This window comes from Onthophagus taurus, chromosome 11 (assembly GCF_036711975.1).
Source record: "Onthophagus taurus isolate NC chromosome 11, IU_Otau_3.0, whole genome shotgun sequence".
NCBI classification, from domain to species: Eukaryota; Metazoa; Arthropoda; class Insecta; order Coleoptera; family Scarabaeidae; genus Onthophagus; species Onthophagus taurus.
In genome coordinates, this window is record NC_091976.1 from 9,924,694 (window position 1) to 9,996,782 (window position 72,089).

Below are 72,089 nucleotides of genomic sequence, written 5' to 3' on the forward strand. Positions count from 1 at the left end.
ACTCCAGGCCAGTGGAGTCGTTTATCATCATTTTTCCCGTTACCCAAGACAGGACGGAGACATACTTTACAATGTGAAAATATACGGCAAGAATTTTCAGACTATTTTAATTTCACTGATATTTTGCCATGGCAAAACAATATTGCATAATTGCATAACTAATTTCTATGAACACCTTTTCCGAAATTGTTATAAATGTACCTACCATTTAATATAATAAATAAACATAAGTCACCATGTTTTTATTTTGGTTCTTGTCGAAAAGATCTATCGAAAAGTGCATACTTTTAAATGCAAACATGCATTTTGAATTATAAGTGCAGTCGGCACCGCTGCCTGATTTCGCAGTCATTGTTTTTTGCCTTTCACGGCGGTAAGATGCGAGAAGTGAGTCCATCTTTTTTTTGCTTGTTCAGCATTACATTCTAGTACGTTTGCAATTTCTTGCCAAGCATCTTCTTTGCGAGTTGTGTTTTTATAATGTTCAAAGTTTCCGACCTTTGAACCCCCCACAGATATCTGCAATTTGGGTAGACTTCTATCATTAATTAATAATTAATCATAAAAAAATTAAAATAAAATGCCTATTAATTAATAATTATTAATTGTCATTTTTCTTGAGATCATTCCATGATTACAATCGATAACTATGCATTCAAACCGCTAGAACAAAGAACGCTTTGAAGAGACCGCTCCAATGAGCGAGCACGTCCGAACACGCAAGAACTGCCGTTCTTCTAGTGCCGTTTACATCAAGCGATCGAACATTACTCGAATATTCCATAGAATCTTCGAGAACGTTGACAGAACAACGAAAGAATGTAGAGCATTCTTATCAACAGGTAACATGTTGCTATCCATAGCAGATTTTGCAGGAGTGAGTGTACAGTTGGCATCTTCAGTCGTTCATCATGTTAGTTGTGCCATTGCAAACTTAAGACCGCAATATTGTAGAATGTCGGAAAGTGATGAAATCGCAAATGCACAAAGGCAGTTTTATCGGTGCAATTGACTGTACCCATATAAGAATTCAATCCCCTGGTATGTAATACAAATATTCAGTATTAATTTTGTTTAAATATAGTCATTACTATTAATATTTTAGGTGGAGTCAGAGCGGAAAATTATCGTAATAGAAAAGGTTACTTTTCTATCAATGTTCAGACAGTATTTTTATAATTTACAACTTTACAACTTTTTACAACTTGTGTAACCTTCCTCCAAATGAGGAGGATATTACAATTGATGAAGGTGACAATCAACTCCCACTAGAAGAAAATAATAAATTTTACCGGAGGGATGAAGTGATAAATTATTTTTCTAATTTGGTATGAAATAAACTATTTCACCAAAGATAATGTAAATAATTTTTTATTTTCTATGTTGGTTTTTTATTGATGTTACTTTAATAAAGTATTTGTTGATAACTGAAGAACTATTTATTGTTTAACATAAAGCATACACACTTCTTTATAAAACTCATACAGCACTAAACTTGACTAAAATACTCATTAACCGCGTGTCATCTTAACTTGGTCTTAACGATTTTTTTTTCTAACCTCAACATTCTAACGACTAACTGCCAAACTTGTGCCAACCTAAAAACTACTTCTAATAACATATTATAGATGGCGTACCCTAATACGAAACTCATTCGTTTAAAACATTTATTTATTTTAACATCTTCTCCTTAAACGAAAGAGTTTGTATTTCGTTCACATTATACATGAAACTATCTCTTAACTTTCTAAATTTAACATAATCAAGTGGTTTCGTAAATATATCAGCATATTGATCATTTGTATTTACATAGTCTATTTTAATTATACCCTCATTAACTTTTTCTATAATAAAATGGTAACGCACGCCAATATGCTTACTCTTTCTATTCATTATTCCATTTTTAATTAATGTAATGGCACTTTTATTGTCAACTTTTAATGTTGCCTTAATTTCTAAATTCAACAGTTCCTGTAACAAAGTTTTTAAATAGATCAACTCTTTACAACAATCCGCGGCAGCTATAAACTCAGCTTCTGTTGTCGACAGAGCTACTATTGGTTGTTTTCTGGTAACCCAGCTGATAGGTCCTCCATTGAAAAATATGATGTAGCCTGTTGTACTTTTTCTTGATTCGGTGTCACCTGCATAGTCCGAGTCACTGTAAGCTATTATTTCGTTACAGTTGGAGTTTATATCGTATTTTATACCATAATTTGTGTGTCCACTTAAATATTTTAAAATATGTTTTACATTATTAATGTCATTTTTGGTTTGGGTATTTAAATAACGACTGGCAAAGTTTACCGCGAAAGCCAAATCTGGTCTAGTCTTTTTCATTATATATAGTAAACTTCCCACTGCTTCACGATATGGATAATTTTTATTTTCTTCCTCCTTTTTTTCACTTTGTTTATTAATTATGTCACTTTTATTCAAAGGAATTTTTGTTGCACGTATTTCATTCATATTAAATTTATTTAAAAGGTCTCCAATTGAATCAGTTTGATGTAAAGTCAATAATGTTTCACTTCTTTTAATCGACACACTTAAAAATGAGTCCGGATTTTCCCACACTTTGGTTTTGAATTCGTCTTTTAAGTTCATTAAAATAGTTTTAATTTTAGTTAAGTTTTCACCAATAATTAATCCATCATCTACATAAATTATTAGTATCACTTTATTATCTTCCGTTTTGAAAATACATCTTTCCGATTGAATTGTTTTTAAACCAATATTTCTAAGAAATCCTGTAAATCTTTCGTTCCATTTTGATGGAGCCTGTTTCAACCCATATAAGGCACGATTTAGTTTACATATTTTATTTTCTTTTTCATATCCTTGGGGAATTTGCATATAGACCTCCTCTGTTAATTTTCCATAAAGAAATGCAGTTTTTATGTCAAACTTTACCATTTTATAATTTCTTTGTGCTGCTACTGCAAAAATTAATCTTGTTGCACTATCACCAATGACTGGACTATAATTTTCTTCAAAAACTGTACCAAATTTTTGTTCGCAACCTCTAACAACCAATCGGGCTTTGTACACTCCATCATCTTTAATTTTAAATACCCATCGGTTTGATAATATCTTTTTTCTTTCATTACCTTCTTTATTTACTAAAGTCCAGACATCATTTTCCTCAAGTGATTTTTTTTTCTTCTTCTATCGCTTTCTTCCAGTTAATGCTATCTTCTCCTTGAATCGCCTCTTCATATGATAAATAAACATAATCTTTTAATTTCTCTGGTGGTCTTCTGTTTCGTTGTTTTCTTTCTTCTTTTTCTTCTTCATTTTCCTTTTTTGTTTCTTCATTATTAGTGGTCTCTTCTGTATTTCTTGCTTTTTCTATTATATCTGTGTTTTCTTCTTCCTTTTCATCAATATCTTCTTCTGTTATGTCATTTATCTCTTCTCCATCTGTTTTATTTTCACCAAAATCTTGTAGTGTCCAGTTTTTCTTATTGTTTACAAATTTTACATCTCTAGATATCACAACCATTCTTTTCCCTTCATCGTACAATCTATACCCATTTGATGAGTATCCAATGAATAAGTATTTTTCGCTTCGTTCATCCAATTTTTTTTGATATCCCAATCTCTTTGCATAAGCATTCACTCCAAAAATCTGTATATTTCCCAAGTTAGGTTTTACATCTGTCCATAACTCATATGGTGTTTTATTCTCATTGACAGTTGGTGATCTGTTTAAGAGATATGCTGCGACTCTTACGGCTTCTCCCCATAACTCTTTGTTTACGTTTGTTTCGAAAATCATGGATCTTGCCTTTTCTAGAATTGTCCTATTTAATCTCTCCGCTTTACCGTTTAACTGTGGTGTGTGGGGAATTGTGTAATCCATGAATATACCTCTTTTTTTTGCCCACGTTTTTAAATCGTTGTTTACATATTCTTTTCCATTATCACATCTTATTTTACTTGTTTTTATATTCAATTTTGCTTCGGATTGATTTACATATTCTTTAATCGCTTCTGTGGCTTCAAATTTACCATTCAATAAGTATACCGTCGTAAAATGAGTAAAATCATCTAAAAACGTAATAAAATACTTCATTCCGTCAAATGTTATTGGATCTATTGGTCCACAAATATCCGTATGGATTATTTCTAGTGGCCGAGTTGCTCTTTGCCGTACTTCATTAAACGGATTCCTCGTATGTTTCGCTTTAACACACACTTCACAGAATGTGTTTTTTAGAATATCAAAATCCTGTGGCTTTAAATTCAAACCTTCACTATCCCTTGTAATCTTCTCATGTTGTCCACACCAAGGTGCCCTAACCTTCTGTGCCAATCCATTTTGTCGTTGTACGTTGTTGCCGAATGAACTTCTTCCTTCTTTCTTAATATTTCAATTTCATATAATCCTTTTTCATTCTTCTTACCTTCTAAAATCATGTTTTTATTTTTGTATACCTCTACCTTTTCAGCTTCAAATATTACTGTTCCTCCATTTAGTGTAATTTTATTTACCGATAAAAGGTTTTTACTCAAATCCGGAACATATACAACATCTTTTAATGTACAACATCCTGTTGTAATATTTCCAGTTCCTTGTGCTGTCATTTTTTCGTTTTGTTTAGCGGTTCCAATTTCTGTATTTTTCTTTATTATTTCTTCAAACATACCTTCCACATTTGACATGTGTGCTGTTGCTCCTGAATCAACAATCCATTTACCTTTTTTTGAATTTTCTCCACTTTGAACTTCTGTTAAAAATGTTACGTCTTGTTTGTTCTTATTATTTTTATTCCTAAAATAGCAATCTTTCGACTGATGATTATTTTTCTTACATATGACACATTTAAATTCAGCCTTTTTACAGTCCCTTTTTAAATGCCCCTTTTTATTACATTTGAAACAAGTTTTATTCATTAAATAAGAATTTTTCTTTGTTGTATCATTAGCTTTAAACGCTACTTGTTCTTCAATTTTTTCTTCGGTTCCATTTCTATTTTCTTCACACAATAAACGAGCAGTTAAGTTTGTTAAATTTCGTTCGGTTTTAGGCGTCGATTCCCATGCACTAACAAAATGTTTGTATGTTACCGGCAATGTTGATAAAATTTTAGTTATTATCATTGTTTCGTTAACCTCTTGTTTTAATAATTTTAACTTATGTGCTAGATTTTCCAAATTAGAAATATGCTGTGTCATGTTACTTCCTTTTTTATATTGATAATTATAAAATTCTTGTAATAGTTCATATTTTTGATGTTCCGTATCTTGTTCAAAAATTATGCATAACTTATCATACATTTCCTTAGACGTTTTACAATTTAATAAATGTGCCACGATTGACCTGTCTACAGTTGTTATTATCAGCTTTTGAGCTGCTGCATCCTTTTTATCCCATGCGTTTTTTTTTTTCATCACTTTCGGGACGATTTTCTTCTCCGGTAACTACGTTGTACAGCTCCTTTGCTTTCAAAAATATTGTTACTTGAAATTTCCACATATCGAAGTTGTATGTGTCTTTTAACATTTCTATATTTACCAGTTCTTCAGCCATGTTTTATTAATTTCTTTAACCAGAACGTTTTACTTGTTATTTTACTTTCAATTTTTAATTTAGCCGACCTGGGCCCATAACCTGTTGGTTTTTTATTGATGTTATTTTAATAAAGTATTTGTTGATAACTGAAGAACTATTTATTGTTTAACATAAAGCATACACACTTCTTTATAAAACTCATACAGCACTAAACTTGATTAAAATACTCATTAACCGCGTGTCATCTTAACTTGGTCTTAACGATTTTTTTTTCTAACCTCAACATTCTAACGACTAACTGCCAAACTTGTGCCAACCTAAAAACTACTTCTAATAACATATTATAGATGGCGTACCCTAATACGAAACTCATTCGTTTAAAACATTTATTTATTTTAACATTCTAAAATAACCTTTTTTTACAAGAGAATTGGAAATCGAAAAAATACAAGGGAAATTGATAGCTGAACGTTGTGTATTTTTTTATAAAGTTTAGTCATCAATTCTCTTGTATATTGTTCGTCGCAAGCCTATGTAATTAGATAATCAAATCAATTCAGATTTGTTTGCGGTTTCTGTAAACGAGTATACATATGTATTAAAGTAATATTACATGCAAGAATCTAACTTACTTGGCTTTGAACCCACATCCAACACACGACATTTACTTTTCCTAAGGTTTTGTCGGTTCCATGTGGTCCAATTGTTGTTAACTTCTGTTGGTTTATGTAATTCAACTGATTGATTTTTGACAATTTCTTGTTGTACGAGTTCTTCTATAACTAATTGTACTTTACGCTACTCAGTGTTGGCATCCACTGGTGTAGAAGACAACACTTTATTATGTAAGAAAACTGGTGTTCAAAATTGATGTTCTTTTACATCAATTTCTGCAACCTCCGTTAAAACTAAATTACAATTAGGTACGGAATCAGAATCGTACATAGATGGTAACCCTTCTACACTTAATAATATGAGCCCTAAAAGAATAAAATTATCTCCTTCAAATATCATTTAAAATAAATTTTACCTTTGATTCTTTCTTCAATAGATGTGAGCATTATTTCTTTTTGAAGCCCTCCACCATTTCCCATCGCGTTTTGTCGAATTTGAGCACATTTACTTCTCACTTGTTTCTTTAACATATCATACTTGGCTATAACGCCTTTTGCATCCAAAAGGCAAATTCCAGTTACCACCGTTAGTCCGAGGGCTATTTCTATCCAGATCTATCAAAAGGATTTACATAAATATATTCTTTACCATCACATTTTAACGTACAATAATACGAGATATACATACTTTTTGCTTTCCTTGCCATGTAACTGCATCACATTTTTTGCTTTCTATTACGTTTTTATGTTTGATAACAAATTCAAGAAGATGTTCGCATTCTTCTTTGGTGAAATTGGTGGTTCGTCGCCTTTTCTCAGTCTCCATTTCCAAATTTTAATTTTAAGGTTAGAACAGGTTAGAATATCGTCACAATACCTAATAGTAGGTCTTTAACCACATAGAGCTATCAATTTAATCAAAGTTTTCTTAACTATGAGATAAATGGAGGTGGTAGTATCCACCATCCATCTACGAGATAAATTGTATCTTATAGATAGCTTAACTGACAGATAGCATTGGTTTGGTAGTAACGGGCCTTGACAAATTAAAATGTAAATAGGAAAATTGCGGTAGAAAACATTTATTATATATAAATATAAAAAATATAAATAAAAAGTTAATACAATAAAAAAATTTATTATGAGTCAAAAATATCAATTTTTTCGGATTTATTAGTGGTTTGTTTATTTAATAAATTAAGTTTCTTACATTCTAAAAATAGCTGTTTTTTGACTAAAATATCTAGAAAAGATTCTAAGTGATTTTCGGAATTTACAAAATGGTGGTCAAACTCTTATTTTTACAGGATGTTTAAAATTTTTTTCACTAAACGTTACCTCATGTATCTTTTATACAAATAATTGTGAATGTGTAATCGAAACTGAATTAGCGATGTGAATGTTATACTTTTACAAATTTCTGACGGTACATTTAAGGACATATTGTTAACCCATTAATGTACACTATTTTTATTGTGCAAAAATTTACTTTTTGTGTGCAATTTGTAACAAATATCACCTCTTAAATACTAAAAAAAATATGCAAAAAAATCAAACTGTATACATAACTTAGTAACGTCAGGGGTCGTTAACGACCCTCTGGGAACATAGGTATAGAATAAAAATAGACTATTACATTTTTCACTGATAGACTGAAATCGACTCGTTTCTCTACAAAATTTGTTGTAATGGTCTGTCTTCTGGGCGCACAATAATCTGACGGTACATCTTTTCGATGTCAGAAGCATATACGATGCGATGACGTCGTCAGCGAAGCAAAACATCTGCTAATTCAGTTTGTAATTTAGGCCCAACATGAAGATAATCATTGAGTGAAAATCCGTTAGATGTTTTATGAGATCCGTTAAATACTATGTTCGTACCAAAAGGGTCGAACCTAAAAACAGGTGCTGGTAAGCGAAGTAAAAAAAAATGAGTAATAAATGAAATTGTATTAATAAAACAAAAATTAAACTTATAATGTGATTAATGGGCAAAATTGAAAAGATAATAATAGTTATTTATGTACCAAGTCAGCAAAGTGATGCTTTATCGAACGAGTCTGAGTTTGCGAGTCGAGCGAGCGAAGCGAGCGAGGCGAGTAAACAGGCGAGTTCGATAAAGACACTTTGCTGACGTGTTGCATACAACATTTTATCGCCAATTGCAAAATTTAACGATATGAAGATATTGGTACTTACCAATATTATATGACATATGACAAACGATTTGTTTTGTTAATATACCTCGGTAAAGTTACACTACGTATGAGAGGTCGGTAGTATGGTGGAAAGGCAGTGCGCTTTCAAGTAGGAGGTACCGGGTTCAAATCCCGGTGTTGTTTTACGAGATTTTTTTCAAATTGACAGCATTTAGCGGCAGGTAATAGTATATTAAAAAACAAGTTTCGTAAGACACGTTTGAAATGCACGAATTCAAGTTGAAAAACGAGTGGCGAAGCCACGAGTTTTTTAATGAATGAGTGCTTTAAGTCTTATGAAACGCGTTTTTATCCTTTTTTTTCTCAAAAATAAAATAAATTTTGACAATGTAGGGAAATAGGTATGTAGCAATTGGTAACAACGTAACACTTGAAAATAGAAATTTGAATGACAAATAGAAACTGTCAAAACACAAAACGTATTCACCTGATAAAAATGTTTCATGTACACCTCCCAAAATACGAGAAATTGTTCAGAGTTCGATGTCCTCATCATTGTGGACCTTGTATTCGATGTTAAGAACGTGTTTAAACATCCATAGACAAACATTGTCACATTGACAACTAGAAAAATTAATGACCCAATGTCACCAACTTGAACTGATTCCATAAAATGTTACTAAAATCTCATTACAGCATCGGATGCTGTAAAGAGTGTCATTACAGCACCCGTTTGAGTACTGTAATAGCTTTCATTACCGTCGCGAATTACAAAAAGTACTTTACCTGCCGCATATGCGGCAGGTAAAGTAAAACAAATGAATTAAATGCACACTTAACTGGACAGTAGCACAAAGTGTCATTTTACTGCCGCAAATGGATAGCATAAAGTATTGTTTTGCTGCCGGTGGGCGATAAAGAAAATTAACAAAAATAATTATACATACGGTGAATGCGGTGTGAAAGGTGCGGTATGAAAGATGCGTGAGTCGAGCGAGCGGGTAATGCAGCAAAGAAATGATATGCGCGAGCAATACATGCGGAATACATAAAATCACAAAATTCATACAAAATCTCGATCGATGCGCGATCGATTGCGCGTGAGCGAACAATCACCCGCCGAAAAACAATTGTTTTTAATTTACAAAAACAAACAGAAAAAAAAGAAAAATGATACATAATGAATGTTAAATTGTAAAATGATCGCTAAGTCGAATGATCAGTCGATATGTCCATCGGTAACGGACATATCTTCGATACCGGCCGTTGCAGTTGACCATGCGCAGTGCGTAATGTCACCACGCGTACGACACCATCCGAACCCGGATGACAACAAACAATACGTGCCAAATCCCATTTCAGTGGAGGTAAGTTGTCGTTCCGGATTAAAACCAAAGTGTTCGGAGCCGGGTTGGGAATGTTAGTGGTCCATTTAGTCCTCTGTTGTAGCGTGTGTAGATATTCGAGAGACCATCGTTTCCAGAAATGTTGCAGCATGGCTTGTACCAGTTCCCATCGTGACAATCTGCTGTGTGGTACATTCTGAAAATCTAGATGAGGTATTTCAGTGTTCAGTGGTGATAATAATAAGAAATGACCTGGTGTGAGGGGTTGGAGATCATTAGGATCGGAGCTGAGTGGGTGAAGAGATCGAGAATTTAAAACGGATTCAACTTGCGTGAGAAGGGTATAAAATTCCTCGAAAGTTAGTACTTGGTTCCCTATGACCCTCTGTATATGTGATTTCACGGACTTAACTCCAGCTTCGCTAAGTCCATTGAAGTTAGGCGATGCAGGAGGGTTGAAGAGCCATTCGATCCCAAGTTTACCACCCGCCTCCTGTGCCAATCGATTCATTTCATTAAATGCACCAATAAAATTAGTTCCTCTGTCCGAAAAAATACGGGTACAGTAACCACGGCGTGCAATAAATCTACGAAAAGCAGCCATAAATGCTTCGGTGCTTAAATCGGAAACCAATTCTAAGTGAACGGCCTTGGTGGCAGCGCACACGAAGAGACAAACATAGGATTTGAACGTCTTGGCACCACGATGTTTACGGGCGATAGTAGCGAATGGACCGGCGTAATCAATTCCAACAGTGAAAAATGGTTTCATCTGTTGCACCCGAAACTTTGGTAAGTCTGCCATCAATGGTGTGAACGACTTAGGATTTGTCTTGAAGCATTTAATACATCGTGATATAACCCTGTATATGACATTTCTAGGCGATAATATCCAAAATTGGTTAGCTACTATAGCGGAGAGTGTACGGAAGCCAGGATGTAAATGCTCTTGATGCAGCTTTTCGACAATCAGTTCGCTCAATCGACACTTCTTTGGCAATAGAATGGGATGTTTAGCCTCGTAAGGAATTTCAGCATTTCGAAGGCGACCACCCACGCGAATTAAATTTTGTTGACATATAAAAGGTGATAATTTACGAAATGATTTTGCGATTATTTTACCAGTCTGGATCTGATCTTTAAGTTGGGAAAACGATTCAGATTGTACTCGACGTACTTACTTACTTAAAACGGAGAAGCGATTCATTAAGGTATGTAAAAAGTTTTCGTCTATTTGTTCTGCAACGTTTACGATAACCACTCGTTTTTCTTCTGATATGCTCTCATCTGGACATGTAAGGTGGTGATTTCGATGGCCATTGCGAATGATGAGATGACAACCATGCAGGTCCGTTCCACCATAATTTACATCGTATCATCTCGGAAGGTAAAAGTCCTCTTGAACCAGGATCGGCGGGATTATCTTTTGATTGTACATAACGCCAACGATTTCCAGGTAAAATATCCTGAATATGACTGGTACGGTTCGCCACAAAAGTTTTCCATCGGTGAGGAGACGAATCGAGCCAGTGCAGCACCACCATTGAATCGGACCATGCGAAGATCTCAGGTTGAACGATACCGGAGATATTTGATAAGATAAATTTCACCATATTAGCCAACAGGACGGCGCCACAGAGTTCCAGTCGAGGTAACGAAATAGTTTTTAGCGGAGCTACTCTAGACTTGGCACAAATCAAACTGACACTAATATTGTTATTAGGCAAAATGTATCGAAGGTACGCCACCGCACAGTACCCAACCGACGATGCATCAGAAAACAGATGGAGCTCAACGGGTAAATCTTTAGCGGGAAGAATTAGCCTGGGAATCTTCAATTGTGACAACATTGGGATTTGAAACTGATATTGAGTCCAATAATTTTGAATTTTCTCGGAAGGGAGATCGTCCCAATTCAATTTTTCTAACCATAATCGTTTCATGAGGCATTTTGCAGCGAGAATACATGGCGTAATTAAACCAAGGGGATCAAAGATGCGTGCGATATTGGATAATATAGCCCTTTTACTGCAGAGGTGATCACGAGGTTGATAAGAGAACCCAAAATTGTCGTTATATTGCTCCCAGTGGAGACCCAGAACCTTGACGACACCATCTTCTCTATTATCTAATGATACCGGTTTTACACGAAGATCGGCACTAACGTTTTTTAATAGTTTAGGTTCGTTACTTGCCCACTTAGCTAACTTAAAACCAGCCAACAACATAATATTTATAATTTGATTTTGCAAGTCCAACGCGTCACGAACCGAAAAACTTCCCGTCACAACATCATCAACGTACATGTCGTGTAATAATACGCGGGAAGCTTCAGGAAATTGTGCTGCATTAAGCCGCGCAAGCTCTTGGATAGTACGCAAGGCCAAGTACGGAGCAGAAGAAACTCCGTAGGTAACGGTATTTAATTGGTATTCATTAAGTTCACCACTTTTATAATCTCTCCATAAGATGCGCTGATAATCGCGATGATGAGGAACGATTAAGATTTGTCGATACATTTGTTGAATGCCACACATGAAGGCAATCGGGTAACATCGAAACTTGATTAGAATTGAACTTATATCGTTTTGAAGTTTGGGACCAGGCAACAAAAGATCGTTCAACGAATTTCCGGTAGAAGTTTTTGCAGATGCATCAAAGAGCACACGGAGTTTGGCTGAGGAATTAAGGACATAATGATGAGGGATATAATAAGCGTTCTTGTTGTGGTGATCTTCTTTGCTAATCAGAGACATGTGGTTCTTTAGAAGATAATCGTTCATAAATTCCTTGTACTTCTTGAAAATTTCAGAATTCTTAATCAACCTTTTTTCTAAGTATATGAAACGTCGCAGCGCCTGGGAATATGATTCACCTAATTCTAGGTTAGTATTTTTAAAGGGTAGAGCTACCATAAATCGACCATCAGCGGTACGGCTGTGCGTTGATATGAAGTGATTCTCGCTTTGAGTATCTTCTAGAGTAACTGGAGTAGTTTCTTTTATCTGTTCAAGCTCCCAAAACTTCTGAAGGCAGACGTCAGTCGATGGTTCAATCAAAAGTGACAATTGAGATATTGGAGAACATCTTAATGTTTGGGTTTTATGAATGACGAGATCTTGTAAATGTGAATACTTAGAAACATCAACGGCTACAGTGGGATGAGTTGAGCATATGCGTTGACTTATGACAGCTGTGAATCGTAGTATAGGTTGGTACACATCGCATGGTTTAACATAACATTCAACGGAGCCTTTATTACAAGTAGAAGACATGCTGTTCAAGCCCTCAATGGGTACAGAGTGAAAACTTCGAACAAGTTGGAGTCGGTTTTGAAGGTCTTCTGTGATGAAGTTGATCATGCTGCAAGAATCGATCAAAGCTCTTACTCTATGGTATCTTCCAAAACGGTCTTGGATGTCCAACTCAGCAACAGGTAGAAGAACTGTCATAAATGTATTAGTTACAGAGGCGACAGTATTTTTAGGAATTGATGAACTGACGTCGGGTGCAGTTGTATCATGTGAAGAGCTGTTAAAATGTAACAGTGTATGATGACGTCTGCGGCAGACTCGACATGTTTTATTGGAATTACATTTACTGGTAGTATGGCGATAGCCCAAGCAGTTTTTACAAAATTTATGATGGGAAATGAATTCGAATCTTTGCGAAGGTGTTTTTTCTAGAAACTTTTCACATTGATATAAATTGTGATTAGATTGACATAAGATACAATTTAAATTCGATTTAATTTCAGTAGTAAAGGTTGATTGAATCTGTCTCGTAATTAATTTGCTCCCTTTTGCAGAAGAAGTCAGCTTAACTGAATCTAAGGCTTTCGATTGATTCTCTAAAAATTCCATTAATTGCTTATAAGTTGGAATTTCAATATTACTGTGTTCTACTTCGAATTTGGTCTTGATTGAATTATCCAATTTTTGTAGGAGTATATTAAATAACATAAAATCCCAAGACTCAACCGGGAATCCTAAAGTTTTTAAACCTTCAACGTTTTCAGAGAACGTATCAATTAACAGCCGATAGGCTTTTGATGAACCTTCTTGTTTTATTGTGACACATTGAATTTCGTTGTAATATAATGTAGCTAAATGTCTCTTATTTTGGTATCTCTTTTTTAAGGTGTCGAAAGCAATGGAGTAGTTTGCATCAGTCATAGGCAACCCTTTGATAAGGTGTAAGGGTTCTCCGGATAATGAGGTCACAAGGTACTGATATTTCGCAACGTCGGATAAAGTATCGTTATCGTGCACCATGGATCGGTATAAATCGTAGAAACTCGGCCAAGATTTGTAATTTCCAGAAAAAATGGGAATGGTGATTTTATTTAACTTCGGTGATACAACGGATTTGACAGGATCTTGTGTGTCAGGATTGGAAGGGGTGATTTTATGTAAAGTGGCTTTGGTACGAAAGTAAGCAACTTCAGCTTTACGACGTATAGCATCATGAGTATCGAAAGCTTCTTCTTCAATGAGACCAATTATTTGATTATGAAGAGTTTTAAATTTGGTGTAAGTGTCGTCAATTTCAGAAGCGCGAGTTAAAATTCTAAGATCAGAATTTTGTTTTTTTTAAAAGTTTATTTTATTAAAAACTAAGTTACAAAAGTTTAAGTTTGCTATTTATTTTATAATTGTAAATTAACTTGTTTATATTAAATCTAAGTTTCGAATTTTACGAAGTGCGGCGACGTCGCGATGATAGCTTAGTCTCTGTTTCGTAATTACGCTCGGGATTATATACTTTTTGGAAATGCTTATTTAGCATTTACTCTTGGAGGGCACCTATAACTCCTCCCGCCAAAGAGGGAAACATAACCTGGAATTTTCTCAAAATGACCATGTTTGTTTCCCTAGATTCTGTTTGGGTCTTTCTTCTTTCGGTGGATTAATTTTTTTTTTCTGTACATTTTCTTACTTATCAACCCTGCAATTAGAAGTATGATTAGGCAATATAGTATAATGGTCCATATTGTGATTGGCCTCTCGTGTAGATATGGTTCTTCAATTCTTCTCACGTCTTCTGACAGTTTCTCCAATTCACCCATAACGTCTTGAACTTTACCATCTTGGACTTCTTTTAGTTTTTCTATTTCTCCATTCCAAGGTAGTTTTTGTTCGGGTATGTCGGATATTTTCAGATGCGGAATCTTGATTATTCTTTCGGCAACTAGTCGGGATCGATATGCTTTCAGGGTAGCAGCGCCAATTTGTAGAGAACATCCAGGTGTTATCTTGATGATGTAGGTACCATTCAATATTTCGAATTCTTCTATCTTCCTACAATTCTTTTTTACCTTTTGAGGTGTAGATGTTGTGATAAGCCATCGATCGTCTGTTATTCTTGTAATTCTCGGGGTTAATACTTCGTCCATTTTTGTTTCACAATTTTCATATTGTCCCATAATCAGAATTAATCGTACTTCGCATGGAGTTTCTTCAAGACTGATTTGATGACTGGTTTCGTGACATATAAATTCTGACGGTAAAACTTCTCTGCATGCAGCGTGAGTAGCTATAAACTTTTCATTATTGATTGCTAAATAAGGAGTTTTGGGAGTTATCGAGGCGAAGGTAGACAAATTGTATCTTTTTGGAAGTGGAAATAGTTCATATAGGGAATAGGATAACTTTTCAACAATAGGAATCATAAGAACATAAAATATTTTAGAATCTTTCATAAATGCTTTAAGTGTAATTATTTGTTCTATGTAGTACATGCCTTCTTCGTCGGGATTTATTGGTAATTTGTCATCTGTAAGTTGTTCTTCAATATGTACCAGTTCATGATGTAATGTATTTTTGTCGAGAATAGATGGATGAAATATTCCTGCTTTTGCGAATACTATGGAATTTGTTACGGTAGATAAGATGCTATTAAGTCTGTCGATCATGAATATTAATTGATTAATGATAGCATACATTGACATAAATTTTCGAGATTCCAAAGCGAAATAAGATGCGTTTTTCATTGCGGCTCCCATTTGTAGTATTCTAGATGTAAGGACCACTTGATTCGATTTAAGAATCTTTATCGAGTCGTCAAATTTTGTTAAGGCTTTGGTCGATAAAGTAATTTGTTTATCGACGATGGTTTTAATTTTCTTCTGAGACGATTGGAGTTCCTCTATCGCTTGATCGTAACGAAGGGCATCTTCTTCGTCTAGGTTTCCTGTAATGGCCTTTATTATACTTCCCGCAATGTTAATTGCTCCTCTTTTTGATTTTAAATGATTCTTCGGGAATATATCCTCGACCTGTCTTGTCATTTGTTCCATTCCTGTTTTCATTATCGATATAAAATTGTACATTTCTCTTTCATAGGATGATTCCGTTTGGTTGATCATTTTTAAACAATCTTGATAATGTCGTTTGGTTGTCTCTACTTCGTGCAATAATTGCGCTAGATCGTAGACGGTTGTTAGGCTCCAATAACTATGAGCGTTTTGAGCTCTGCCCAGTAATACTGGTAGGAGTCCTGTGTTATCTTCTATGTTAGTTATTGTAACGTCGCACCAGTGGCCACGGAACATGAATCCGAGGTATCTGTAATAATGGAATGTTTTAGAGTTCTTGTATGATATCGTTTTTCTCCTGATTTAGTTTTTACTATGACAGTCTCGTCGTCATTTACTTTCGTAATTCTATAAGGACCTAAATAGGGGTTTTGAAGTTTATTTCTTCCTGTGTTTCTTATGTACACTAATTCATTTACTTTGAATGGTTTTCCTTTGATCTTTTCTTTTCGTTTATTCACGTATTTTTCTTTGTATGCTTTATTTTTTTCTTCTATGGTTTTATATAGATGTTTAAGTCGTTCTTTGTGATTTTGAATGTAATCCGCAAAGTAATCTTTTGAATACAGTAAATCCATGGGATCTCTCAGCGATGTGTGACCAAAAACAACTTCTAGTGGAGTGGCTCCGATAGGTTTTGAGATGCTGTTGTTATATGCAATAACTGCTAGCTTTATAAGATCGTGTGTTGGTTGATCTTTGTTGGTTTCACGAAGACATCGCACGTGTTCAATCAACGTAGAATGAAATCGTTCAATGTTTCCTTGGGAATTTGGATTTAATGGGGTTCCGAAATGAATTAATATTTTGTGTGCTTCTAATAGTTGTTTAATAGTGGAGTTGTTGAATTCGGTACCTTTGTCACAACTGATCTCTTCTGGTGTTCCATAAAATTGAAAATACGTGATTAAGGCGTCGGCTACATCGGTGGCATTAGCGCTCTTCAAAGGAATAGCTTGTGCCATTCTTGAAAATACATCAATGATCGTTAAATATTTTCTGTTACTAATTGAAAATGTGTCCATGAATAATTTTTTAAATGGTCTGTCTGGAGTTTGTGTAATTTGTAGGGGTGGTTGCGAAGGGTGTCTGTCATATTTAGCACGATTACAAATTTCACATTGCTTAATGTAATTCGTGACTGTTTCTCTCATGTTGTTCCACCAATATCTTCTTTTTAAATATGCCAATGTTTCTTCTATACCTCTATGATTTGATTTTCCGACGTGGTGATTTTCTACGTGTTCTATTTGTTCGCCTTTATCGCTTACAACAGTTACACGTTTCGTACATCTGATTAGTGTTGGACCGTTGTCATTAAAGTATTTCGCGTAAGCACTGCAGAAATCTCTGTAAAGTGATTCGCTACTAAAGTACAAATAATACTTTTCATTTGACGCCATGTATTCTTTCATAAAATCCAATATCAATTTTTCGTTGTTGTCTTTTGGAATTCGAACAGTTATTATTTTTCTGTTGTCTTTATTTACTTTACTTCCTAATAGTTCCATTGAAGTTGTTATTTCTTCTCCTCTTCCTACATTAATGAGGAACTGCACCCTTTGTTTATCGATTGGTTCGTCGATGATTTCGATAGTTTTATCAGGTTCTATGGATCGATTAGAATGTCTTGTATCGTCATCTTCACCAGGAAGTAACATTTCTTGATCGTTGTTTCCTCTTAGTTCTTCTCTGAGCATGGATAGATTTTTTCCTGTTGGGGATGATAAAGGGTGATTGACGTGAAACGAAGTATTGGGTAGTTCGCTTATGTTTGGAATTGTTTCTTCTTGCAAAAGTTCGTTAACGAGTTGGTCTAATTCTTCACCAATAGTGGGTGCTGTGGTTTTGTCATCTTCTATTGCGTTTAGTTCCTCGAGTTGGATTCTAGATAAAGCGTCAGCGTTTGAATTTAGTTTTCCCTTTTTATAAATAATTTCGAAATCGTATTCTTCTAGTTTTAGTTTCCATCTCATTAATTTTGAATTAGGTTCTTTTAATTTCCAAAGCCATACTAAGGGTCTGTGATCTGTAAATATTTTAAAACGATGGCCATATACGTATGGCCTAAAATACTTTACGGCCCATACTATGCTTAAAAGCTCTTTTTCTATAGTGCTGTATCGTTGTTCTGTTTCGCTTAGCGTTCTTGAGGCATAACATACTGGTTTATCGTTTCCGATGTTACCTTGTGACAAAACAGCGCCGATTGCTACGTTCGATGCATCAGTTGTTATTATGAATTCCTTATTGAAATCAGGATACTGTAACAATGGTTCGTTACTCAGAATATTTTTACATGTTTCGAATGCATCTTTATAATCGTCGTCCAATATTATTTTGGCACCTTTTCGTAAACATTTAGTGAATGGCTTCGTAATATTTGCGTAATCTTTAATAAATTTCCTGTAGTATCCTACTAGTCCTAAAAATGATTTTATTTCTTTCGGCGTTTTAGGCAAAGGATAATTACGGATGGCATGTACTTTTTCTGGATTCGGTTTCACTCCGTCTTCCGTTATGAGATGTCCCAAATATTTAATTTCTTTACGGAGGAACTCGCATTTTTCTAATTTGATTTTGAAATTCGCCTTTTCTAATCTATCGAAGACCTTCTGAAGTTTCGTTATGTGTTCTTGCAATGATGTCGAATAAACAATTATGTCATCCAAGTAAACTAAACAGGTGTCTTCTAGGAGTCCTTTCAAGATGTTGTCCATTACACGTTGAAATGTCGCTGGAGCGTTTTTCAAACCGAATGGCATTCTTTTGAATTCATAGTGTCCCTGTTCTGTAGAGAACGCCGTTTTTTCTGTATCACTTGGCTCCATCTCGATCTGGTGGTAACCTGATGCTAAGTCTATACTACTAAAGTAATGACATCGACCTAGTTTGTCCAATATATCCGAAATATGCGGTATTGGATATTTATCTTCTATCGTCTGGTCATTTAATCTTCTGTAGTCTATTACCATTCTCTTCTTTACTTTTCCGTTTGTTGTTCTCGTAACGATGTTTACAGGGCAACTCCAGGGTGATATACTTTCTTTAATTATGTCCTGGTCCAATAGTTCAAATATTTGCTTCTTAATTTCCTTTTTCGTATCTTGTGATTGTCTATACATCTTGACATAAATTGGAGTATCATTCTTTAGATTTAATTTGTGTTTGATACAATGCGCAAAACTTAATCGTTGTCCTTCTACGTGAAATATGTGTTTATATCGTTCCAAAAGAATTCGGATGCTACCTTTTTCTTCTAAGGTCATTCCTTTTGTGTTCAAGTGTTTCGTTACGTTTTCTTTCAATAAGTTGCTTAATTCTTCTTCAGACATTTCTGAGTCTATTTCCATGTCTGTTTCGAAATTGTACGGGGTTTGAATGTCTTCTAGATGGTTAACTTCCATTTTGTCGTAAAATATTAGTCCTACTTTTTCTGTTGTATAATTAGTTAGCATAACAAGCGCTTCTCCGTTTACGATGTTTACTACAGAGTCTCTTATCTTTACGTTTGGAATAAACTCACGTTCTTCTACGTAAGCGATACCGTCCAGCTGATTTACGGGTATTCGTACGGGTTTTGATTCGAGGGCATTTAAAACTACTCTGTTGTCTCTAAAATGGATTGGAATTTGGGTATTTTCAGTTATTAATTTTCTTCTTCGAATATCTAAAACTGCGTTTAATTTTTGTAATAAATCTATTCCTATAAGACCATCGAAGTTCTTGCTAAAATCGAATTTATAGAAAACGTGTTTGATTGGCGCTTTAAATATGTCTGGAATTTCTACATAGATAGCGTCATTGTGACATGATGTCCCATGCGCTGTCTTTACTTTAAAAGGCATTTTTATCGCAAAATCTTTGAAGTTTTTATATATTAATGAATTTATTAACGTTTTAGTGGAACCTGTGTCGATCAAAAATTTAAGTCCGCTAAATTGTATATATGGAAGAGTACTGCTAATGTTGTTTAATTCGATAGTTTCGGGCTTATTTTTCGTTATGGGTCTCGATAGAAGAGGCCTATTGCATGAAAATTTACTTCATCGTCGTTATCATTTGTTTGTTCGTTATTTTCATTATTTTCGTTAGTCAAATCGGCTTCTTCGTAGTAGTCAGGTTGATTGTAATAATAACCTTCGTAACTTATGTCTGCCGATTCATCGCCGATCTGTTCCTCTGGATAAGTTTCTTGATAGTATAACTTATTAGGCCTTTTATGCACGTTTAGAATGCTGGATTCTGCTGGTCTTTTCATTGCAGAAGTATCCACATCCATTGGTGTCGGTTTTGGTAACGCTTGTGCTCTATTACCGAAAGTATTGTTATATTGTTGTGGCCTTCCGAACTGTTGTTGTGGCCTTCCGAATTGTTGTTGTGGCCTTCCGAATTGTTGTTGTGACCTTCCCGCCGCATTCCAGTTTCCAAACGAATTTCCAGTTGGGTTTACTCTGGGTGGATTAAAGAATGGTCGCGGAGCAGATTGTGGTAACATCATTCTAGAGCTCTGAAACGGTTGAGTAAAAGATTGAACTGGTGGATAGTATGGTACGAATATCGGTCTAGGAGACGATATTGGTTTGTGCGGAGAGTGTGCTTGATGTTTCGCCTCCGTTTTATGTATATGATTTGGTCTTCCCGCTCTGTAATTGAAGTTTTCTACCTCAACGACATGACTCATTGCGGTTTCTAGGTCTCCGGGTTGTTTTACTTGCACCATAATTCCCATGTTTGTGTCGATCTCGAACAAACCTTGTAAGAATATTTGAAGTGCCGTACTTTTATAATTAGTTATCTTTAATGCACGACTATTTGCATCATCATCTCGCAATTTGACTTGAGTTAACAAAAGCTGCATTGTTTCTTTTACTCTTTTTCCGTAGACGTACGGAGCTTCACCTCGGTGTGGTTTCAAGGCTGCTAAGTCTCCGAATAAGCATTGTTCGCTTCTCTGATCGCCAAAGTTGCTGAGGAGGATGTTTTTTAAATCTGTCCATCGGGTAACTTCTTCGTTGCTGCTGATAGCTTGAAGTGCCTTTCCTCTTAATTTTCCTTGAAATATACGTAATAATAGAGAGGCAACTTGCGGGCTTCTTTCTCCGATAGGATTATAAAAAGTGTCTACCAGAAATTCGCAAGCTGATATGAAGGCGTTGAGAGTGGTTACGTCTCCATCGTATACTGGTATGGTGTCTTGATAAACGTTGGTGATATCTTTTGGTGTATAAGGCATTTTGTCAGCCAATGATATATCACTTATTGCGTTTATGAGTTCACTGAGGTCACTCATACAAGGAACAAAAGTACAAGGGGCAAGGGAAACAATCAATAAGATTTACTCACATGCAGATTATATGCTGTAGGGAAATCATAACCGATGTCCTGCTGAACCAGTTTGTTGTAATCCAATAAGGGTTGTACGATTGTTCACAATATGTTTCGAACACTACACAAACCGTTGAAACGGACCGCGAATTCACGAAGATTTTTACTCGCGAACACGTTGTAGTTATCCTACTGACTGCGCCAGTTAAAATTCTAAGATCAGAATTTTGTTTTTTTTAAAAGTTTATTTTATTAAAAACTAAGTTACAAAAGTTTAAGTTTGCTATTTATTTTATAATTGTAAATTAACTTGTTTATATTAAATCTAAGTTTCGAATTTTACGAAGTGCGGCGACGTCGCGATGATAGCTTAGTCTCTGTTTCGTAATTACGCTCGGGATTATATACTTTTTGGAAATGCTTATTTAGCATTTACTCTTGGAGGGCACCTATAACTCGCGTGCAATAAAAATCAATTTTAAATCCGCGGATTGGTCAATGGTATCAACAGCACCCGCCGTTTCAAGGAGGCTGTTTAGAAGACCGTTACGGCGTAATGTTAATCTAGTGAGCTTATCAGGTAAGGCCATAATAAATTTAAAGGAAAATAATAAATCAAAAAAATTTTCGAATAAAAGATTTATATAACAACCCAAAATCGTCGACCTTGTAAACGAAAATTCGCAAACACCAGATGTGAAGCGACAAAAAAAGGCAACAAGCTGTCTCGGAACTGGACGTGAATAACTGCAAATAAATTGACGCGAGAAATTGGCGTAAGAAAAAAAAAGAAATGAAATAAAGTACACGTGAATTAAATTTAGAATAATCCGGCTCGAAGGACCAAAATTTGTTCGTACCAAAAGGGTCGAACCTAAAAACAGGTGCTGGTAAGCGAAGTAAAAAAAAATGAGTAATAAATGAAATTGTATTAATAAAACAAAAATTAAACTTATAATGTGATTAATGGGCAAAATTGAAAAGATAATAAAGAAAATTAACAAAAATAATTATACATACGGTGAATGCGGTGTGAAAGGTGCGGTATGAAAGATGCGTGAGTCGAGCGAGCGGGTAATGCAGCAAAGAAATGATATGCGCGAGCAATACATGCGGAATACATAAAATCACAAAATTCATACAAAATCTCGATCGATGCGCGATCGATTGCGCGTGAGCGAACATACTACTTGTAGTTTAGTTGTCGTACTGGTTTCTCGTATGACGCCATGATGTGGTAAAAAGAACTGTTTGTCTGATGATGAATAGTTAGTTACTTTTTCCATGTGATTCAAAGCTAGATACTCAGACATAAATCCACAGTATTGTTTACTGAAAACAGGATCTTTAGCGAATCATTTTTCCATTGATATCAAATAACGTCTAGCTTCTGTGTAAGAGTTACCAAAATAGTCTGGAATATGTTTCAGAGGAAGACGTACAATATATCGTCCATCCTGACGTTGTTGTGTTTGGGTGAAATATTCTTCACATTCAAAATTTTCTGGTGTTAATTTTGGAAGTAATGGAACATCCTCTTGTAACCAGAAACGTTGTATTAAGTCTTTCAATTCGACTTCCACAGAACATTCATTACTGTGAATATGATGAGTTTTCGTTAACGCCATACCGACAGAACCAGAAAGAAATCAGCCCAATGTTGTTTCTTGAGCAATAGGAGAATTAACATCACTTCGTCTAATGCCTTCTTGAATTATTTGAGCGTACACATCTGCACCAAGAATTATATATATGGGTCTTTGAGACAAATAATCATTATCAGCTATAGGAATGTCACTTACCATTGTAGGTGTTTCCTATTTGAATTATATAATTTTTGAGTTGGTAGATATGCTGTTAGTTTTGATAGCATTAGTGTTTCAATATTATACTCATTATTATTTTTTGTTATTCTGCAATTTCTCAGTAAATGAGGTCCTAAACAATTGAAACATACATTTTTTGATATAACAAGTTCTTTTCGTTGAGAGGGTGTTTTGAGGTGGATTGAGGCGAAGTCGCAACATTATGCCTTTTAATACGAGGGTGATATTTTGAAACTAGTAAAGTGGGTAATCTGTTATTGTTAAAAAATTGTTCTATTGCCTCCAGAGAACGTATTCTACCGATTAAAAAATGTTCTAATTCAGCAACAGTTGCGCAGCCTTTATTTGATCCAATAGACTCCTCCCAATCTTTTAACGATTCATTATCGAGGTTTTGTATCACGAAAACTATGTATGATCCCATAAATCGACTGGACATGCTAATGATTTTAGTGTACCTAAGGATTGTTTTACTTTACCAATTAGGCGTTTGATTTCAGTAAAGGATTCTTGCTTGATATTGTATATATTAAAAAGTGAAGGTAAATGGGAATCTATTAATATTCTTTTATTTTCGTATCTATCCATTAAGGTGTCCCACGCACGATAAAAATTATCGCTGCTTATGTCTATGTTTTTTTAAAATTTGAGCGGGTTTGTCGACTAACCTCATTTTTAAATAATGTAACTTCTCAACTGGAGTTAAATCTGAATTGGTTTTTACCAGTGATGAGAATAAATCTCAAAAGTTACTCCATTGAGTGTAATTACTAGAGAATTTTGACAATTCAATTTTTGGTAAATGAAAGGATCTATTGGGACTTGGAAAAATAACGTCATCATTAGGTGCTTTTTTAACAAATCCATTAAGTGCATCTAACATCTCATCCTTGGCATCAATGTACTTCTCTTCACAGTTTTCGTATATATCATTTTTTAAATAATCATAACTTTCGTCTTTAGAAACAAGATTTATCAAATTTTCGTTATTTATTTGAAATTTATACCAATTTTGATTTAGAGTCTAGTAGTGATGGGACAGTATTTGAGGAACGGTATTTTGGAGCGGTATTTTTGAAGAGCGTACTGCTCCCACGCGATTTTAAAATACCCGTTACAGAACGTTCTAGCATATAGAATGTGGAATTCCATCTTGTTACCACAAATTGGATCAGTTTTCTTGGATTTTTGTTAGGGAAAGTTGTCATTGCTGAATAAAAAATTGTTCGTTATCCGATGTACTTCTTTTGAAATATCGATCGAACATGGCGATTGTGTGAGAGCATAGTTAGGTGGCTCCGCTAAATTTGCCATTTATACTTAGTTTAAAGCATTAAGTTATTGCGAAATTTATTCGAGTCGACGGAATGGGTGACAAGACACGTTCTGCAATTGAAAAAAAGGAAATCGTGAAGTCTTGTTTGTTAGATTTGGTAAAAGATGCGACATTTTTACGTATCTTAAGTGAAAGTATCGCTAAAGAGGTGGAGTTTTGACCAAAAAATCTCAAAACTTTAAGAGAAGGTTGTCCAGTTGGAGAAGGACAACAGTCGATTCCAGTAGAAAGCAGTGGAGGTGAGTATAATGGGTATGGAGCGCTGTCCAGATGATTGTGTAGAAAAGAATGTAATGCAAATTATTAATGAAAATTAAAACTTAATTTTAAACCGGAACTGATTGACCGATGTCACCATGTCAGCAAACCTAAAAATGATCGTCACAACGTTATCGTTCGTTTTGTTTCATATAGAGAGCGGCGTTTAGTTCTACAAAATCGTAGATTTTTAAAGGCTTCGGGCTTGCGTATAACTGAGGACCTTACGGCCGCTCGATTTAAGTTGTATCAACAAGCTGTGGCGAAGTTTGGTATAAAATCTGTTTGGACGTTGGATGGTAAAATCTACGCTCGTGTTAAAGATAAAAAAATTAAAATTTTAAATCATAAGGAATATTGAGGAAGGCATGAGGAATATTTTAAATCGCAACATAAAGGTTATGCTTTGCGATTGCTTAGTGCTGAACCATTTACCTTTTGTGATACAGTATATCACAGTAGTCTGAACTTAAAAACATCACAAAGGATTCAGCGTGTTCAAAATTCATGTCTCCGAATGATTTTCGGGTTTCGACGAGGGTGCCATGTCTCACACAGGCTGATCGATCTTGGGTGGCTGAATATGTTTAACCGCCTCATATACCATATGGTTTCATTGTATTATAAGTTACTGTTGCTTAAATGTCCATCTTATTTGTATGATAAGATTACGTTCGGCACTGATGTCTATAGCTTAAATGTTCGAAGCAAGGGTATTGTCACACCACCGCTACATGTTACTACATTATTTGAGAGATCATTCTCTTACAGCTTACCTAAATTTTATAATAGCTTACCTCAATCATTAAAAATGTTGAGAAATTTTGTATGGAGAACAATGTGATCACATACAAGGTGGGCCACGTGGAATGCGATGATTTGGTTTTGCTTTTTATGCAATTGTTTTGCCATCTTTAAATATTTTTTGTTTTGTTTTATTTTTTATTGGTGCACTATTATTATTAGTTTTATTTGTACCTCGTTTAGTTTTGTTTTGTATTTATTCACTTTTCTTTTGTTTTTTTTTTATTATAGTTTGTTTATTTTTATGGCAGGGTTGAGTGGAAGAGAAGACGATTGTCTTAACTTCGCCCTTGTCGACCAGTTAAATTTATATTGTATTTTGTAAAGTTCCATTCTAATAAAGTCCATTATTATTATTATTATTAAATGACTGTAGTTACAAGTTAATTGTAAATGAATTAATTTGTTCTACACAAAAATGAGAACGCCAGTTTTTATGGTTTTAATTTGAATTATTTATTTTATTTTGTTTTTTGTAGTTATGGTTTTTTATTTTTTATTAACAAACTTATCACTACAATATTATATTACACTTAATGAATGTGGCGGTTGCCACATATATTCCCCCCTAACAAGGAATCACAAATTCAACAAAAGATGTAGGGTAACTTAAAATTATTTTACAAATAATTATTTATTTATTTATTTTATTTATTTATTTATTTAAATGGGACGCAAACAGGATTAACCCCCAGCGAAGCGTCCACTATACAAATTAATGACGGATTGTCGGACTTAATTGTAAATTAATGATTTGAGAAAAAAAAACAAAATAAAACAAAACAAGAAAAAAATGTACTGCAAGAAAAATTAAATTCTAATGACCTGAGACATTAACGCCCACGCCACGCAAAAACCGCTTAAACGCAGCCAGTGAGGTGTTAAACATATCAATATTTCCACAGTGAGAGTCAAATGAATGCATTAATCTCTGAAGAGGTGAATTGAAGTAGGCATTTGTATTCGAACGATCAAGTCTAAACATCAGACCACCCCTAGTCCGGTAGGGAGGAACGTAAAAACGTAACCCACCAACCAATTCAGGCGAATTAATGAAGCCATTGCAAAGTTTAAAAATAAACAGTAAATCGTAACACAGCCTCCTCTGTTGCAGTGTCTGAAAACCCAGCACCCTGCACCGCATAAAGTAATCGCAATAAGGTAAATTTGTTTTATAAGATAGGTACCGCAAAAAACGACGTTGAACTGCTTCGATACCGTTAATGTAAACGTGGTACTGGGGATTCCAGACGGTGGAGGCATAGCTAAGTACACTGTTCACGTGCGTTAAATACAGCAATCTGATGCAATTAATATTTGTGAAAGGGCGACAGATTCGAATCACGAAACCCAACCTCTTCAGAGCTTTGGAAATAACGGATTCCACATGTAAATTAAACGATAATTTGTTATCAAGAGTAACCCCCAAATCGCTAATACGACCAACCGATTGAATGTCCGCACCACCCAGCCTGTAAGGAAAATTCAGAGGGTAGCGATTGCGAGTGAAAGTAATTTTATAACATTTATCGTAGTTTAGGAAGTGGTTGTTATCAGCGCAATATTTGTGGAACCGGTCCAGATCTGCCTGAAGTTTAATACAGTCGGAGTTAGATGATAAATCCAAAAAAATTTTGCAATCATCAGCATAAAGCAGAAATTTAGAATGTTCAAAACATGCCAGAACATTATTAATGTATGCCAAGAAAAGAATGGGACTGAGGTGGCTACCCTGGGGAACCCCAGAAGTAACCCGTTGATAAGCAGACACACAATTGCCAATTCGAATCGCCTGGTAACGGTCACTGACGTAGGAACCCAACCACGCTAAAAACCCGGAGGAATGTCAAGCAGTGACAACATTCTTATTAAGATGTAGTGATCGATTTTATCGAAGGCCTTACTAAAATCGGTGTAGATAGCGTCCACCTGGCAAGATGGATATAATAGGTATAGGTTATTAAATTGGTCTCGACCGATCTACCAGGCAGAAAGCCATGCTGCTCAACGATCATGAAGGGCTTCAGAATAAATAATGATTGAGGGTAAATTATTTTTTCAAAAATTTTTGAACGTAAAGACAAAGATGAAATAGGGCGATACTGGGATACGTCGTAACGGTCATCAGACTTGAATACAGGGAATACAAATGCTCTCCGCCATTCACTGGGGAATGCATCGGAGCGTAAAGATAAGGAGAATATAAGAAATAGGGGCTTTGCTAAACCGGTAGCAAAAACAACCCGGCAGTTTATCCGGACCAGCTCCAGCTTTAGCATCTACTTCATTAAGAGCACGCAAAACATCCTCTTCACCAAACCAGGGCACAGAACCCCCAATGGGCATAACACGCGAAGGAACGGAGGGGTTACCATCAATGAAAACAGAATTAAAGTAAAGGGCGAATAAAGAACAAATATCCTGAGATTTGTCGGCATTAACACCACGGAACTTCATGGTAGTTGGAATACCGGCGCATCCGCCCCTCCGATGTTTAACGAAGGACCACAAGCGATCCGGACACTCAATCAGCTGAGATTGAATTGACTTAATGTAGTTATCGTAATCCGATTTAATGAGGGTTTTGGTACGGTTAGTAAAATCGTGAATGTTAGATAATCAGCCCTATCACCATAAATCTTCCATCTACGATGGAATCTAAGCTTTTCGCGGATAGCTCTCATCGTGGATGCAGAGTACCAGATGGGAAATCTGCGTTTAGGTAGCTGCCGATGCGGAACGTGAGCATCAAGAAGGTCGTAAATGGTACTATAAAATACGCTAACCGCATCATCTATCTCGAACATCTATCTCGCCGAAAGAGTGTATAATTCGAACAGAAAAACTCACCATTAGCAATCGACGGATTAAGGGAAGTTTCGGTAAGGCAGATGATATCGTGGCCAAGAGTAGAGAAGTTAATGAGTGATGTTGCAGTCTTTGACCGCAAACCATTTACATTCTGGTAATAAACTGTGATAGCCATTGAAAAAACAAAAATCCGCAAAAACACTAGTTTCGAGCGCTACACCGTAAAGAAACGGAACTACAGTTTATTTAGATCGCGCAGTGATCGGATGATCACAACATGAGATCGCTCGGACTTACGCACTCGAATAACGTCACCCTTGAACCACACAAATTTGTACTGTTTCTCCGCAGCCACCACTTTCACCTCGCGAAGAAGTTTGGCATTTTCCGAAGTTAAATCCTCGTTAACATAAATACCGCTCCCCAAACTCGCCACCGCAATACCCCTCAACGCTTTCGAACCATCAGCGCCATCCGAACCGGCACGTTGTTTAATTTTTGCAGCCCCCAAGAAACGATCACGCATCATTCTCGACAAGAACCTGACAACAATGTTCTTGGGCTTACGATCTTTAGATTGAGCAGAGTTGTGGGCCGGAGTGCCTCCAGCAGGAAGACGGTGAACAGCATCAATATCACTGGAAGAAACCGGAGAGCCGACGGCATCCCCAATCAAGCCGATAACATCAGTGAGCGATTCTGAGGCACCCTCTGGGACGCCAGAGATAATTAAATTATTGCGCCTGGAATATTGCTCCAACCATTCAAGCCGCATTGAAACTTCCCCCAAGCTAGATTTAAGGGCAATATTTTCAGCATTCACAGAATCCAACTCCCTTAACTTTTTGTCCAGATCGGTAATTTTCATTTCGAAGTCGGAAATTTTCTCACCGTAAAAGGTAACAGCACGGAGAACTTCCTCATATTTATTGGACAACCCTTTCATCTCAGCCTGAATATCCTTTACAATTTCAAACATTCCCTCAAGTGATCCTATTTCGGAATGCTGACAAGATTTTTGTAAGGAACTTTGCTGTGAGGAACCACCCAGGGACTGTAATCGACGGGAATTAGAGGGAATTGTCGAGGGAGATGAGGGGGGTAGATCATCAGCAATTATAATAGATCGGTCCGATCTGATCGAACAGGAGCGACATCTCCAACTCGCGCCCTCTGCTTTGTAGACGCTAAGATTCTCCAGGCTCAGGCCAACGCATTTCGCATGATAGAACGCTCCACAGTCACCAGCGCACTGAAGTCCGGGATACTTTCTCAAAATTTTACCGCTACAAGAAACGCACTCCATCTCACTCACGTTGGCGAAGCCAGTATCGGTACGTAAGCACAGCAAAAAAGAACGTGAGGACGATGAACACTTCTATCAGCGAAATGAAGGAAAAAAAGATTGATAACACTGTGGAAGTCGGCAACTAATTTCCAAAAAAAAAAAACTTGAACTAATCACGAAGAGTACTTCGAAGAGTAATTAGAACCGAAAACATCCGAAAAACAACTTCGAAATATAGAGCACGGAAAACGACGTCCGTACCGCACAACCGCATTGAAAATAATAATAAAGAAGTTGAATTGCTTCGGTTAACTAATATTTCGTCTTCCAACAAGGAAAATAATCATTGAGCTTGCAATAAGTTAATTATTATGTTGGTAAAACGAAAGGGTAGTATGTTGACATGAAAAAGATGACTAATGAGTTTTGAGTGGTATGTCAACACAATTGACATTGTCATTGTTGACAACTAAATTATCATTCAGAATGAATGCTGGTTTCAAACGATTAATATTAATGACAACTTATATAATAATAATAATAATGTGGCATTATTACACCTTCCCTTTTAGAGGACAATTGGGGGAATGAATTAGAAACATTCCCTCAATTGGGCCAATCTACAACTACGGCGAAGAGGTGTATGCACGTTAGATTCTGTGTTGGTAGTTTCAGGTGCCATAGTGGTTTCTAATTTTAATGTTACGTTAGCGTTTTCTTCTGATGCATCTTCATACACAGACCTAGTGTCGGTATATTGAATGCGAGGAAAGTTACGATTACGTCTACAAATTTTCAATCGTTTGTATAGTTTGGACAGCAGAAAGATCCCAACGCACTTGAGAGTGGTCATCAAAATATAGACAAAATAGGAGTTGTGGAATATTGAAACGGTAGTATCGAACTGATCGACCTTTTTACGCAATTTATGTAATTTATAGCTAGCGACATCCAAATTGTCTTTATCAAGGTTGTCAATGTGAAGGGGTGTAAATGTTGAAGTAACTAGATGTTCATGTTCTGGACAACAGTCGTCACGTAAAATATCGAAAGAAGGAAATGGAATATTGACTTCCGATGATGAGGAATTTAGATTTTTACTCCGTAAAACAGCTGAATTGGTGTACAAGTTACAGTTTCGGGCCAGCGTGATAATTCCGGTTCCGGATAGGATGTGATCTTCGGGTTGTTTATTTTTACAGTTCAAGGTAGTAGTTAATTTGGTGGGTGCTACAAACAACCAGGTGTTAGCGTGAACTAGTGGGTGGAAAATTTCGTTTTGGAAGTTAGTTTTCCTTACATCACATGAATTTGGTCTAAACAAGAGTAATATTTCGCACAAGGTGGTCATTCTAGTAAATTTTATAGGTGAAGTGGCAAAGCATACATAGTTTGATTGCGATATAGTTTTGCAATTATTCAGATCTTTCGAGGTTACATAGGTTGCCTTGGAGGTGGTGATGAACATGTAGGTAAATTGTGGTAAAAGAAATATAAATTCGCCACGGGGATTACTAATGGGTAATGGTATCATTTTATATAGATCATAAGAGTCTTGGATGACTAAAGGGTTTGATATTTTGAATATCAATAAGTTGCCTGCAGTATGGCTGCTTATTGATGCTACTGACATTAATGCCTTGGCATTGTTTAAATTAATGCGTTTAGCGAAATATGTAGACGGTGGGAGATGAACTACAGCTTTTGATAGTTCCTCAATGAATTGTTTCGAAGAAATGACCGCTGGATGAATAAGATTTGATTTAGAAAATAGAAAGGCGTCAACTGGCGTTGAATATTCGTCGTTCAATTCGGACGTTATTATTGAGAGTTTCGACAAATGTTCATCTAACTGTTGTTTTAATTTTTAATTGAAATAATTTTTATCTAAATCGGAAAGGCTTTGTAGAAACTTGTAAAAATTTTCGATGAACAATCTATTATTTTTGTTGACGTTGGTTAAGGAAGAATTAAAATTTTGAATGGTACTATCTACGATATGAATTTGTTCTTTAAGAAGTTCGGCGAAATATTTTTCAACGTCGTTTAGTTTATTGATGCTTTTCCCGTAATATTCAGCGTCCTCTTCATCTAGCGTGCCAAATAGTTCCTTGAATATTATGCCAATTCCGTCCAGAAGGCCTCTCTTGCTCCTGGGGTTTTCTAACAGACTATTGAGTGAAACTTGTGAACCAGAAGAATTGTTGATCATCTGTATGGAGATGTCTGTTGCCATGGTGACATGGGCGATTATTAACGGGAGGTAACTGAAACAAAAGCATGTTTCAATCGGTTATTGTGGACTTTTACATGTTTCCGCTTGATTAGTATGGTCGAATTTACATTGGAGTTTATTTCTATTATTTTGTATGGGCCTGAGTATGATGGACATAGTTTCTCGGAGAGATGTTGTTTAGATTGCGAATCAAGAAGATAGACTAGATCGTTGATTTTAAATTGTGTTCTTTGGGATTTCTTGTCGTATATACTCTTATTCGAGACTTTTGATGAGATTAGATTTTCCCTGGCGATTTGATGCGATTTTTGGAAACGCATTTGTAGTTCATCAAGATAATCGTCATAGGTGTATTTGAACGTAGGTTTACTCAAGATAGAGCTTGGAATAGTTGCCTTGTAACCGAAAATGAGTTCGTAAGGTGAGAATTGAGTAGACGTGTGAACTCTGGTATTGAATGACTATATCGCAAAGTCTATCCATTCGTCCCAGTCCGTTTGATTAATTTTTATGAAATGTTTTAGATACTCGGCGATGGTATGATGAGATCTTTCTAAGCTGCCGTTCGTCTGCGGATGATAGGCAGTTGTATGAAGTTTTTTAATTTTAAACATCCATGCAAATTCAGAAAATAACGTTTAGGTAAATTCTTTACCTTGATCTGTTAGAAGTGATGTTGGAATACCGAAGTTACAGATGAACCGTTGGACAAACAGTTTAGCTATCGTAGCTGCATCGTGTTGTGGTATTGCGTAAGCCTGGGTTTGTTAAGTCGTCTTGTAAGGTGAGGATATATTTGTTTCCTGACACTGTCAGGGTCAATGGTCCCACTATATCTAGTGAAATCCTTTCAAATGGTTTATGCGAAGTAGTGGTTATTTCCATTGGTTCTTTTCCCTTTTTTCTTGTCAATTTATTTCTTTGGCAACTATCGCAATGTTTTACGAAGGTCTGTACGTCCTTCTTCATGTTGTCCCATTTAAATGAGCCTTTAATTCTTTTGTAGGTTTTGTGGAATCCTGAGTGTTGTCCGCCTGCTGGGTTGGAGTGATATTTTTTCATGATGAGTGGAATTTCGTCCTTAGATGGTTTGGTCAGAATGTCATGATATATATTGACCGTGATATCAGAGGCTTGAAATATGTACCGGATCATGGTTCTAATTTGATTCCATTTTAATCGATCGCCGATACAGAATCTTGGTATGCTAATTGATTTTAGGTTTCTTATGGTTAGTTGTTCCCTTAGCTGTAACAGGATATTAAATATGGTTTTATAGGCACCTGAATCCCAACTATTTATTTTGTGAATCATATAAAATGTTACGGTAGTTCCGCCTTCGATGCCCACAGTTGTACCTACTTTGGGTTGAAATGCCTTCAATTTCTGTTCGTGATTGAATTTTGCTATTGTTAATTGTTGGAATTCCGCGGAGAGATTCAAGTCTTCACTAAGATATATCACAATACTATCTTTTGCTTCTGTGATATTTTGGTCGTGGTCATTAATGAGGTTGTTGAGTATCACCTTTTCCTTGACGATTTTGAGGAAAGACTCGTAAGTTTCTTGGCTCTTCGCCTTATAGTTTATATGACATATTGGTTCCTGTGGCTTAATCCTACTTAATGCGTCAGCATTTTGGTTACGTTTTCCGGGACGATATTCGATTTTATACTGATATTCTTCTAAGGTGAGTCTCCATCTAAGCAGTCTAGAGCTAGGATCGCTGATATTTTCAAGCCATTTAAGGGGTCTATGGTCGGATAAGACTATAAATTCCCTTCCGTATAAGTATGGTCGGAAATGTTTCACCGCCCATACGATAGCTAGCAATTCTCGTTCGATTGTGCTGTAATTGCTTTCGCTTTTATTGAGGACTCTACTTGCGTACGCTATTGGTTGATCTTCACCTATATCACCCTGAGATAAAACCACTCCTATAGCGTAATTGCTGGCATCTGTTGATAGATAGAAGGTTTCCTTGAAATTTGGGTATCTTAAGAGAGGTTTGGTTACCAACATTTCCTTTATTTCTTCAAAAGCTGCTTGTTGCGTACTAGTCCAGTTAAATGCTGTACCTGTTTTTAACAATTTTGTTAATGGTAACGATACCTTTGCCAATGGCGGTATGAATCTACGGTAATATCCGGCAAGGCCTAAAAATGAACGTATCTCGTTGACCGATTTTGGTGGTGGGTAGTTGGAAATTGCTATAACCTTTTGAGGATCTGGTTTAACACCCTGTTCGGTGATGAGATGTCCAAGGTACATGACTTCACGTTTGAGAAACTCGCATTTGTCCGGTTGTACCTTTAAGTTGAATTGTTTTAAACGATTAAACACTTCTACTAAACGTTGATTATGAGTTTTTAAATCGCCACCGTGTATGACAATATCATTCAGGTAGACGAACACCTGTGATTTTAGATTCCGGCTAATACGGTATTCATGAGTCTTTGGAATGTCGCTGGTGCGTTCTTAAGACCAAACGGCATTCTAGTGAACTGATAGTGACCTGTGTTGGTTGAAAAAGCGGTTTTCTCAGCATCTACTGGGTCCATTTTGATCTGATGGAACCCTGAAGTTAAATCTATTGTAGAGAAGTACCTGGAGTGACCTAATTGATCAAGGATTTCTACGATATTTGGCAATGGGAATGAATCGCCGATGCTCACGTTATTTAGTTTCCTGTAATCGATGACTATTCTCCATTTCTTGGAGCCAGATGCATCAGCCTTCTTAGGGACAATCCAAATTGGAGGCCTTTTGACTTCTTCCTTGTGTACTTCTGGATACCTATATGTCCTTGTGTGAATGGGTATATTAGAAGTTACAGGGATTTTATGCATTGCGGCGTTCGTGTATGAAAGTATATCACCTTCTACGTAAAACAAATCGTTATGTTCGCGGCAGATTTCGACGATAGATCGTTTCTCCTCGTCGTTCAAGTGATTTAGACGTAAGGTTGTTTGTTTCAAGTATCTTTAACCTATCTGATGAGGAATTTGGATGATGTTCTGTTTGAGTTACCTTACCGATTGAGGTACCTTGTGATTCTTGAAAGTTGAATGGTTCTGCCCTAACATTTAGTTTTTTCAATTTGATTTCTTTTTCTGTTGTATTTAGTATAGTTGTTAAAGCTTTACCATGAGGGTTGATTTTTATGATGCTTCCGCAGAGATAAACGCCCTGAGTGATTTCATTTTTGGGAATGATCGCGAATGTTGACAAGTCGTTGACATTCGTGACGGTGATTTCAACTATGACTTCGGATCTAGCTTTTAATAGTTGAACGGGAGATTGAAGGTCGTTTAGAACAGGTGAATTAGTGCTTGAAATGAGATGAATCGGGAATTGACTACTTCCTAAGGTTAATTTACATGATTCGTAATCGATAGTTGACTTGAATTTCTTGAGTATGTCATTGCCTATGATACCATCAAAATCTATCGGAAAATCATTTTTAACAATATGGAAGATATGAGTTATAGGATTTGAGTTTGACTCGAGAACGTTAAGATAACAATAGTCCAAAGTTTTTGGAGAATTGAAGTTTGTATTATCAATCCCTTTTAATGTGATAGTTTGATCCTGGTAGATAATGGTGTTAGGATATAGGGATTTAAGTTTTATTAGACAGATGTTAGCACCTGTATCTAAGAGAAAGTTCGATTTATGAGCGCCTAATTGTTTAACATTGTACAAATTTATAAAAGAGGTGATTGCTTGAGTGTTTAAGAGGATAATTCGGCCTGGACTGAATGAGCTTCCCTCTGCATGGCCGGTTGCGAAGGATTTTTGAAGTTTAAATTATTTCTTTTGTTGTTGTTATATTCCCGCTTGCGGTATTCACTAATTAGATGACCCTTTTTTTACAATAGTTACATGTTTTGGAATTATAGTTGCTGAAATTGGGATTGTGATTATTAGTAGATTTTTGGTTCTCAGAACGAGTGGATGCGTTTCGGGAGGTTTGGGACACATTAGAAGAATCTTTAAAATGATGTACATTACTTTGTTTATTACGACTATTAAAAGATGAGTGACCAGGTTTATTACAGAAGTTGCAAATTCGTGCGTGATGCGCATTTACATTTTGATACTTTTGAATTTCAGATCGCGCCTTCAATTGTTGTTCTTCGTTAAGCGCAATAGAAATTGCATCTTCTAGAGTTTTAGGATTTTGGGATTTCACAAGTATTACCAATTCATTGTTTAACCCGGTGAGAAAAACGCTAAGTGCCTCGTTTTTGAGCAATGAGATACACGCGTCTTTTGCTTCCTTAGAGAGTTCGTCATCTAAAGCGTTAAGTAGTTTGACATAGCAATTTTCGATTTTGTTAGCAAATGAAATAACACCTTCAGAATGACTCTGTTTTAATGAATTAAGTTCTAACTGGCCATTGTCCGATTGTTCTGCGTTCTGAATACGCTAAATATCTCTAATAAATGATTTTTTAGTGTGGACCAGCTTTCAAAGGTTCGATTTCTTATTAAAACCCTAACATTGTCTGTGAGTTTGGTTTCTATTATGCAAAGAAGTACCTTTTGAAGTTCTGGCTTGATCTGACATGATGGCTTTGGAACAGTTGTCTAGAAATTCGAATAATTTTGATTTATTCCCGTTAAATCTGAAAAGCATTTTTTCTGCTATTTCTAGAGAGATATGACAATTAGAGGAACTAGCTACGGAACCTTGCTCTTGTGTCATTATGAGATCTTTTTGCCCTTTACAATTTTTATGAAAAGTAAGGAAATAACCATAAACGATATTATTAAGTTAGAGCGATTGTGGGAAAAAGAATAACAATAATAATGACCTAACCTTACTTGTAGAACTTAATGAGCGAATATATATATTGATAAATTTTAAACAAAGATATTGATCGTTGTTGACTTACAGTAGCAGCGATGTGTTCATGGCGTCGTCTGGTGGAATTGTTGAGTGGATTTTGCAGTAGCCCTTGATGTAGTGGTCCGTAGGGATGCGATTAGAGATTTTCTGACATTACTCTCGGATGTTCCCAATCAGTTGTTTGGTGAAGTTGAACAGCACTTCCGCTTCTTGATTCGTAGATTTCGGCTTACTTGTGTAGCGACGTTACTGAATTTCCTGGAGGTAAGATCCACCTCTATGTTTTCCTTAGCACAGTTTCCAGATGGTCCTTGATGGTGGTCCCTCTGATTAGAGGTTTGTTGACTAGACCATATACCAATCCCACTTCTGACACCAGGTTGTAATGTGCCAAAGGAGGTTTATAAGGTTTTTTGGGATCCAGATAAACGAACGTTGGTCGTTATTAAATTATTTTATTTGTTGAAAATAACTTCCTGTCGGTGCACTAATCGTTATTATAGCGAAATACTGTTGAGTGATAACGTTGTTGCTTTTTTGTCGGATATTTAGGAACTGGTATAAGAGTGAAATTATGGGTTTATAAATGGTATAAGTTAATCTAGAAATACAAAGTACGATTTGATAGTGGTAATGACGAACGAAGGGTTAGAAGGGTAGGTTGAAAGTACAAATAGGGTAAAAACGTGCCTTATTATGAGTTAAACATATTCCCCAAATTTCATTTTCCTAGCGTTTATGGTTTTTGAGAAAAAAAAATTAAACCAAAATTTTCCGCCATTTTTGAAGGGGTGTAGCTCCTTAGGGGAGCCGAAGTCGCCCATGGTTCATATATCAAAGTAGCCTTAAAATTCACTAAAGAATCACCCCTTGAAGTTTGTTGCAGTATGCACACCCTGTATGCACACCCTGTATACTTATATAATAATAATAATAATGTGGCATTATTACAACATGAAGTTAGGTTACTTACACCCAAGAAATAAATATTAAGTTGGTAATAAACAACAAACAACAACAGCAATTTGTTGAGGTAAAATACAATTTTAACCAATAATACACTAATTCACTTTTATTCTACTTGTAACACCGACGACGTGCGGGACGGGCAAGATGTACTGGACTGTTTGCCCGAATAAACTAAATGGATTTTATATCTTTATGAAGGGTTTCAAAATAAATAAAAAACTAAACTAAACATAACAGTGGCGCAACGGACAAGATGCACTATGAACCGATATTCGTTTTATTAACCTTTTCAAATAAAAGCTAAACTATAAACAGTAAACCGTGAGAAATGAGCTATTGGAAGATTTGGTTGCCGGAAATACAGTGAATAAGTAATAAATACCTGTACTCTGCACTAAATTGGAATGATCATTTACATTTATTAATATTATTATATCGTATAGCTTACTTTTTAATTTAAATTTTTCGGAATAAGTCTTTTTATTTTTCTCATAAATATACCTCAAAAAGTTAATATAAAAACTGACGGCGCGGCGTATCTATTGATTTATTAGGCGATTTATTGTACGGTATCTTACGCGACAATTTCCGATGAACCGTTCCTTTCTATTTATACAAGCATCTTGCATTGGAACTGTTACAACTTACACAAGGTCACGGTATTTTGGAGTGGTATTTTGAAACGGTATTTTTGTGTAGCGACCGTTCCTGGAGCCCGACACGGTTATGAGCGATATTCCCATCACTAGTCATTAACTACCCATTGAGTGCTAATGGGTTAATGTTGATTTTGTACATTTAATAAAACGTGATTGGCCAAATTTGAATAATTGACATTACTTTGTGAAGTTGATGTAAACAGCTGATCGTATTTTGGAGGTTATCATTCCCGTGTGCTTTCGGTATTGTACATTGTTTTCGAAAACCTCTTTTATTATGGAATTCTTACATTAATATTTATCAGACAGCGATGAAGATGAGGATATTGTCCAACTCTTAAATTATAAACGACGACCATATACAGAGAGGTCCATTTAACGTGAGACAAGCGATTATCTAGAAAATGAATGTTGTTCTGTGCGAACGGGAAAACCATATGACAATAACATTTTTTGACCTTGACCTTATTTTCAAGGTCATATGAAGGTCACGGCCAATTTTTTAAATGACACCCTATGTTTTTGATTACAAAATCTGAATCTATGGATAAAAGTAAAATAATTTTTAAAAAATTACCGTGTGGTTTTGCCAGTACGACGGCGAAACATCTTTTGTAGAAAAACTCTAAATTATTTTTTTATTCAAATAGTTTTAAATCTTGTTTATTTAAAAAAAGAAAATGATTAAATTATACCATTAATCAACAAGTATAAAATTTATAACAAATGTTCAAATATTTCCCCACCCACTTCAATACATTTATTAACCCTTCTACTAAAAGTTTCTTTACATCTTAAAAGGTTTTCTTGGTTACTATTTCTGCATGCAGTTCTTATCCGCTCTTTCATGTTTTCTGGCGTAGTCGGTACTTCGCTATAAACATTATCCCTAAGGAGGCCCCACAAAAAAAAATCAAGAGGTGTTAAATCAGGTGATTTGGCAGGCCAGGAAATTGGACCTCCTCTTCCAAGCCATCGCCCAGCATAATCCCGATCTAAAGCTTCACGTGCAATATGTGAAAAATGTACTGGACACCCATCATTTTGCAGCCACATATTTTGTCTTTCTTCCCTGCTCAAATCTACAAGTAACGTTGGTAAGACGTCATCTAAAAAATGTCGGTACTTCTCCCCATTCAGCCATACCATCAATAAAGTATGGACTGATCAATTTATCACCAAGTATGCCACACCAAACATTAACCGACCAAGGTCGTTGATGTTCTACTTCACGCAGCCATCTCGGATTTTCAATGGTCCAATAGTGCATGTTATGTCTATTGACTTGTCCTTTGTTTGCAAAAGTAGACTCATCCGAGAATAGCATGTTACCAAAGAAATTGACGTCCAACCGCATTCGTTCTTGTGTCCATTGATAAAATATTAATCGATTTTCAAAATCACCTCCATAAAGCTGTTGATGCAATAAAATGTGGTATGGGTGATACTGGTTATGCTTTAATATTCTTAAAATGCTGGTCTTCGATATTGGTCCGCGAGTGCTAACTTGAGGATTTACCTCAACGCTAGCTAATACCGCAATTTCCTTTTCTTCCGTAGTTACAGTTGCTCGCCGAGGTACCATAGATAAGTATCGATACTTTGGCCGGCACTACTACGAGGGAGAGATAAACGATGCACTAACGATTTACTTACGAAGGAGATTTTTGAGCGCTGTTCGTACCGATGTAACTTTAATCAAAGCTATTGCTAACAGTACGAAAGAATGCATGTGGAATAAATAAACACGATGACTTGTTGAAGGTTCAGGAAAATTCAAATTATTATTATTGTATTCATTTGAAATAACTTTGTTTAGTTTTTCAGGGGGAAACTCGTGTAATAGCGAATAATGTCGTTTCGGGCACGTACGACATCGTGATGTAACAAGACATCTGTCGAGGAGGTAACGACCAAGACAATTATAACAACGCTTATGATCGGCGACGAATTCGGAACGTTGTTTTGGTGATTTCGCAAGAAAGGTTTTCGAGATAAATAATGTTTGTCTCCGCATAAAACGCATGTTCAATTTTTAGTAGATGCAGTATGTGATTTTATAGGTTCCGATTTGATGCCTGATCCTAAAGAAAAGCTGGAACTTTTGCTATTATCGGATAGCTTTTTAATAGCTTCGAGGGTTAAAACGCGCCTGGTAAGAAATTGAGTAAATTTTAAAAATTTTGACGGAACCCTACGATAACTTATTCATTTTTCCCATTCTTTAATCGATTCACAGTCGAGCTTTCTCACGAGGATATGAATCAATAAGTGGTCCCAATAATCAACTGGACGTCCCAAAAACTTCACAGCTCCAAGAGGCTCTTTTACCTCTGCGATTAAGATATTTAACTCAACAGAGGAGTCGGTTTTAAGAGTTTTGACGGGCTTACGAAGGGTAAATTGATTAGCAATTAAAATTCTTCAATTTTCATATCGTTCTGCCTAGAGTGCCCAAGCGATGTCGAAATTATCGTTAGTAATAAGCAGATTTTTAACCAGTTTAGGGTTTTTTTTTAACTCATTTTAAGGTATTGAAATGTTTCTACTTTTGTTAAAAAGACAACGTTCTTGATCATTATTACAAACAGATCGCGAAATTGTGTCCAATCCGCGTACCGCCTGCTAAACGTAAGTAAACGAATTCGCGGAAGCTGTTTTCAACGCGACGCGACGATAGCAGTAGACACCGTAGCATCTGATATTGGATCATGTTTTTTTTTATATCACTGAGCATGTCCATTATAACGCCATTCGAGTCTATGTAACTCTCTTCACAAGAGTTGTATAAATCGTCTCAGAAATAGACGGTTTCCGAATAATAAAATGATAAGTTTATCGTTAATTTCATTGTAATTTGAATGTTAATTCTCACTTATTATTGACGCATTATTTTTTGTAGTACTTGTAGTATTTATTGACATGTCAGACAAAGATTTTTAAATAAAAAAAATCAGTAAAAGTACAGATTACAATTTTCATTTTAATAATTCAATAACTGGTAACAAGACCTATAAAATGATGTATCGCTTGACCACCCTTCCCATTTGAAAAAATTGGGGGATGACACCCTCGATTAAGAGGGCAAAGTTCGTAGAGGTTCAAAGAGGTATAATTTTTGCATCAAAAGTTCGATAAAATGTTTCCCTGACAGTTATGCCATTCAGCTCGTTTTCAATGAGCCACCTGTATAGAGAATTAGTTTTCAAGAATATCCTGATTTAATATTGAAGTCAAGAGATAATGATAGCCTTTTTCTTTTTGTTTTTGATACAAACCTATCAGAGAATTGATGGTGAGTAGTATGCCATCAAAACATAGTGGTGTCTTAAAGGTGCCCCTCTTTGAGACTTTTTTAATGTTTTCCATCACTTCAGTCGCTCTTCTTACTTCATCAAATCAGAATAAATTCTGCTCTAACAGAGCAGCACAAGTTATCTTCTTACGTCTAATTTTTTGCTATTTAAAGCATCAAACATATTATTGATGTAGTTTAAAAAGTCCGCGATGTGTCTTGCGCTTTCAGACTTTAATTCATCGGTTTCAGTGGCAGTAAGTATTACTGCTTATATGCCATGGTGTGAGACTATGGATTAAAACTTGGACAGCCAATTTAACATTCATTTTCTGGAATGTGTTTGGCATTATATGCGTCTCCTTATCGAATTCGTATACTTCACGAATATAAAGATTAACTCCAGTAATTTCTTCTCATAAACCTCTCTGTATACCTACGTAAAAAAAATGGGCGCCTACAAATCGGTACATACCGGCGAACAGACTCCAACAATTCGTTATTACTCTTGTAGCCTTATGGCCGAGCGTTCAGTAATCAGTCAAACACAACTTTGTTCACATTAAACGAAACTATCTCAATTATCTCGAACCACAACTCTACTCTCTTCTTGGCGGCCGATTCCTAACTAATTCTATTCTCTACCGTCTCTCTCTATCCTTGGATTTCGTTATCGACGCTCCTCATCGACTTCATCGGATGCCAGGAAGCTAACAGCTCGGCCTCTCCTGATCCTGTGACGTCCTTGTCCACATCTTTTTCTCCGTCTTCAACATTTTCTTCCTCTCCGTCTTCAACCTCTTCATCCTCGCCTTCCTCTTCATCTTCACTCTCGCTGTCCTCATGTCTAATCCACAGTTTTAGTCGTTCCCGTGGAATAACGCCTTCATAAGGTTTTTGAGTTACTTCACACCCAGGAATACTTTTCACAATGTATCGGTCTTTGTCCAATACTTTATTAATTCGATATGGCCCAATAAATTTACTTCCCATCTTAGCCATTCGGTCAGTAGGTGGCGCAACCCTTTCGATCATAACCAAATCTCCTTCTTTATATTTCATATGCGGTTGTCGTCGGGAATCATAATATTGTTTCGATTTTTCTTGATTTTGTCGTAATTTCGTTGCTGTCTCTTCGCGTACCTTTTCTCTTACCTGGATATAATCTTTTTTGATATTTTCTTCTTTTATTTGTTCTGGTATAGTAGACGATTCTCTTGTTCTGAACTTATACCCCATCATGATTTCCGATGGTATCTTACCGGTACTTTTCTGCCAAGTCGAGTTAATAGCTATTTGTACATCTGTTAATGCTTGCTTGTCCCATGTTTCAGGTTTATCTTCTATTAATTTTAATAATGATGGTAAAAATGTTCTGTTATATCTCTCAATCTACCCATTTTACCTCGGTGCTCTTACTGCAGCTTGTACTAATTTTATATCATATTTATCACAAAATTGTCTAAAATTATCGCTCGTAAAATATGTTCCTCTATTTGTAATTATTCGCTTAGGATATCCAAAAATTTTGAATAATCTTTGCAATATTTTTAATGCTTCTTCCAAAAATATAAATTTTGTGAATAAATCAATCATTGCCAAAATATGTTGGTTTCCTGCAGTAGTTTTTTTGAAGAGGTCCCAGATGGTCTAAAGTCAGCCAAGGAATTTCTCCTTTATTAATATTGTTAAAATAACCCTCCTTCACATTTTGCTTTTGATTGTACTCAATGCAACTAATACAATTTTGCAAAGCTTTCTTAATGTATTCCTTCATATTTTTAAAATAGTAATTTTGTCTTAATTCTTAATATGTTTTACCTAATCCCATGTGTGCAAGTTGTCCATGAGTCTCCATTACCAATGATTTTCTCATTGCTCTAGGTACAACATATACCACTCTATCATCAATTTTTCTCACTACTTTATTATTTAAAATAGAATACCCTTGCTCCATAATGAGTTCTTCTTCATCTAGAATTTTTCGTTTTAATACCCTGGTATCTTATATTTGCTATCACTTCTTCTGTAACGTTTATTACATTAGTCTTAGATACTCTACTTAAGCAATCAACACGTTTCATTCTATCAGCATTTCGATGTTCCACTTCATACTCATATTCTTGCATTATTAAACTCCATCCTAATATTCGTCCATTTACCGCTCTTTTCTTTAACGTTTGCTGCAGTGCGTTACAATCAGTTATTATACGAAATTTCTTTCCTAATAAATAAAATCTAAATTTTTCTAACGATTTGACAATAGCTAGAGCTTCCAACTCAAAACTATGGTATTTCTCTTCGGCAGGTGATGTTTTCCAGCTTGCAAAGTAAACAGGATGCAATTTTTCGTTATGACGCTGTAATAAGCATGCACCAAGTCCCGCCACACTTGCATCTGTATGGAGTTCGGTATCTAATGATCGGTCAAATATCTTTAATATTGGTTTATCTCTTAAACAAGTTTTCAATTTCTCAAATGTATTTCTTTGATTTTCGCCCATCATAAATTTCTTGTCACCCCTTAACAAATCTGATAACGGTCTAGCTATTCGTGAATAACCCTGTATAAAGTTTCGAAAATATCCGGTCAATCCAAGAAATCTTTGATTCTCCTTTAACGTTCCGGGTGTTGGAAAATTGTCGATGGCTTTTGTTTCTTCTTTTCCAGGCATTATCTCACCTGTTTTTACTTGGTAGCCTAAAAAATGAATCTGTTTCGTGGCAAAATAACATTTATCTAAACGAAGTCGCAATTTAGTTTTTCTAATCCTTTCAATCACTCTTTTAAACAACAAAACATGATCCTCTAATGTCGATGCCTCCATCCTTTAAGATGTCATTAAAGATTTCCGCCACAAACTTCGAAAACACTGCTGGTGCGCCTGACAACCCAAACGGCATCTTCAAATTCGTGTTGCCCCGTAGATGTAACAAACGATGTATACTTAACAGATTCGTCGTCCATCTCTACATGGTGGTAACCATTTTTCAGATCTAGTAATGAAAAATACTTGGATCCGCTTAAATTGTTAATTAAAGTTTCAATCACAGGCATAGAAAAGTGACTTTTCAGGGTATACTTGTTGATATTTCTAAAATCGACGCAGAGCCGGTTTTCTCCATTCTTCTTTTTAACCAATACAACTCGACTAGAATCTTCTGAAATGCTTGGACGCACCACACCATCCCTCAGCCATTTATCGACTATTTCATTAGCTATTTTGCTTTCATGGAAACCCACTCTTCGTGGTTTTGATGAAATTGGTTCATTAGTATTCATTTTGATCTTCATCTTTGTCTTTGTAATCGTATCCCAGCTCGTTTCGGAATCATAAATGTCGGACTTGCGCACGATCTCTTCAATTTCTTTCTTCTTTACCATTGGAAGTTGTTGATTAATGGATAATTCTTCTTCCATCCGGTAATCATCTAGCGCAATCTGAAAAATATGTATTTGATTATACTCCTCTAACTGAGATTTTGGCGCTCGAAAGTCAACATTGTCTCTAGTAACCATCCACGTCACCGAATCGAGAAATTTGCGCCCGATTATCGCGTAAGTGTCTATGGCGAAGTCCGGAACAACAATATAACAGATCTCGTACTCGCAATTGTCTATTTTAACTATGGTATTTATTACCCATTCACTATCCACGCGCACCGCACCCAGTCCTGTCAATACGTTTCTCCGAATTATTTTTAATTAAGTTTGCGTTAGATCCCGTGTCTACTAGTCCCACGAATTGTTTATCACCAACTAAAATTATTTTATGGTACTTTGTCATCAGTTTACCAGTAATCACCTGAACCGTTTCGCGATTCTCGACGCGACGTTCCCTACACTTTCGCGCTATGTGTCCTGGTTTGCGACAATTGAAACAAATAATGTCTTTACCGTCTCACGTTTCTTGATTTCGTTGTGCTGCTCCTGCAGTATTGGTCGTGCCATTATTTCCAGTAGTTACTTCCGCTATTCTCTGCTTTCTTCGATTGACGTATCTTAGTAGATTTGCAACTGAGTCCGCAATGAAAAGTTATTGATACCCCTGATAATGTGACTGATTGTCTCTGTTTCCGACATACCAGCACGTTTAGCCACTTTACATTTTTCGTGATAATAATGACGCAACATCCTCGTACACCTCGAACATCTCTGCTAAAGCAGTTTTCACTTGGTCCCATGTACTAGAAATCAGGTCACTTGAATCATAAAACTTACGTGCGGTTCCTTTCAATTTGTTCGTAGCTAATATTTTAACAACACGATTAGGTATCTCATATATCAGAATCAAGTTATCAATCCTCTCAGTCCACTCCTCAATGTTTAAACAATTTTGTTCACCAGAAAATTCCGGTATCTGTAACAAAATTTCGGAAAATGGAATACTAGATTTGCATCCATACTTTTCTTAAGTGCTTGGACATCAAAATCGAATTTAATTGGCTAGAAAGTTCAGCTAGATCCGGCCCTGACTTCGGATTATTTGTCATTTCTACATTTCCACTCGCCTCTACATCAGCATTTGTTTTATCCCCCGTTTTTTCAATTTTTCTTCTGAATCGCTCTTTCGGTTCCGTCATTTTCCACGTAAATCTGTTAAAAAAACACAATCGTCCAACCGGCACACTCAACGAACACGCGATAACCAATTGGGTCCAGCGAAAGCGTCTTTTCCAAACTATTTCTTCAAATTCTGTCTTTATTTCGGTAAAATCTCGCTTCTGATAGCTGTAGGCTTATGGTCGAGCGTTCAGTAATCAGTCAAACACTACTTTGTTCACATTAAACGACTTCATTAAACGAAAAATAACAATAACTATCTCAATTATCAACCGTAACTGTACTCTCTTCTTGGCGGCCGATTCCTAACGTTCCTAACACAGACTACTACCAGACGGCCAACTCCATTGTGAAAGCGAGATCCAATATATACCGGTCTCTCTCACTCATCATGTAACACTTATGTAGATGGCAGTGAGAAGCAAAAATGCAATTGGCGCCAAATTCAAATCTTTTATTTAATTTAAAATTTGAATAGATATATTTTTGATCTAATGTGCTTTTTGTGGATTTATTAAGCTATATTTAGCTTGCGTAAGCCAAAATAATTACAGCTTAATAGACCAATAAAAAGCACTTCAAATCAAAAAGTTATAATTTTATAATGTCAATGCAAAATAAAGAGAAATCCATTGGCGATTTAAAATTTTATATTTAAATTAAAATATAATTCATAAACGAATAAATTACTAATTAAGATTATTGTAATATTGAATAATAAAAGAAAAACATTTTCTAATTCTTCTAACGTTAATGCTTATATACTATTTTTGAGTACACGTTATGCGTAATGTTCATCAATGAAGTAAAGTAATTCTGGCATCATCTTTCTAGGTGTATTATTGCTTGCCTATAATTTAAAGAAACAAACTTGTAACAACAACAAAAACCAAAACACAAAATAATGTACAGGGTGGGCAAATTTGGGTGTTATTATAGGCTATCTCAGAAACTATAAGAGATACGAAAAAAGTAGGTGCCATGTCCCGGTCTCCTTTTTCGAGGACTAATTCAATCCCGCAAACATCAAACCTCTATCTTCTTTTGTTTTTAAGTTATAGCCAAAAAGTCAAATTTTCGTGATTTCAAAAAATGCTTATATTTCGTTTATTTTTCAAATTATAGGAATGTGGTTGATACATTCTTAAGACACTTTTTTAAGTGGAATATACTGCCGTTGAAAAGTTTTAAATATACTTGATGATTTTTGAGATATAACACAAAGTTGTGTTTTTTTAAATACAAACTACTTGATTATGATGTTAAAGAAAAGAACATATTTTTAGCTTTCCAATGATGTATCGCACGCATGATGTTTCTGCGGAAAATAAGCGTTAATTTTCAATTCGAAAATAGTAAGCGCTAATGTTCAAAATTTTGATTATAGTAGGCGGGTCCGGACAGTAAATACTACCTAGTGGCTATAATATATGGTTTTGCACGAATATGACAGAATAAAGTTGGTTTTGTACAATAATTATTCAGGATAAGTTGGTTTTGTACCAACGAATAAAAACTTTGAATAGTTAATTTAAATTTCTCAGCATCTTATCCCTGACTTTGTTCACCAATAAAAAATGATTAGCATTTAAAGTTTGTTTATTAAAAATACAAGAAATGTATTAATTAATGAATAATTAAATATGGACAACTTCAGGAACTAAAGAGTCATAAACTGTCATCTTCTTCTACTAAACTTACTGGTTGTAAGATTAGAACAGTTCGGTATCAATGAATGAAATCTTCGGTAGTATTTTCCCAGTTTTCCCCAAACATAAGATGTAGAAATGTTTTGATATCAGCAATCTTTTCTTTTGAAATTGGGTGAGATAGAGGAAAATTAGGAATCCTAAACTGGGAGCGGACTTTCCATTGAAACACCGTTTGAATGGGGATATGAAGACTTATGTATCATCTTCAAAGCGGACTCCAATATATTCTATATTTAATTTTATCGTTTTATTTAAAAATAATGCGGAACTTCTTAAACGGGAAACTCGTTTCGCAAAATTCATGAATGAAATGACAAGTAAACTCACGTTGCTATAGTAACTAAGTAGTATTTAGTGTTTTCCTCGCCTACTATAATTAAAAATTTGAATTTTAATCTTTAATATTTTAAAAATTGAAAAATAACGCTTATTTTCCGCAGAAACATCATGCGTGCGATATATCATTGGAAAGCTAAAAATATGCTCTTTTCAGTAACATCATAATAAAGTATAGTTTGTATTTAAAAAAATACAACTTTATGTTATATCTCAAAAATTATCAGCTATGTTAAAAATTTTTTAACGGCAGTATATTCTACTCAAAAAAGTGTCTTAAGAATGCATTAACCCCATTTCTCTAATTTCAAAAATAAACGAAATATGAGCATTTTTGAAATCACTAAAATTTGACTTTTTGGATATAACTTAAAAACAAAAGAAGATAGAGATTTGGTCTTTACGGGATTGGATTAGTCTCAGAAAAGGAGACCAGGCATGGCACCTACTTCTTTTGTATCTCTTATAGTTTCCGAGATAGCCTATAATAACACCCAAATTTGCCCACCCTGTACATATTATATAGCGGGAAAGTAAATATGTTCATACCTGTTATGTCATAGACAGATTAATCTTCTGTTCAGACACAATTTTTCGTACGTGTAATTAGCCTCCTAATTATTACTCCATGAATCTCAATTTTTGTTATTTTGCACTTAAGCATAGGTTTTTTTTAACAAGGTCGGGGAAAATCTGCAAGACAGACATCCAGCCTGGGACCTTGGGCGGCCGGATAGTGTGGGGTTGGAGCCCATCGTTGGATCTCCGACCCACTAAAAACCCCTGTCCTCGTCTTCCATACTCTTTCATAATTATAAATTGATTGCAGGGCAGGTATGCGTCAGCACACAAATTTAAAAAGCATTGTTGGCAACTAAATTTTTTTTAAATGTTTTTTACTATGTATCCAGACACATATGCCACGGACAATATGTGTGAACTTCCACTGCATACTGAACTCTCTATTTCCTGTACAATAAGCTCCACATCACTGGTTAATTGTAACGAGGAAGAAGCTATTTCTTCAAGTGGTTGCTGATCTTCCAGTTGTTCGTGCACATCTAGAAACGATCTAAGTGTGGTTAGTAAATGATAGTCGTCCTCTTCACAGTTGCCTCCCGGAAGAGTTTTCCTCGCTAACCCGTTTATAATTTGCGTTTTTAAAGCACTGATAAATTGTGGAACATTAGGGTTTTCATTAAACCCGCATGATCCCCTTATACCACCAAAAAGATTCTCTAGAGGGTCTTGGTTAAACGCTCTTGGTTTAAAACTAGGAACACCTTTTTTCACTAATAAGGATTTAATTTTACTGAAAGATCTTAATGTAAAGATCCACCCTTTCTGCGATGGAGGCATTGATACTACATCAGCAGAAATATTCCTAGGCTTACGTATGTAGCGCCATTTCTGAATTTTGTTGATACATTGTTTCCAAAATTCATCATGAGTTGTATTTCTAGTAACACAACACCTGTAACATTTATAGTAATTAATTGAAATTTATAAATATACTCAATATCATATACGTTGTAAACTCGGAAAAATACTACTGTACAACGTGAAATTTTACAAAATGACTAAAAATAGTTAATTAACGTAAGAAATATAGCTATGAAATAACATTGTAAGATGAATAACATATAGATTATCTACATGGCATTGATTTGGTTAGCTTCTGATTTTTAAGTATAGGTTCATATTTCGTGTATAAAGATATTCGTTTTTTGCATACGAAACAGATTTTATAGAATTTGTGTAAACATTTTCTATATATCATACCTATATGGTTTTCCATCTGGACCTCTTGATCTCGAACCATTCAGGCTATCAAAGAGCTCATCGACATCTCCTACAAATGTTGCTGTAGCAATGGCTCTTGACGATAGTATATCTACAAACAAATTAAAAAAAAAAAAACCCATCATTTTTTTGGTGCTCATTGTCGCTCCGTTCTATACTGAACGACCAAACGAACATACGTAATATCTGTAAATTTAATGAACATTGTTACCTTGTCTTTCTAAATTATATATATAAACAGACATTGATGTGCTCATTGTCTGTGCAGCAACTTTAACTTTCATCGCCGTCTGTCGCAGGGGCCTTAAATTATTTCTCTTTATTTTTCTTAGGGACCTAAACTTATATGAATTATTTTCATCCTCCTCAAAAGCAGTTATGATGTCGGACCATCTAGCCTCCATGGTAATGCCAGAACCCCCTAAAGCGTTCTCTAGCGTGACTGTAGGTAACATAACATTGTGCTTTTGGAACATATTACGTGTGGCTTTTAAAAGGTGGGGAACATCATACATCGTATAAATTTTTTCGGTTCCAATTGTTACAAATGGATCCGTTTGTGTGGAACCCATGTTACGTAATGCCTTTACATTTGCTGTACGCATATCGCAAACAGTGGCAATTACGGGTAGGTATACCGTTCTCAAACAGAACACTAATAATATTTCTTAATATGGATTCTAATTTATCAGCAGGCATACCATTTCTTGAAAAATAGAATGCAAGTGGTTGCTTCCAGAAAGTGGTAATACCTTGCAACATAAAAACTAGAGCAGATCGTGCCAAATTGTGTGTTCTATTTCCATCTCCAAAATCTTCGACACCTTCAATTACGTCTTTGGCTTTATTGTATTGGAGATGCTCACGTATTGCCATTTCGTCAAATGACAATATACACAATTTATTACCTTCCTTAATCTTTTTAACACATTCGCTAATATGATGAATAATGTGCATATTTATGTGTTGGAAACACATATTTAATCCAGCATCAAAAGGAATACTGTTTAATAATTTTACGAGTGTAGTTTTTGAAGGCAATGCCGTCATTCTTCTTAATAAATCATAGCACTTAGGGCTACGTTTATACAGAGATAGAGAATATCGTCGTCCCTTTGGTTTTTTAGAAGCACAACGTATTTGGCCCACAAGAAGTCCTTCATAATCTTTTGAAGTGCTCTGACCTCAATGGGCGCTTTATATAAGTCATGTAAACTTCTACCCCTTTTAACGCATTTCCTTTGAACAGCTTTAAGTTGTTTGACTTTGTCATTTAATGTACTTTGTAAGTACTGAACCCTACTCTTTAAAGAAAGATTCTACAATAAAATTCAAAATACAAGTGATTAGGCCACGCGATTCCGACGTCATCACTATCAAATATCAGCTAATTAGTATTCTTTATGTAAATTAAATCGTAAATAGCCACTAATAAAAATTAAATTAAAATTTGAATACTATTGAAATTAAAAATTAATATAATTAAAATACTAACCTGTCCTTATTCTTGGGAAAACAAAATAATTTTCCAACTTCATCTTCGCTACATCCACACACAATGCAAAACATTTTTACAATAATTATTCTCGAAAATTATTCGTAAAAAATACAACGCAAAAATTGATAATAAGCACAAATAAGACAATAAACGCAAAAGGACTCTAATGTAACATACATAAAATGTCAAAACCGCTTAAACAAAATGGGGGATTACCTAAATGTACGCAGTACACAAAAAAGTACCTCCCTCTTTGGATTTTTAATGTAAGTAAAAGCATCTTAAGTCAACAGCGTTCTGTAATATTACTAACGAGATGTACGCCATCTACTAAGGGTTTCTATGAAGATGACAAAGAGAAAATATCGGTATTATGATGTGATAATAAGAGATAGAGAATGGCCTATCATTTTCCTGGTGAGCTAACTCTCTGCCCTACTCTGTGGTTCCTAACCATATACTATCTCCTATATCGCTGACTCCCTATCTAAGCAATGAGTGGCGAGCGTTTCCATCAAAGGCAGACGGAATAATATATGTTTTGTCTTTGTCGTGCCCCCATGTCGCGAAGACGCTTGCGAGAATCGTAAATTTTAAAGAGTTTGAAGTGTTTCGCGCGTATTTTATGCAGCTTTGAAATGCAATTATTGTAGATAATTTACTTTAATTATAAATTATCGTAGATGCATCAAATAAATTAGAATATATGTACTTTTGTGTGAAATTGACGTTGAATATTGCTTTAAATATCAACTTTATGTAGGTTGTTCATTAAACATTATATTCTTTAAAATTAAATTAATACATATATACATAGTAATTATTAAAAATATGTACCAAAATATAGTTATTAATTTTTAACATAATTTGTGAGTTCACGCCCTTTAATGAAGTTGTTACATTAATTAAAGATATAAAATATGTACTTAGGGTACTTACTATTTAATGTACATAATATTCTATTATAAAATTTTCATCAAATCGATGTAATTATTAATTAAATTTTTAAGAAAAATTTTTCAAGAAAAGGAGGGCTTTGAATTTTTTTTTATTACACTGAGATCTTTCCTTCTACCTGCTCAACCAATTTTTAGGCCCCAAAAATATCTTTTAACAAATTTTCTTCACTTTCTTAACAAATAATAATTACATTTTAAATTGCTTAGTCCTAAAATATGTTAATAATTATGTTATTATACACATGAAACCTATAATATACATAACTAAATATTTAGATTTTAGTTTATGTTTATGTCAAACATTTATTTGGTGATTTATAAACATCAAGGTCATCAGCTGCTATTAATTTTTAATTCACCGTCCAATAAGATAAAAGCGTACTCACCACGTGTTCACGCATGTCTCTTGAGTAGACGGGGGCACGACAGAGACAGATATATATATATATTGTGATAATTTGTGTATTCGTCTTTCGAAAATGAATAAAAATACTTTAATTAAATACAATAAATAAATAACAATCTTTAATAGAAAATAGAAAAATACTTTACAAAAAAAAAAATTATTGAAACGAAAAAAAAAAAATCTAACACGAGACTCTACAAAAAAAATAACGAAAGTAAACGATCTCAGGGTTTGTTTTCTAGGGCTCATGTAAACGAAACACAGTTGCTCATGTTTAAAAAAAAAACATTTAAGTTAATCCATAACTTTCAGCTCTAAAACTTCTTAAATAAATTGATTCTGATAATTGAAATAATCAAAGTGGTCTGAAATAATTGATTTTGATTCGCTCTGGATTACACACGAGGTAAGTGAGTTATTTTTTTAGAAATGGTATATCGAAAATTTAAAAAAATCTTAACTTCTTTGGTTTTACAGATCGACGCCTCCAGCGAAGACTATAGTAACTAATTTTTTACACTATTGAGATAATTCAAAGGAAACATTTACAGCCGTGGTAAAAATACAACTTTTTTAAATCGGATATTATTATTCTATTTAAATTAACTAACATATTCTGTTAACAATAATAATAAATATAATAAATTATTTCATGACTACATCTATTTGAAATCCTTGTGTTTATTCGGTCTTCACTCTCCATTTCATCGACTTCAGCAATCATGTTCGTCTTTGAATACAGACTTTTATAAAAAGCTTGATACATATTAGGTATTTTCCCTTTATCACAAAGCCATAATAATACTTTCAATTTCTTGTCGTCTATCGGTAGTAGTTTGTCGTATAATTTTGAAGGAAACTGGTTAATGGAGGGCCGTCCTCTAGATTTTCGACCATTTTGCTTGATATCACTGCTCTTTAAATCACCATCAAATTCATACTTAAATTGTATAGTGTATGGTTTTTTATAAGAAAACCTAATTTCCCTTATTTGGCTCACTTTGAATGGGTGTTTGCTATTGTCAGTTTTCCAATTTTCAATTTCGGTACGTATTTTAAAATTATAAAAATCATCCTGGCACATCTCCGTAACGTCGTAAACCTTTCCAGTTATTTTGGCCCTTCTTATTAAGGTGCTTAACAGCGTGCATGCTGTCACCTTCATTGAGTGTGCCCTTTCTCTAGACATCTGTGCGTAATGTCAATTTGAAAATGTACGGCAGCAAAAACAAACATTGAGAATATAAAGCGATTTCTATTTTGTCCACCGCAGTTGTCTGAATAAAATATCACGTTTTTTACTCCTTTTCTAGTGACGTAGTTTAAAAATTTCCAGAGGCAACTGGCAACTTCATTAGGACCCCTTTTTGCTATCTGTTCGTGCCACACATAGCAGTAACCCTCTTTGTTTCCTAGGTCGTAAACTGTAAAATTGTATGTTGACAACTTGCTCTTGTAATAAAAATCGCTGACATTCGATTGTGGAGTAGCTAAAACTTTTTGGAGATCAAAACAAGCGACGCATACACTCTTATCGTTTACTGCAAGATCTTTGTCGGAACTCTTCAAATCCCTAGCTACAGCTTTATTCTTTAAATGAAACTCATATTTTTCACGAAGTTTTTCTTTTTCCGCTTCCGGTGCCAAATTAAAAACCGAGCAAATATCACACTGGTCTTTCTTGGGCTGAAAGAAACCAATATTAAATTCCTCATTGAAAATGTCTCTATACTGACGAGAAGTAGCTGGTATGGTAATATTGTTTAAGTTACAATATTCAGTGTATAATCGATACATTTTTTGGATGCTCAATCCTTCCTCAAAGTACATTTTCGTGGAGTCTTTTCGAATATAATGAGAACGTACTACGGGAAACAATTTAATGTGAATTCTGACAGTCTCTGTAATTTCTGGTTTTAGTCTATGAGGTCGTGTACTATGTTTCCCACGCTTGTCCTCTTCTAAGGTTCCCCCTTCTTTTAATTTGCTTAATGCTGTAGTTACCCAACATTCTGAAATATTTAGAGTTCGGAAAAAAAAAATCTTGCAAATACGTTGTTCTTTACTACGAATGTTGAAATAATATTCCCGAGAGAAACTTCTCCGAGACTGCGAATTGACAGTAAGAGTAACTTGTTTTTTGGTTACCTGTCTTACATGACGAGCTACAAAATCCCATTTTCTTGTATGATTTTGTAATTGCCAAAATTCATTGAAAATGAGCTTTCTGTCTTCCTCGTTGATTTTAGTAGTGCATTTTAACCTGCAGGTGTCTTGTGTTTACAAGGTTCACCTAGCTGTCTTGCTTTTACTTTCACCCCTTTTCGGTTTTCGTGTTCAAGTCCGACATTGAGAAGGGTTTTTGATTTATTATCTATCCACTCATTAACGTTTCTGGCTCGCTTTGTACCTACTTTTTGTATGTTGGTTTTTTTTCTTTTATTCTTTTTAATGGCTGGTTGTTCTGCATTCTCAGTTTCTTCGGCTGACGTTTCATTTATGTTTTCGTCTTGTGGTGGTATATAATCTGGGTAATCTAATTTCGGTATTCGAGCACATTATTGTGCAACAATAGTATTTTCACCTAATCTCAACCAACCTTAAAATGACGCCGTAAACTAACGTAATTATAACTATCCACTGTTCACGAATTGAATTGATTGAAAGTTTGAATTAAAAATTAATTTAAAAATTTTTAAATTGGTTCATAACCTCAAAACGGAGTGTCAGTTTACTATGAAACCATAAATAAAAAACATAAGAAAACAAAAAAACTAAAAACCACTTTACGAGTTAAATGTCGTAAAGGTTTGAGTTTGAGATCTTTCCCGTTTCAATGACGACGAAAACTGTAGTAACTCAAGATACGATAGTATTCCGTGGATGATGCATACAAATCGGAGATACTATTAAATTCAATAGCAAAATTTTGGCTGCAGCATGTTCATCTCATAAAATACGACTTTCTTCGCCGAAAAAAATTATCTGAATAGAGCGTTTGGTGCACGTAACTCAAAACATGAAAAATTTGAGTTACTATAGTCTTCGTTGGAGGCGTCGAGATGTTGGTGCAATTGATTGAAATCTTGATTCCTCCCTGGTTTGAACTGCTCCTTTTTCCCCCTTGGTGGAATGTGCTGGTACCCCCTTGGTGGCTTTCCGGAAAAACTATTCCGATGTCTTCTTTCCCAGGTTGGTTGTCGTACTCTTCTTAATTAATTTTAGCTTCTTTTCTTCTCCCTTCTTTGCTTCTCTCTTAATTGTGAATTTCTTTGGTTATGTTTTTTCTTCAGAAATTTATCTTCGTAGGATTTCACGAGCGTTTCGAAATAGATGTTTACTCAATGATGATCAGGAAGCGAATTCTCGCGTCCTCGTTATTCATTTTTCACCCTTTTTTCGGCAAAAATCGACAAAAACTTCTCTTTTTTGTCCATCACCCTCTTTGATACCACAAGAAAAAGTGTAAAAAATTTGTATTTCTGAGCGCCATCTCTTATTGACATTTGGTTTTTCTTCCAAATTTTCAAAAATTACTTTTTAAATAAACTATATTTATTGAAATCCTTCAATGTCTGAATACTCTGAATTATTTCATTCCCCTTTGACACAATTTTTCACATTAAGTCTTCTTTAATTCCAAAATTTATATTCCGTTTCTTTCAAAATCTTCACATTTTTAATTTTCAACATTTCGGTTTTAAACTGATTAAAATCACTTGATACTGATGTAATTCATTATAAGCTTTATGTTTTTAGGTATTTCAAGAAGTTTTTTTGGCTGTAATCACCCATAAATTGAATACTTTGGATTTGGAGGTTATGTTTCGTTTTTTTTTTGTGGCCTTTTTTATTTTTTAACTAAATACAAGAATATTTCTTAATCTACGACGGAAATACGAACGGATTTATCATTGATTAAAACATTTTTACAAATAACGACGAAATCAAGGAGAACTATAACAAGCTTTTATGAAATTTTTCAACGATCAGCTTTAACTATCTTCGGTATATCAACTTTGATATCAATACGTAAGTTGTTCTTTATATTTTAATTATAATATTAATTTGAACGGTAAGATCACTGATTTTATTGTTGTTTTTATCTGATTGAATTGTATTTATCTATTTTTTAGATTTGAAGAAGTACTAATAAACTCTCTAGGCTCTCGATTTACAAGGATTTTTCTACAGAATGTCATTATTTCCTCTTTATTGTAATTATTTCTTATAAGAAAACTATTGTTTATTAATTAATTAATAAAATTATGAGTGGAACCCAATATTATTACAATATCTGCACTCTAGTCTTTACACTCTTTTGCTGCCTTAGGCTACACACATACTGGAGCGACGAACAAAGCGGCGAGGAGAGCGGTGAAGAAAGCGGCGACCGAGAATCGCGGTAATAAAAGAGTTGCATTCACATAGTGGCGCGTCTAATAAGGAGGTATAGATTTATTACTATTAGAAAATTCTTCCGTGAAAATTTGGTATTTATTAAAATTTAAAAGGAAGAGAAGTTGTAATGTACATGAAATAAATAAAAGTAGACATATACATGGCGAATTTCATCATTTGTATGAACAACTACGCCATTATTCAATGATAAATTTTACCAATACAATGAGGGTCTTCCAATGGGATCCCCCTTGAGCGGTCTACTCTCCGACATATTCCTTAATAATATAGAAAACAAAATTTTACACAAAGATAACATTAACAATAATAATATAGTCCTGTGGCTCAGATATGTTGATGATATTTTGATAATTTGGGATGATGACGGATTCAATTTGATAGATGATTTCCATAAATACATTAATAATCTCCATAAAAATCATAAATTTACTATAGAAATTGAAAAACATAAACAACTAAACTTCTTAGATCTCACCTTAGTTAATACCGATTATTCTATTCAATACAAAATTTACAGAAAACCAACACAAACAGACACCATAATCCCATATTATTCTCATCACATTACAACACACAAATTAGTTGCCTTTAATGCTTATCTATATAGATGTTTCAACACCCCCCTTTCAAACGAAGATAGAAACACAGAAATTAATATCATTAAGAGTATAGGTATTAACAATGGTTTTCAATTATCCCAAATTGACAAAATAATTAATAAATTCATTTTTAAACAAAACCTTAACAACTCTACAGGTCTTCAACCTATAACTCAAAACTTTGATACATACAGATCAATTACTTATCCCGGCAAAATAGCTCACAATATCAGAAACATTTTCAATAAATATGGAATCAGCATATCTTACAAAAACATTCACACCTTACAAAAACTTTTGCATAATGCAAAAGATAAGCTAGACTTGTTGGAACTTAACGGTGTTTACAGTTTAGAATGTAATATTTGCGGAGCCACATATATTGGCGAAACAGGGAGAGCCCTAAAAACAAGAATTAGAGAACATTTAATAAAACCCAACTCTAATTTTGGTAAACACCTATCTCTGCACAACCACACTTTTGATATTAAAGAAAATGTAACACTCATACATAAACAAAATAAAGGCCACAAACTTGAGCTTTTAGAGAGCTATGAAATAGACAAATTCATAAAAACTAATACAAGACTTGAGTGCCTTAATGACCAGGTCCTCCCCTTAAAGCCACCCTTATACAAATGCCTCAATAACCCAGTTCCCCAAAATACCGAGGATCAGTGTACTTAGCCCCACACACTGTTCGCAGATTTTGGGGTCCCTGCGGCAACACCCAACTCCTGTCTACACCCTATCCTTGTATTCCCTATCCTATATTTTTCTATTAATTTAAAAATCCAAATTTTATTATCCCCTTTCCTTACCTTACTATTCAACGCCTGGAAATATTAACTACAAAATACAAATTATATACATTACATACTTTTTTAAAAAACAGATTTTAGAGTTCTTGCCTCGCAGACAATTATACTTGCAGAAGGGATTTGTTTCATCTGAACACCTCTATGTAATTTTATTTTATTTTCAACACATGCGCATTTATACATTTTATTTCTGGTTTTCGCGAACTCATAAAAAGTGGTTACCTCTTGCAATTTCTCAACCATTTTATTTTATTTTTGTAACTTTTCATGTAACGTTTTCATGTAATTTTTCATGTATTAAAGCTTCAACATCCATTTTGTATCAAAGAGGAGAGCGGAGAAAACAAACTTGCTTGAACGCGCCGCTATCCTCTCTTATGACCACACTGCTACTTGGCGCCGCGCCGCACCACTATGTTCTACTCATTTGGATATGTATAGTTTGTTTTCGCCGCTTTCCTCACCGCTCTGCTCGCCGCTTTGCTCGTCGCGTCAGTATGTGTTTAGCCTTAGTCAGCGATATAGGAGATAGTATATATATGTTCCTAACTAACTATTCTCTACCGTCTCTCTCTCTCTCCTTGGATTTCGTCATCGACGCTCCTCATCGACGTCATCGGATCCCATCAAGATAACATTCTCGAAGGACACATCGATTGTTTTTATATACAAGCAATACTGAAATATATGCAACTTATTTTACATTTCTCGTAGTAACGCTCACAGTAAAATTTAAATTTTTATGAATAGCCACAAACTAACATCGGTTGAATAACTATCTACAAACAAGGGTAATATCCTTGTTTATAGATATACATAGTTATTTAACCGGTCGAGTTGGGTTGCTCTAGCTCGTGCTGAATCTAACGGCAAACGAGAAAAACATCATTTATGAATGAATTGAATAAAATTTTTTAATTAGGGTATAAATTAAAACAATATTTGCAGTGTTAATCTATAACACAGAAAAATTTTTTTATTAAAAAATATCTACAGTGTGTCCCCGGATTGTGTCCCCGTAAGGTATAATTGACGATAAATTTTTGAATTCAAATTCCATCTTTTGCAATTAAAGTCTGGATGTCATAAAACGAAATATAACCAAGTTTTACGTCAAATATCCTCAAAGTACCAAAGTTAACGCAAGAAGTTTGTTAACCGTTGCAGGTAAAGTGGTCTTTCTGAGCAATGTACAACAAAAGTTGATTAAAATAAAATGTTTGTTATGTTAAATTATATCGATATGCCGAATTTTATTAATTTAGCATATAAAAGAAAAAATTAGTTTTTTCTTGAAAATTTTTTTCTAATATTCCATTTTACAATAAAAACAAATGACCTGAGTGAACTAACAATTATCATTTGATAGCTTAGCTTTAGCCTATTGTCAAATATTAATTGATCATGTTTACATTACAACATAAAATATTTATAGTGCAGTGCTATGGATTGGGGAACATTAGTTACAATGCAGTTTTAAGGCAATTTGAGGAAAAATTTGGATTTTTAGTAGATAAAAAAACAATTAAGAGAGTTGTTAAAAAATTTTCGGAAACGGGTAATGTGGAAAATGTTGTGAGTTCGAAGGGGTTGATAAAAACTCAAAACTCCTTAACTAACCTTTGTTTATTTTACTAACTAGACAATATGTTTACCTGTGTGGTAACTTAAGAATAATAAACGTCGAACAAGTATGAAGTAAAGAGGTTAAATAAAAAGTGATCTCTCCTCGCGATCTTTCCCTATTTATAGACAATAGTGGTACGATGTTTCGAAGACGTATTTGACCAATAGAAAATGAAATTGTATGTCACAACTGACCAATGAAAAAGAGGATACCAAATTGCTGAAATGGTATCACACGATCTAGGATCGAAACATCGTACATGATTGTAAATGCGATATCTGCATTTATTTCCTAAGAATTCGAACAAAGAAAATAGTTCGGATCGGATCGGAATAAATGGATTCAACATAAAAATATACTATTATTACCAGGAATTCACCACTAAACTGCATCACCTAGAAATAGAAGAAATACTGACGAAAATTAAGGAAACACTAGATTCTACACTAACAAGAGAATGGGAAAGAAAAGAAAAGAAATTGAACCAACTTCGTAAAGAAAAAGAAACGAAGAAAGAGAAAAAAGTAAACAATACCAACCTACATAAATTTCATGACCGAGTTACTAATCTTTCGAACATTAATTTTAACACCGAAGAAATGAAACTTCTTAACAAAGGTATTAAATACTCCATAGTAAATACACCAAACCTAAGAAAAGTGGCATTGGAAATGGAAGCTGTAACAAGAGGAATGAAAGAGGAAGAGGAAATAAGAAAAAATATACAACAACTTCTAATACGAGAAGACACAAAGAAGAAGAACAAGAACAATGAACAGAAGATCAAAGAAAAACAAAGAAGAGAGGTAAAACTGATAGAGTCAATAAAGAAGAAAATAAAAGAAAACGACCTAATCTTCACCAAGGCGGACAAAAACGCAGGTTTGGTAATACTAAGCAAGGCTGAATACGTTAACAAAACAGAAAAATTCCTCACAGACAATAACTATAAAAAAGTTTTGAAAAATCCTAACAACCATTTTCACCTAAACGTCAAAAAAATTATCAATGAGGTTAAAGACACCCTTAAAAAATTCAATATTAGCACAAAACAAATAATTCCCATGAACCTAAAAATACCTAGATTGTACGCCCTCATAAAATTACACAAAATAAACCGCCCAATAAGACCCATAATAGCCTCCACAGATGCCAGTACATATAAGATCTCAAAATTTTTAGTACAGTTTTTTAAAAATAACATAGACTTCAAACCCAATTATACAATTAACGATAGAAGACAAATAATACAAAAACTAACAGGCATGAGACTACCGAATGAAAACACTATAATATCCTTTGATGTGGTGAACCTTTACACTAATATCCCCACCAAACAAACTTTGAAAATTGTCGAAAACATTCTAAATTCACAGTTAGATGAAAATGATAGCAAAAACATTTTTAAATTATTCCAGATATGCTTACAACAAAACTTCTTTAATTTTCAAAACGAAACATATACGTACCAAGAAGGACTCCCCATGGGATCTCGTTTAAGCGGTTTATTGGCGGATATTTTTATGAATGAGTTGGAGACCAATTTTATAATGAATGAAAAGAACCCTTATCTCGAGAATATACTAGTATGGCAACGCTATGTAGATGACATTTTGGTCATTGTCAACACCAAAAAGACAGAAACCATAGACAATTTACACCAATACATCAACACATTACACACAGACATCCAATTTACAATTGAATTTGAAAACAACAATACAATAAATTTTCTCGACATCACAATAGAAAAAACCAAACAAGACATACAATTCGAAATATACAGGAAACCGACTCAGACAGACGCTACGATCCCATATGATTCCTTTCACAACATAGCCCATAAAATGGCAGCATTCAGGTCCTACATCCACAGAGCTTATAATTCTAATTTAAACACAGAAAGATTTAACAAAGAAATTAAAATAATAAAAAACATCGCCATAAATAATTCATTTCCAGAAGAAATAATAGATAAAATGATCCATAAATATCAAATCAGATAGGACCTAAATAATATTACACAGTTGCAAAATCAACAAACACAAAAAATCAAAAACTACAGATCCATCACACACCAGGGAAACATTAATAATAAGATAAAACAGACAATGAAACAATACAACATTCTAATAACAGACAAACCAAATAAGACTATAGGCGATCTGCTCTTGAATAACAAAGATAAAATAAACAAATTGGATGACAATGGAGTGTACGAACTGCAATGCGATACATGTCATGCTACGTACATCGGGGAAACAGGCAGAGCCCCTAGATTACGAGTCAGGGAATACATAATAAAACATAATTCCAATTTTGGCAAACATATAAACTTTAATCTTAACCACGAATTCAACGACAAAAAAAACACGAAAATACTACATCACATTAACAAAGGTCATCTCATGGAAATCCTCGAAGGATATGAAATTAATAAATTCATAAACAATAACCCTGATCTAACATGTCTCAACGACCAAACCCAAACTGCATACAAACCATTATATTCTTTCCTAAAACAACCCTACACCCCACCCCGTAAACCCCCAGATAGACGAGGATTTCAGAATACGATGTCGATCTGAATTCGCACTACTCTGGGTCCCTTGGACATCAACATTGCATTCAATCGTATATTAGGTATAAAATTTTTATAAACAGAAGAATTTGACTTTTCCGCATAAGCTAAAATAATAGATTTTAAAAATACTTTGCAGTCACCACCTGCCCGTAAAATGCCTGAACCTTTGATATAACTGAAAATTGTATTTTCCTTGCAATCAAAATTTACTTTTACTTGTTCGGGAGTAACAAATATCCAAGTCTGGGTTTGTTCAAGTTGGATAAATAAGGGTTCGTTAACGTTAATGATTCTTATTTGACAAAGTTTTGGAATAGAGTGTCCATGAGATATGAACAAGTCTGATTCGCACGAGGGATGAGAACGAGTTAACAGTAACGGTGTAGTTTGTTTACAAATATAATGATTTTGAATTTTAAAACAAGACTCTAATTCATTATCAAAAACTATCAAGACTACCATGAGTAAGATTAATTAAATATTCTTTCATTCTTAAAAGTTGGGTTTCAATTAGGTACATTTTATTTCGCATTTCAAACCCTATTTTATTAAAAGCTTGCATTGACATGTTGAAAACAGAAGTTTGTTGTTTCATTAATGTCAGCAAATGATTTTGATTTGTGTTTAATGTGCTTATTTGTTTGTCGAAAAATATGGCATCATTTTCATCTAGAGTGCTAAATAATTGTTTAGAAAGAGATCCTACGATATTGAAATAACCTCGCATTACACGATTAGTTACTTTAGAATCAACGGTTTCGCTAATGATATTGTCGGTTTGTATTAATTCAGCACGGATGTTAGAAAGAACAGGTTTTAATGCTTTACATTCGTGTTGGAGAATATCTTTTTCCAACGCTTTTGAACAAAAGAGCATTAGATGATCGTAATAATCTAAGATTGTTGAAACTAATTGTCTATAATTTTGATAATCGTAATAGATCATTAAAGTCTATTTAGCATTGTAAATCTTGACCTGCGCAATTTCTTCGTAATATAAACCGGCGCTGTAGTTGTAATAGGATACGATGTATTCGTGGTCTTGGCCTTCAAAGGAATGTACGTTGCTGAACTTGCAGAAAATCGCGAAAAGAAGTAGTAATGAGGTCATTATCTGCAAGGCAGAAGAAAAGGAACGAATGATTAATGAATGAATACCCATGATTTACCCTAATTCTAATTTATTAAATTTTATCTATTTACTACAATTATTCTATTCATGGTAAAGCTTTAGTCTATTTTTATGAAACTTAACGTGTTTCTTTTTAACTTTTATAGTGACATTAACGGGTGAATCAATTGATACTACTGGATAAGGTCCTGTAAATAAAGGTGCTAACTTTTTGCTTGTACCGGGCGCAATGGTTTCATTTCGTAACCATACTAGGTCTCCTACATTCAATTCTAAATTGTTAATGGACCGGTCATACTGTGATTTAGATATTTCCTTGTTTTTAATAAGAGTTTCTCTAGCTCGACTATGACAATTTTGGTGTCTGGATTTTAATTCGTTCGCATAATCATCATAGTTATACGAAATTTCTGGATTTTTAGCAATAGAGGATGGTAAGGAAGCCTTATGACCATATAAGAGTTCAAACGGTGTAAATTGAGTAGATTGATGAGGTGTAGTGTTGTACGTAAACATAGCGTACGGTATGTATTCCTCCCAATCTGTTTGATCACTGGAAATAAAATTTCGTAAATATTCTTTTAATGTGCGATGGCTTCTTTCTAAAGCTCCATTCGATTGGGGATGATACGCTGTACATTTTATATGATCTACGTGTAATAACTTACAAACATTTTTGAACACTTCGCTACAAAAATTTGTTCCTTGATCAGTAACGAGTGTTTTAGGAATACCATACACACAAATTATCTTGGTGACGAATGCTTTGGCAACTGTTTGTGCCTCTTGATTTTGTAAAGGAATTGCTAAGGCGTATTTCGATAGATCATCTTGGAAAGTTAATAGGTATTTATGCCCAGAATATGTTGTTGTTAAGGGGCCAACGACATCTAGAAAAACTTTTTGGAATGGTTCAGTTGCAGTAGTGGTCACCTGCATAGGACACTGTGTCGGTCTCGCTTGTTTGTTTTTTTGACAGAGATCGCACCATTTTATGAAGGTTTTTATATCGGCATACATATTTGTTCAGTTTATTCCTTTGTGAGTGATTCGATGATCTTATTATGGTGAATTTGAACCTTAATGTCGGAACCTTTAAACACATATCTAACGATAGAACGAATGATATCATTTTGTAGCTGATCTCTATGAGATGAGAGTTTCGGCAATGCTAAAGATTTTATGTTTTCTTGGATACAAGTTTTCCTTAAATTAAGAAGACATTGGAATATTTGCTCGTATGTAATTTTCTGATATACGCTATCACCAAGTAAAAGATATAGAACTAGACGATTTTTGTTTAGCAAAGGGAGATCGCTATGAAGTGGAAGATCAGTAATTACATTCTCATTCAATTTTCCATATGTTGTAAAACACTCTTGAGTAAGTTTACTCGCATTGTGAACATCTCGTGTGATGGGAACAACTGGACTAAATTCCTTAGGAACTCTTAAAATAGAAGTATCAACATCGTGTACATTGGAATTGAAAATAATGCCGCTAGATCTATCATTAAGATAATCCTCATATGATTTATTAAATTCATTGAATTCGAGTGATTCGGGTTGTGTAAGACAAACTTGACAACTAAGTGCGTCGGCTACATTATTAAATCTTCCAGGTTTATATTTTACTTCATATTGATATTCTTCTAACTTCAATCTAAACTTGGTTAAACGACTACTAGGATTCTTGATAGAAAAGAGGTAAATGAGGGGACGATGATCTGTATATATTGTGAACTTTTTCCCAAAGAGATATGGTCGGAAGTGTTCCACTGACCAACAGATTGCTAAAAGCTCTCGTTCAATCGTGGAATAGTTACATTCCGCTTTATTTAACTTCCGGCTGGCATAAGCTACGGGGAGGTCATTTCCGATATCGCCTTGTGACAACACGGCTCCAATGGCTATTCCGCTAGCGTCTGTGGTTAAATTAAACTCTTGAGAAAAATCTGGATACTTAAGAATAGGATATTCTGTCAATTTTTTCTTAAGTTGCTGAAAAGCGGAGTCGCATATAGGTGTCCAATTAAATGGTACATTATTACGTAGTAAAAATGTAAGAGGATGCGCAATCGTGGAGTAATTTGCAATGAAACGACGATAATACGAGGTTAGACCTAGAAATCCTTTAAGTTGCCTTTGGTTATTTGGTACCGGAAAATCGGTAACACAGGATACCTTAGATGGATCAGGCTTTATGCCTTCTTGACAGATGATATGGCCTAAATACACGACTTCTTTGCGGAGAAAGGAACATTTATCAGGTTGAAGTTTTAAATTGTTTTCTCTCAATCGCTCAAAAACATCAATCAGCCTTTTATTATGTTCTCGAAGATTAGGACCATAAATAACAATGTCATCAAGGTAAACAAGACATTTTATACCCTGCAATCCGGTGAGTACACAATTTAAAAGTCGCTGAAAAGTGGCTGGTGATCCTTTTAGCCCCATTGGTAATCGATTGTATTCATAGTGTCCAGTGGGTGTACTAAAAGCTGTCAAAGGCTTGCTGTCCTCGTGTAAAAGAATTTGATGGAATCCACTTGCTAAGTCTACTACTGAAAAATATTTTGAAGACCCCAACTGATCAAATATTTCAGAAATATTGGGTAGAGGAAAAGCATCTGCAATTGTAAGATCATTAAGTTTACGAAAATCTATTACTATCCTATACCGTTTATTTCCTTCTGAATCAGCCTTTTTTGGAACAATCAATAAAGGACTGTTGTAAGGACTTCTGGATGTACGAATGATGCCGTCTTGTAACATCTTATCCACTTCTCTATTAATGTCGGCTTTTTGATGCTCAGGTAACCGATATGGTTTAACGAAAACTGGTGGTATATTATCAAGCAAAGGAATTTTATGTCTGATTGCTTCTGTGTACGTTAAATTATCACCAGGTAAATGAAAGATGTCCTCGAATTGGCTGCAAATTTCAAGAATGGAACCTCTTTCTTCCGGATTCATATGAGATGTGTCGAGAATGGACTCAAGATGTTGTTTACGATTACCACTAACATGCGTATTAAAGTTTAAAACATGAAATTCGGACAATTCAAAAAGATCCAAGGGAATATCGTCAAGAGTAACTTCATTTTGGGTAGAATTTAGAATATTTATGAAACAAGTACCTTCATGAGATCGGATTAGACAATTTCCAATGTGTATTCCTGGTTTAATTTCCTTGGCTACACACAATTTATCCGTTGTAAGTTTAATAGGTAACCCTGCAGTGATTTCTGATCTGGCAGGAACTTTGATTTGCATTGGTTTTGAAATAGTTAAAAAAATTCTTTATCTCCAGAAGTAAACGAAAATTCACTTAATTCATAATTAACATGAGCTTTGTACTTAACAAAAAAATCATGCCCAATAATACCTTCACTCATTATGGGAAAATTTCGAGGAACGACGTGGAAAGGATGTGTAATGAAATAATTATCATTATTATTTTAATTGTATATGTGCTATATGTTGACTATCTATCGTAATACCCTTTAACTGAATTTTATTATCTACGAAAACCACTTGATCATCACTAATAAATTGAAGTTTAATTAAACAAATTTCGCTTCCGGTATCTAAAAGAAAGTTACTTTTTCCTTCTTGGAATCCTGAACTATTAAGATTTACGCAAGGTGACTTTAAAGATTCCTTTAGTTCGATTTGATAAGTATTATGCGAGGAAGTTGAGGATAATAACTTCGAACACAATTTAGAACACTCATTTAATGATTTAGGATACGAATTAGCATATGAATTTGACGATATAGAACATGATTTCGACGATTTAGGATACGATTTAGACGATTCAGGATACGATTCAGACGATTCAGGATACGATTTAGTACATGAATTAGACGATTTAGGATACGATTTGGTACACGAAGTAGACGATTTAAAATACGAATTGGAACATGAATTAGACGAATTAGAATATGCATTAGACGATTTAGAATTTACGTGAGACGAATGAAATGATTTCCAGGAATTTCTGCACAAATTCGAAGAACTTTGTACATACGATACGGAGGAATTTTCTATCGGTGTCTGGTTACTGCTTAGGCAGACATTTTGAAGTTTGCCCCGGTCATGCTGCCCGACGGACCAGGTGCGCTCCCGTTTCCCGGAACAGAGTTCATTGTTTTTGTACGATGTTCATTGTTATATTGCCGTTTCCTACAATCTTTAATGTGGTGTCCCGGTTTTTTACAATATGCACACGAAATGACCCGGACCCCCTGATGATTCCCTCCAGGTTCCTGTTTTATTTGAGTATGAGGACGAAAACTACTGGGACCTGAATTAGAATTTAAAAAACACTTATCTGAGGTGTGACCTGGTTTATTGCATCGATAACATTTTATAACCTTTTTGTTATTATTGTGTTTTTGGTTTGGAAATTGTGGCTTTTTTTTTGAATTTTTGAAGATCTTTCCTCCAAAATCGCGGCTTCTATCGCGTCTGTTAACTTATCATGCCTACTAGCCTTTATAATTAATTTGACGGGATCGAGAAGACCATTTTGAAACGCCATGAGCGCGGTTTTGCCGTTAAGACTAGTGATAGTGGCTGCTGCTTCTTCACCTTCGCTTTGTACACAGGCCTCATTTAAATCTGAATAAAGGGATTCTATCCTATTTGCAAATGTTCTAACATCCTCATTAGGATACTGTCGACAATTGACGAGTTCTGTCTGAAGTTGAGCAACGGTTCTCCTTTCAAGGAACTGATTTTTTAAAATCTCTTTTAGGGTTTCCCACGAATCGTACGTGCTATATTTAATTAAACTATAAATTTTTCCTGATAATTTACTTTCAATAATCTGAAGCAATAATTGTTTGTCGTTAGCAGTTATTGCGGAACGCGCTACTATGTCACAACAAGAAATAAATTTAAGAAATTCATCCCTATTTCCTGAAAATTCGGGAATAATTTTGAATGCAAATTCGGATTTTAAAGGCATGTTTACGTTTACAGGGGCTTGTTCGTCGTCAGACATGAGAATCGCTTTCTGCCATAAGAGTTTGAAAAAAACAAGAGAGGCTTACCGGAATTTTTATTTTTCAGGTAATCCACGACGATTTTGACGACTTGGATACGACACTTTAGTAAAACTGACACCTCACAGGTGCACTTTCTTGACGATTACGATGTGGTATGAAGACGAAGGATATCGTCTGAGACAGATGAGATGAGTCGGCGAACTCGGACGCTTGATTATGGATCCAGGGGATGATGCGACGACTTGGAGATTGGACAGGAACCTCTCGTGATGATGAATTTTCTTTTGACGACTTCAACGTTTCTTGAATAAAGTGATTTTTCTTTAAGTATACGCAACAATATCAAAGTGTCTTTGTCTAGTAGAAATCGAATTTTGCAGCTGTGTTCTTCGGTTTCTTGACTCCGAAGAATAAGATTGACCCGAAGGTAACTTCTACACTAGCTGCCTCTTCAAATCGACTTCGTAGATTTTTGAATTCCAAATTAATTTCTTTTTGGAATCAACTTCGTAATTTTTGAATTCCAAATTAATTTCTTTTTGGAATCAACTTCGTAGATTTTTGAATTCCAAATTAATTTCTTTTTGTAATCCCACCGCTGCCACCAAATTTTGTTGTGAGTTCGAAGGGGTTGATAAAAACTCAAAACTCCTTAACTAACCTTTGTTTATTTTACTAACTAGACAATATGTTTACCTGTGTGGTAACTTAAGAATAATAAACGTCGAACAAGTATGAAGTAAAGAGGTTAAATAAAAAGTGATCTCTCCTCGCGATCTTTCCCTATTTATAGACAATAGTGGTACGATGTTTCGAAGACGTATTTGTCCAATAGAAAATGAAATTGTATGTCACAACTGACCAATGAAAAAGAGGATACCAAATTGCTGAAATGGTATCACACGATCTAGGATCGAAACATCGTACGTGATTGTAAATGCGATATCTGCATTTATTTCCTAAGAATTCGAACAAAGAAAATAGTTCGGATCGCGAGGCATATTTCTAAGAAAAATAAGAGTTCATTATACTAGACTATAATAAAATAATAAAAGAATAAAGTAATACTAAAATAACGCTTCTACACAACAAAAATAAAAGGAAGGAAAGAAAGGTTTTAGATGAACATGATGCGGGGTCGATTGTTGCAGTAACGAACGCAATGGATTATGATAAGGTGTCGTATTATAAACCAAAATTTAACCACACTATCGAATTAGGTGATGAAGCAAAACGTTTAGATTATTGTTTGTGGCTTGAAATTATTTAAATACGTTATTTCGAAAAAAATGGATTGGTAGATATGATCCGCAACCATAGTCGCCAAGAGGTCCGGATTTATTTGTTATGGATTTTTATTTTTGAGGTTATGTAAAACAAAAAGTGTTCACTGAAAATTTTAATAACAATTTAGACCGTTTAAAACAAAAAAATTGAAACTGTTATTAGAGAAATTCCGTTGGACCATATTCGAAAAAGTTATAAACAATGTCGGAAAAGGGCTGAATTATGTGTTAGTGTTGGTGGTATCATTGAATAAGCTTTTATGTTAATTTAGTTTAGATCGAAAATGTTTTGTTAATCTTATGATTTAAAAATCTGCATCTTTTTTTTTCTAAAAATTTAAATAAGCAATGTTGGCTCATGATTGGTTTAAACTGTTGTGAAAAACATTTCATGCTTAATTCTATAATATTTCTTTGTAAATCGGAGGGATTTGTCAATGCCGTATTGTTGTTAATGTTAAAATTCTTATAAAAAATTAAAATATCTTTATCATGCGTCAGTTCACCTTCATCTGTTAATAAGTCTCGGCACACATCGCAGTTGAATTTATCAATACATTTTTTTATTATATATCCGGCGAAATACACTATGGCACAATCTTCTAACATTGGTTGTATGTAAAAATTCTTCCTCCGCAGCTTGAAAATTGCGCACTGTTGGATTTTTTGCATACCCCTCGCGTTGCCTGTAAATAGAAAATTGATTTTCCAAGATATCTTGATTTAATTTTCCAGTCAGGAGGTAATGATAACCCTTTTCCTTTTGTTTCGCATATAATTTTAGGACTGCATTTATTGTAAGGAGTAACCCATCAAATCATGGAGGTCTTTTAAATTTACCCCTTTTTAACATTTTATTGATGTCTTTTATCATATCGGTCGCCTTTTTCAGGGCATCAAAACCTATTATATTGTGGTCTGAAAGCGCAGCACAACTTGCCTTTCTCGCTTTTACTTCTTTGCTATTTAAAGCATCGAATATATTATTTACAATATGTACAAAATTGGCGGTAATTTTGGACTGTAATTGCCCAGTTTTAGCAGCAGTTTCTATAGCAGCACTTACTTAGAACTTGTACCGCCAATTTTACGTTCATTTTTTGGATTGCATTGGGCATTAAATGCGTGTCCGGTATCTTTGGCAAAGCTTTGCCCGTGCTGCTGCTTTTGTCGAGTTCGTATACGTGACGAATGTCCGAAAATGATATTATATTATCGTGCCAAACAAAATTGGCATCAATCAAATTATTGCTCAAACTTTTGGGAAGATGTGGTGCATCATATAGAGCAAAATATGTTCTCCCGTCAACTTTAAAGTAAGGGTTGTTATGTGTAACTTTTAATAAATCGAATAATTTTTGATTAACGGGAGCCTGGTCGCAAATAATTGTAACTGGATTGAATCCAATTGTTATTCAGTGATGACAGATTGGATTTTATAATTTTTTCTAAAGTGTCGGCCTTAACACCGTTGGATGTTAAATAGAACGATAACGGAATTATCCACGACGCGTATAAGCCCCTAAGTAAAAGAACTAAGGCTTCATTTGCAAGGCTATTAGATCGCCCGTACTCCCCTAAATCTTCAAAACCTTCAATAAAACCTGTAATCCTTGAGTATTCAAGGTGCTGCTTCATGGCCATCTCGTCGAAGATGAGTACACATTCCTTCTATTTTTTGTCCATGCTATCCGCTTTTATTTTTA

General features: G+C 34.8%; 2 protein-coding genes and 2 long non-coding RNA genes across 4 annotated transcripts; 1 reads left to right on the plus strand and 3 right to left on the minus strand.

The window, feature by feature from the left end:
* Positions 1 to 6,379: 6,379 nt before the first annotated feature.
* LOC139432074 (uncharacterized) lies at positions 6,380 to 6,958 on the minus strand. The gene is made up of 3 exons (XM_071200412.1): positions 6,821 to 6,958; positions 6,549 to 6,747; positions 6,380 to 6,498 (listed from the first exon to the last, which is right to left on the minus strand). Exons 1-3 carry the CDS (start codon positions 6,956 to 6,958, stop codon positions 6,380 to 6,382), a joined length of 456 nt encoding a protein of 151 aa, XP_071056513.1.
* Positions 6,959 to 9,499: 2,541 nt separating this feature from the next.
* Positions 9,500 to 10,444, minus strand: LOC111419909 (uncharacterized). Its single transcript, XM_023052796.2, has one exon. It carries the CDS (start codon positions 10,442 to 10,444, stop codon positions 9,500 to 9,502), a length of 945 nt encoding a protein of 314 aa, XP_022908564.2.
* A 44,995-nt stretch (positions 10,445 to 55,439) lies between these two features.
* Positions 55,440 to 57,181, plus strand: LOC139432162 (uncharacterized). Its single transcript, XR_011642025.1, has 3 exons — positions 55,440 to 56,090; positions 56,658 to 56,973; positions 57,035 to 57,181. It is a non-coding gene; the product is annotated as an uncharacterized lncRNA (long non-coding RNA).
* Positions 57,182 to 60,348: 3,167 nt separating this feature from the next.
* On the minus strand, positions 60,349 to 70,081 carry LOC139432172 (uncharacterized). Its single transcript, XR_011642039.1, has 2 exons — positions 69,143 to 70,081; positions 60,349 to 64,065 (listed from the first exon to the last, which is right to left on the minus strand). It is a non-coding gene; the product is annotated as an uncharacterized lncRNA (long non-coding RNA).
* Positions 70,082 to 72,089: the final 2,008 nt, after the last annotated feature.

Excerpts from the sequence above, each read along its gene's own strand:
- LOC139432074 (XM_071200412.1), bottom strand. The coding sequence starts at position 6,958 with ATGGAGACTGAGAAAAGGCGACGAACCACCAATTTCACCAAAGAAGAA. Across the intron at positions 6,748-6,820 it reads CATGGCAAGGAAAGCAAAAA|ATCTGGATAGAAATAGCCCT; the intron begins GTATGTATATCT and ends TCCTTTTGATAG. Across the intron at positions 6,499-6,548 it reads TATTGAAGAAAGAATCAAAG|GGCTCATATTATTAAGTGTA; the intron begins GTAAAATTTATT and ends TTATTCTTTTAG.
- LOC111419909 (XM_023052796.2), bottom strand. The coding sequence starts at position 10,444 with ATGGCAGACTTACCAAAGTTTCGGGTGCAACAGATGAAACCATTTTTC.